This window comes from Bidens hawaiensis, unplaced genomic scaffold (genome assembly GCF_021521415.1).
Source record: "Bidens hawaiensis isolate Kalapana, Puna unplaced genomic scaffold, B.hawaiensis_p1.1 tig00046243_1, whole genome shotgun sequence".
Lineage (NCBI taxonomy): Eukaryota > Viridiplantae > Streptophyta > Magnoliopsida > Asterales > Asteraceae > Bidens > Bidens hawaiensis.
Window position 1 is genome coordinate 52222 of NW_027498262.1, and position 72089 is coordinate 124310.

Sequence of the window (72089 nt, forward strand, 5' to 3'; positions counted from 1 at the left end):
GTTTTGCTTTATCTTTTAGAGAAAACTGGAATAATCGCAACCGAACTTCATCGTGATCGAATGTACCATCACCAATAGACCCGCAAATAGCCGTGAAATCGGTCAAGTGCGAATACGGGTCTTCCGAAGCTAACCCGTTGAAATGAGGAACGATGTTAATGTAAGATGGCTGGGACTTAAAATTTTGTTGTCCCTGCACTCGTTCCTGTGGGACCAACGGGGATGCTCCGTCTGAGATAGCCGGTCTGAACCGACTGTTAACACCATGAGCCGGGGCTATGTAATTTCTCCTCTGCCCCCCGGGGTTTCCCATACCGCCCCGGTTAACTGGAATACCACGAACTCTTTCGGGCCGTTCTGCCCGATTTACCCTTTCTCGACCTCTCCCATTTCTGTTGTCTGCTTCAGCCCGTCTTCGATTAACAGGCTCCTCCACCTCATCTTGATAATTATTATCACCCTCAATCTCTGGTTCACCAACCTCGTTCTCGGGCTCAGCCGCCCGATTCCTTCTAACCCATCGATCTACCTCATCATCAGCTGCCCGAAAACCTTCGTTTCTATTATTATCTTCCCCCTAATCCCCATCTTCAGTCGGAACACTCGATCAAACATCGTCAATATTTATCCGAACTCGGCGGTTGGGGTTATTGTTTGGAACTGATGGTCATGCTTGGTCAAAGTTGAGGTTTAAGTTTCGGTTAAGGTTTTGGTTTCGGGTTCTGGATGCACGAGCTGAGTTATTTGGGGCGTTTTGGATATTTTGCTCGTTTTGGTTATTGAAATTGAGTGGTGGAGGTATGTTATCTGGGTGAAACTAGTTATTCTGTGGGAGTGGATCTTGGTTTTGGTTGTTGTTCTGGTTCTGGTTTTCGTTTTGGTTCTGGTTCTGGTTTTGGTCTTCCATCTCAGAATTTCTGTTTTGTACTCGGTTCTGCCGAGCTAACCTCTCGATTTCGGGCTCGTAAATTAACGGAGACTGTCGGCCCGAACGGCGGGTGTGCATAAACCTGTAATCTGCACAACTAACACAACCCGCGTAAAATACAGATAAATAAAATTTAAACTAAAATTTGAAAACAAAATTAAAACTAAAATTAAAATTAAAAATAAACACAAAAATTAAATAACACGAAAAACACTAAGCGCACTAACTCCCCGACAACGGCGCCATTTTGATGACCGTCGTTTGAGTCAATCAAAAACTTAATTATTCTAAATAGTTAGAGCAAGTAGGGTATCGTATCACAAGGAGTATGTGGTCAATGCAATTCGTGTACAGACTTAATATTATGAAGTGAATGGTTTTAGTGCTGATCACACAAGCAATTAAAGTGAGTTTATAGAACTAAGCAACGAACGAACAAGCGAGTTGTAAACAATTAACAAAGCAAATCACAACCGGGAATTCAAGTAAGCAACCAAACAGTATCTCATGCAACCTAACAGATTGATTATCAACGATTAACTGAAAATTGGTTAACCAAACAAAACCTTAAACGTCAACAATTACTTTACACACGGCACTGGTTATCAAACAGTCCTTGCCAGTGTGACTCAGTTAAGGGTAATTGTACGTTTTATCGTATTCAATATAACCAAACAGTTATATGACTAATTATCTAGCAACTGGTAACAGATCGTTCAGACCAACGTAAACCTAAACCGACCGAACACACAGAAATACTAAATATCAATAATCATATATCAATCATAAATAACAAAACATAAGTATTCTTAATCACATGAGAGAAACTGTAAATGGTTACAACTATACATCCCGGGTGCGATTCTAGGAGATTAGCCGAGCCTAGACATCATCAAATCTTCGATGCGGATGATAGGGATCATGCGGGAGGTCTTGACACGAGCTAGGATAATGGAAATCGCCTCTAAGACTGCTGTAAATCGCCTTTTCTTCGTAAAAACCGAGTTAGGGTTTTCCAAGATGTAAAATACGATATAAACCAAAAATCCCGTCTGCACCCCCCATCTCGATTCGCGATGGGGTCTTCAACGGTCCATCGCGTATCGCGATGGACCAAAAAGTCAAAGATAATTAGCACCCCATAGCGATACGCTATGGGTCTTCAAGGGAGCCCATCGTGTATCGCGATGTGTCTCCTCACCAGAAAAAATCATTAAACTTCTTGTTTCGCGTGCTGGACATCCCGGGTCTTCATTCCGTGTCACAATAGGTCCAAAATGAGTACTTTAACGCCTGTGACCTGAAATCCAATAACACACGTATGAAGTATCGATAGTTCTAAAATAAACAGCTAAAACTAAATAATAAACGAACTAAAACATATACAAATTAACCGGCCATCAGACTTCTGACATTTAAGATCATATTCTCTTGCTTCAATCTTTTGCAAGAATTCAGTTGCAGTCAAGTCTTCATTCGTGAAATAGTTATTCTCTTTCAGAACCATTAAAAACGTAGAATAAGAACTTGGTAGTGCACTCTTGATAGTGTCAATCTTGTCAACCTCAGAAGTTTCCAATTTCATTTTATCCATCTCAGCAATTAAGTGATTAAATCTAGTAGTCATCTCCTCAATTGTTTCACCCTTTAGTAAATTAAATTTTCTGAATTGAAACTTAAGCATTACTTTCTTACTCTCAACTGTATTCCTCCTACTTCTCATACGAATATGTTAGAATAAAGAAGCACAGATCTTTATGCTACCCACTTGGTGAAAGATGTTTTCGGGTAAAGCCATGGTAAGAATAGAGTAAGCCTTTGTCTCAATTTATAATGCTTTCTTCTCCTCTTCTGAGTATTGAGAGATTGCTTTAGGTGTGTAACCAATTGTCTCATCACCAATTATTGGATCTGTGTACACCACATCCAAACAATATGAGTAATCAGGATTAACAGAACCCAAATGTGCACGAAAACGGGGTTCCCATTTAGCAAAATCGTTGAATTTCATTAAACGTAGACATTTCAAACGTGAACCAATCTCAGTGTCCAATTGCAACATTTGTTGCATTAACAGATTCTGGGAAGCTAGTGCATACATACCAGCCATGTTTGTTAAATGATAATTTTCTCAAACTCTAGGGGTTAAAATTGAAAATAAGAATAACGAACTGTGAACAGTAGTAACGAACTGTGAACAGTAGTAACGAACTGTGAACCGTAGTAACGAATCACAACTTAACGAAGTTAAGATTGTTCAAGTAACGAATTAGGAATAATATTAACGAAATAATCCACGAATTAAGTAACAAAATAGGAGGTTTTCTTTAACGAATCACTAATAGTAAGCTTAGCGACTTAAGTAGCGAACTAGCTACAGTTGATAAGAATCAACTTATAGCGGAACAGTTTGTTACAACGGTTGTAACAAACTTCTGACAATAATTTCCACGTGGCAAAAGTTGCTATAAAACAATTACCGAGGTAAGACACGTGTCACGAATTGGTTGACACAAATCAGAATATGTAACGAATTGGTTCACGAATTAACCAATACACATAACGAATCAGCTTAAAACATTAACGAATTAGACTGAAAGTTTAACGAATTAGGCTGAAACTTCAAATATTTAAATCATCAAACACATATTTTCCAGATTTCTGGAAAACGTATGAACATTCAACCCAGTAACAAATTTGTATTAATCACACAATACACAACCAAATCGTTCAAGTAAACTACCAAAACACTCGATAACACAACGTGAATCCAAATCTCACCGTCTAGTATACTCAATTACCTTAAATCAAAACCAATCTGGCCAAATCCAATCCCCTGTTTCTCGGCCAAACCAAAAACCAAACCAATTCAATCAATCAACAGTCCAAATTCCAATTCCTCACTACCGAATCACATCAATACTTTACTAATCTCAACTCCAAACCAACCAATCCATTTCCAATTCTGAATTGACTCAATTCAATTCAAAATCAAACCGGATCTAAACGTAACACAAAACTATCAATTATCAATCTAATAACATCAATTAACATCCATATCAAGCGTAAATGAGCACCGAAAGCTCTGATACCACTTGTTTGAACTCGTGTTAATCCGATACAGATCTCAGATCTGATATATAATTAACCTAATGAGGATCTAGCTCATAATCACTCTTGATTGTATGTTATATGTTATATATATATATATATATATATATTAGTTGTATGTATGTGTATAATATTAATGCTAGAATGAAGCTTGAGAGAGTATTTGGGTAGAGGTTCGATAATATAACTAAAATGCTTAACATTAAATTGTGGACTAAAGCCACTATAAATAGAAGATGGATCTAGTTCGTTAACATTCCATAACGAACTAGAATCCACTTCGTTACATACATTTAAATAACAGTAACTTAACGAATCACCCCCTGATTTGTTAAACATCCTTAACGAATCAGGAGGGATAATAACTTAGATCTAGTTCGCTAAACATCCTTAGCGAACTAGACTATACTTTAACGAACTACATAAATATCTTAATAGTTTATTACATTAATAAAACGATAAATACATTAACGATAGATACAAAGACTCGAGACGCAAAACCGTGCACTAACAGGTGAAGTTGTCCTAACTACACCTATGGCGAAGTTGGTTGCGTCCAAAAATTCTCCCTAGCTAGTCGGAATTGCATAGCGACGGTCACAAAATGCACCAACAGACTCCCCCTTGACCATTGCTCTCAATTCTAACAAAAACTAAAGATCATCTGTTACAAAACATGCACCAACAGACTCCCCCTTAACTGATGATCTTCTGTGTTCTTCTTCTGGTAAGACTCGATCTTCACACATTGCACTGTGATCTTCTAGGTTGAACTTCATATATAAATGCAACATCAATCCTATCTTCAACCAGCAGTGTTTTAATCTGTCTTGTAGCTTCACAAATCTACCAATCAGTTGACGTCTTTCATATCAGGTCTCCCCTTCAGTGTAAGCCCCTCCAAATTATATCAATCGAGAACTTTGATCTGCATCCCGGTGCCTAATCATTCATCTCAACCATTTGGTTCGTAAGATAAGGTTCAATCTTCAACTACTCAACAGAAAATGATCAGTTTCATCACAGAACCACCTTGGAAGAATCTAACACACATGCCTTGTAATAATCATCAAAAGCTTACCAATCCTCCATGATCTTTATTACCCGAGCATCTTCAATTTTGCAACCCCCTCTTTTCCTTGCAAAACATGCCCAAATAACCAAACATGTGTCAATTTCCAGCTTCAATTAATATCCCATTCGCAACTTTAACTCCATATCCAAACAAGTCCATAAATTCATTTAAATGGCTGACTCGTAGTTGTTAACATGTAATACCAAGAGATACCAATTGTGACTCTTAGTCGGAACAACGTTCTCGGCCTCATAATAAACGTATAAACCAGGCCATTCGGACAGAAACTCTAGCAAAAATATTATAACCAAATTTTTCCTCAATGATCCTCTTTTCATATGAATGAAATATGAAAATTTTCGTTCAAGAAAATTTCCCGAAAATACTTTTTTTTTTTGGGAAATACCATATCTTGAACGTCGGAGGAAAAGGAAAAAAATATCGTTAACTTCACCTGATAACTTCACACGTTAAATTCACCTGATAACTTCACCTGATAACTTCACCATCTGATAACTTCACCACCTGATAACTCATCACCAGATAACTTCACCATCAAATAACTTCGCCCTTCATTAACTTCATCATGTAACTTCGACATTTGTTAACTTCGCCCTTCATTAACTTCACCATCCTGTAACTTCGCCAAACTTTAACTTCGCCAAAACCTTAACTTCGCAAAAACCCAAAAATTTTAGAGACAACTTCGCCGTTGACGGCTGTTCGGCCAAAAACAGATCAGAAATTGCTGAAACGGGCCAAAAACACCAAAACACAGATCTCGCACCATAGCATAAGATCCTATGGATCTGATACCACTTGTAAGTCCCCCGGGGCGTCGGTGATCGATACGATATCCACACAAGGTCTAGGAGTGCGGAATCCTCCTAGACTCGTTTATGGTGTTATAGACGAAGAACATGATTACACACAAACAAACACACGAATAGGATAACACAGATCTGCAAATCGCTTTATATATAATCAACACACATTACATACCGAACAAGAAAACAAAATACGGCCGACCCGAGATGAGCTCTACCTCGGGTTTGCCCACGTGACTCTCACTTTCTGTTTTTCTCTATGCAACTAAACAACTGAACAACTGAACTACTAACTTTGAAACCCTAAACATAACACACATATATATAGATAAACAAACTCGCGGGCTTGGGCTTGGGCCAATGGTGAAGTTGTTCTAACTTCACCAATAGGTGAAGTTGTTCTAACTTCACCAATAGGCGAAGTTGGCTCCGTCCACAACTTCTCCCTAGCTAGTCGGAATTGCATAGCGACGGTCACAAAATGCACCAACATAACCCTGTTTTGACCAGCAATAAAATCAACCTCTTAATTCATCAACAGGCACTCCAAAGTGCCATGTCCACCCCTACAAACCACACACTTATAAACCTTTGCCTTCAGCTCCTTAACCTCTCTAGTTAGTGATTCCAAAGAAGCAACCACACTAGTATCCAGATTAACCTGGTATACACCTCGAGAAGATGAGGATGTACTGCTAACGGGAGTGGAATTCCCGTGTTGTGGCCCTTTGGAAAAATCAGATTGAGCGAAGCTTTCAAACATCTCGTTGCATTCGGTGACATTCTTCTTTGCCATTAGATTTCCTCCCGCAGCCGTGTCGAACTGAACTTGGGTTTCGTAGTTCAGCCCATTGTAAAATTTCTCCACGAGAGCCCATGGTGTCCATTCTGTGAGCAACGAGCTTGCATTTTCTGGAAACGCTCCCAAGCGTGAAAATACTGTTCATCCGGCTCCATGTGAAACGAGTGAATCTGATCACGAAGGATAGCCGCTTTAGCAGGTGGGAAGTATCTTTTGATAAACGCTGAGCGCAGTGCTTCCCAACTAGTAAACGTGCCAGGTGGCTGAGTGTCAAGCCAACGAGCCGCTTTCCCTGCAAGAGAAAAAGGAAATAGATGTAATAAAATGGCATCGTCAGTTGCACCATGTAAATTAAAAGTTTTCAAAACACGGTAAAGCCGTTTAATGTGTGCCGGTGCATCCTCGTCATCACGCCCATGAAACTGATTAGTTTGAACGATATTGTTCATGACGTATGACGGAATCTGCCACGAGTTGGGATTGTCGATTTGGGGGATGATGATGCATGATCGGTTTCCGGTTAAGCCATCGAAGGCTTGAGCAGCAACTGTTCTATCGTCGGCCATTTGGTCATCTGGTTGACTTCTCGGACTTTCTGGTGGTGAACTGTTTCGTGATGACTTTGGTATCGAGTCAGCTTCTGGCGGTTGTTTCTCTGCTGACGAGCTAGCCTCGGCCTTCAACGGGGAAAATTCTAGATTCTCCAGCGGTGGTCCTTGCGAACGAAGATGTGGCATAAACCTGAAAAAAAACGCAACGGACCAAGTGAGTAGACTAAAAATAAAAACTAAAACAAAAATAAACTAAAATTTAATTAGACTCCTACGACTCAAACGAAAACAAAATAAATAGCATGTATGTAGCAAATAAGTCCAATTAACGCTAAGAACGCAATCGCCAAGAGTCCCCGGCAACGGCGCCAAAAACTTGATGCGGTGAAAACAGTCAATTAAATATTAACTAAATTAAACAAGTAACAAAAACTAGACCTAAGACTCAACTACACAAAACACCGGCAAGTGAACCGATCAATTGTACTAAAGCTAAGTAAGTCCGGAATATAGAACCCACTGGACTCTATAAATAATGTAAATTAACTAATTAGACTCGACTTACGACATGACTATTTATTATTAATGTTTTAAGGGGATTTTTAAACTAATATTAAATTAAGAAAGTAAATGAACAAGTAAACTAAAAACAAGCAAAAAATCACAAGATCGAAACCAATAAGAGAAGGAATCTACCTAGGTAAGAATCTCATGCATCAACAATCATCAAGCAATGGACAACCAACATGATATGGAACTGATTTCTAAATATATTCATCTATCAAACCCTAGAGGGCCCTCGATCGCATCAAGTAAAATCCTATAGAATGAATATTGGATTATTAAGCAATCAGTTGGATTGATTTCCTCACAGTCATCAATTAGGGTTAATTAATAGTATCTAGAGCAAGCAATCTCATGAAACACTAAACCCTAGATAACTTGATAAACTAAACACGACATCATGAACAAGGATCAACAGGCAATAATACTGTCACTAATCTAACCTAGAATGTGATTGACCAAGACACATGAACAACTCCTCACCTCACAGCTATTGGAGTTTAGCAGAACATTCAAAATCCTAATCAACGATCAACAAGCTTCTATGATCTAATAGGCCTATTCAATCACAATAATCAAAACACCAAGTAATGATTAAAAATAAACCCTAAATCTAAATAACACAATCAATAGATAAAAGATCTATGTGAAGCAATAGCTAAAAATCAATCAAGATAATAAACACTCATATGCATCATGAAAGTAAAATCAAGTCTTTACTATTAATATAACGAAACCATAATCAAAACAATCGTCCAAAACAAGAATCAAGTCAATACATGTTCATCAAACCTAGGTAGACATGAAGTCTAGCCTAGAATCATTATCAAAAACAATCCCAAACAAGCATTAAAAATAAAGAAGAAAGAAATGATAGAAACAATGAACAAGGAATCAAAGTTAGAGTGATAAAACCCTTGGTAATTGATCCTTGAACACCTCTTTGAAAGAATTCTTGATCCTCTTTGATTCCTAGCTTCAAAACACCTTCAAATCTTGGTTTTTCTCTCAAAATCGGCTGGAACCACTTCTTCTCCCGTCAAGGTTAAAAAATATATTTATATAATGCATAACGGGCTTGGTTTGCTGAAAATCACTGAACAGAAGACCTAGGCGTGGCGTGTACCTGGAAAGGGCTACGAATTTTTCACTTTATTTATTTGCTTAATCATGCTAGATCTTGTCCTTAGCTTCCAAGCAATTATGAGAAACTTCTAAACCTTCTTTTCCTTGACTCTCAAGCCATGAATCTATAAAGAAAACAAAACAAACACTAAGTGAAGTAATCATGTAACCATTAACGAGCAAAAACGAACATAAACTTCACATGAAATGATAGAAAGAATTAGAGTTTAACATGCAAGACACCAAAAGATTTAGAAAACGATAAACATATAAAACTTGACTCAAAACCTAAATTAGTAAAAGATAAATGAAACACGAACTAAACCGAACTCAAAACATTAAATATACACAACTTTAAAAGGGACTCGAGATGTATAAATAGATGTATATCAAACATATATTCCTTTCATTTGTTTATAATCATCAAAACGCACTTGTGCAATTTCATGTTGATGCTCTCAACATTTAATAACACATATCATTTTCATCTTCATACACTCACCACGTTTGCACTTGGCGTAATTTGGTATTTGATGTATTGTCACAGACTTATTGTCAATGGAACAACTCTCAAGTGTTTATTGTGTAAATGTATTTTTGCACTATCCATTAAACGAAATCTACAATAATATTTTGTATTTCACAATACACATTGATTTATTCCGTTGTAAAATTACACGTGTTATCCGAAGATATTGAACACCAAATAATACAACCGAAATTACAAGATAACGTGTGCAACACTTTAAACAACGATTCCAATGGACAAATTGACAACAACTAGACATCAATCTCAAAGTAATCTTCAACACTTTCATTGTTCGACCAAGATCAACGCAATGATATTGTCTTGTGGTTTGCTTTAGGTACTCCCTCAATAGAGCTCCATGAAGTCATATCGTCATTACCTCATTTCATTCCGATACTTTTGAACAGTCAAAATCTGTCCAACCACATTAACATGTCAAATACTAGTAGTAATATTTGGACAATTAATTTTGTTCATAACACTAAGTTGTTTTGCTATAAATGGTCTACCCGAAATGTCACTTCTCATATAAGCAACGGACCATTTATATTTGCAAACACATATTCTATTCCTTTCGAAGTATCTCTTTATGTTTGCAAAACTATATAAGCGCTTTCATAATAAAATATTTTAATTCTAATACACATATTTTAAAACTAAAGGTTGCGAAACGCTTTAGCAATTATGGTTTGCAACAAACAACATATCTAACTTGCCAGCTAGAATTAAGCATTTACCCAATTAAAGAAAACACATGTCGAAGTTGCTCGGTAGAAGATTATCGACTTCATATTACTTGGTTATTAAAATAACTTGTTTCTAACATGCTCGTTAGAAAGTCTACACATTAAGACACAAATTATATAAACTGTATCTATCAATATTATATATTGTATCTCTCATTATTATTTTGCAAAAATAATAATATCTAACACGTTTGTTAGAAAACTTAAACGTTCACAAAAGATATCTCTATAGATTTACATACCCACATTTTCTAATGCGCTCATTAGAAATATTAAATGTCTAAAGCTTATTATTTACCAAAATAATAGTTATAACAAGCTGGTTAGAAGATTAGACATTTCTAGCCATATTATTATACACAACACTAATTTGTAACACCAATGCTAGAAATTATGCAGATTGGAAAAAAACAATTTTGAAACCTTTGGTTTACCCAACACACATGCTACATAAATTAACGTTTGCGAAAAACTGTTTTAAAAAGGAATCATTTCCGACCCGTGTGCTAGGAAATGAAGCTTATACTTTTACACAATATCGGTTTCTCATTCATGCGTCATAGTCTTTTGATTATATAATTAACCTCATCCAACACGCAGTTAGATGACTTAACATTTAAAAAACATTTTAAATTATTTTACGAAATAATTGTTTCTAACACTCATGTTAGAAACGTGTCATTTAGTCCATACTATTTTATAATCAATTTCTACCCAGCATGTTAGGAGATAAAACGTTTACAAAAACGTATTAATTATAGATTAAACCTGATCTAATGCACGTCAGCGTATCGTCAATTGTACAAAGTACTGGTTTACTAAAAACCACTTCAAATCATTTTAGAAATGTACGGTTTTTTATGGAACCATTTCCACTCGGTTTAAGACATAAACGATCACAAAAATTGGTTTAACTATTAAACCCCACGGTTACTAAAACCGTTTCTAACACTATAATCATAGCACAAATGATTACAAAAATAGTTTCCAAACGATTTAATAAAATTACTCGTCATGTATCATGGTATTTGGATTATGTATTGTACTCCAAACACAAATCCTTACTCAACTGTACTACCCAAAACTTTTCCCAAAGCAAATGTTTATAAAATCCAATTAATAATTTTAAACTCTCATGAACCCAATATCCTTTATAAAAGATTTTAAGATTGTCACAACAATTGTGCAAAAGTTAAAATATGTTTTGAGATTGTAGGACATGAGTCACGTTTATATTAAACAATATTAATAAACAATAAAGGATTCTCTCTTTTATACATTACGGAATTCGTAGTACATATGTCGTATACAAATCCAAACGAGAATAACAGCAAATATAACAAATATAAAATATATACATGTCTTGATTAATATCGAAGCCCCTAACTTGTGCTCGAACACCGAATTCTTTGACGAGTTGAAACCGGACCGTAGTCGAATTGATCATCACGTTGAAACTGCACCGGAACTGCGCTCACAACGTCTGGCTCGTGCTCACCGAGACCCGAGCATCACCTCCGAGTCATGTCTATTTTGTATGTCCCTTTAATTGGTGAACCCATCTTGATCACCCAAAACCATATAGCTGCAAAACTGAATAAACTATGGTTCCCGATTATGGCTGAGGATTTCTGTTAAACAGAGATCCCATAAAACATATTTCGGGCCACTTCCGCAAGCCCGTCTGCTTCCCAGGGTATAACAGCTGAAACAGTATGTACTACCGAGATTACCCTAGCACCCGAACTGTATTTGTAACGAGATATCGGGATCAAGAGAGACAGAGAGAAAGTTGGATTTGAGAACATGTATCATCGGCGGGGAGCGTTTGGTTTCATGTGCATGGTAATGAGCTGGTTAGGCGTGTGTGGTCAGTTCGTGTGTGTGTATACGTGATGTGACTTATCCAGCTTGTCGGTGTTCCAAATGAGCTCCTTGGCTTGCTATTTATAGAAACTTCCCGTCATGAGTCAGCGTGATCCAAAGCTATCCACACAACACTTTTCACAAGATTAAGCATGTGATGACACGTGTCATGTGACTCACCAATGAGTTTGACACTTGGCAGCACGTGGAGCGCGGACAACCAGGTAACAATACCTAGCTGTTGACTCATCATGGGTTCATGACACATGCAATCATCCATAACACTTTCCACACACTCGCTACGCTATCGACACATGTCACCTGGATCAACCACCAAAAATGTTAAGGCGGCTCTCAAACGTTCTACCAACGTGGGACAAACTCATTTCTATATTTACCAATGTTCAAGTTCTCAACTACACATTATAGAGTATCAATATCGCATTCATCTTTACTCTTTGGACACCTTACTAATTTATTAATTTATTAGTAATAAGACTAATAAATATTAATTATTGCCCAAAATTTCCAACATTTTGAACATGAATTTTTATAACGAGTTCCACGTTACTAAAGTCGGTAAATTGATCATTTGAAACAACATAGACGCTTCATTCAAAATCCCATATCTCCCGTACACATTAATAAGTGAATTCAAAACTTTTGTTTCGGATAATAAACCAGTTTTCACAGCCAACCCATGAACATAAGTTACATGACTTTTTTCTACATTCCCACGAGCTGAAATTAATTTTAATTATATAAGTGTTACATCATTTGGGTTCATTCCATATTCATGTCTCATTTTATAAATCGTGGTTAAGCTCAAACCCAATTCCCCCATTTTCGAAAACATGGAGATAACTGAGTTCTAGGAAACCGAACATTCGGTTCGATTACATGCCTATTAGTGCACATATTGTTTGTATTTTTTTTAATTTAACTAAAATAACCATTATGTTCTTTTTATAATAATTCTTAAAACAGTTTATCTCAACCCGTCTCATTTTTGTCAAAAATCTGTTTTAGAAATGACTAATATTTGGTAGGCTAAAAAGGGATTATTTTTGAAAATTTTGTAGTCAAGGCAACTACTTTGGTTAATTTCCCTTGATATTCAGCCTTACTCTTTAAAAGCTTCTAAAATTTATTTTTGTTGCATGGGTGAAGATTTTCATACAAAGTATCTCAACTTAAAATTCCCGTGCCCAAAAAAACAGTGGGTGTGGAGTTCTTTTCTTATTTATAACCAATGCATTCATAACACGTGGATAATCTTGAGTACTGATTACTTTTGAATGACGAACATAAAACCGGACTGAGACTATTATCTTAGTTAAACTTCAATTTATGGTTATGTATCGTACATATTATTCAAAACTAGAACTTATCGACGAGCACCTTCAAAACATTAAACATATAAATTGAAATTTTACCTACCATACCTGGTATTCACATATAATGTAAAAAATTATCGAGTAGGGTGGCCTGAATAATGGTTGGTGTACCTATTTTCTTCCTGAAGTGCGGGAGAGGCGATGTTTATTTCTAACATCTTGAAAGTGTTATATGTATTACTTTGATTAGAATTAGAAATCAGAAGAATGGTAGATGCAATGTTGACAACAAAGACTTGACATGAATAATATGGGAGTTAACCTTGCGATGTGTAAAATTTGGTTTTAGTAATAAGCAGTGGGACCATATGGGGGTGTTGGTGAAAATGAAACTTCCATTGAATGCATGCATAAATGGAAATCACAACGTTTCAGAAAAAGGATGTCATTGACCCGACTCTATGGAACAGATGAAGAAACAAAGCCCTTAGAAAATGATAAGTACAAAGCTCCGCTAGACGCCTTCATCTTATATATGTACACCCCATTTTGATTCATATATTTAACAAGGTACAAATGAAAAAACAAAACTCACACCACGAAAGCACTATGAGAAAAGGAAAACTCATATACCCTTAAGCAACACAAACACGGGTTCTGATTCAACAAAGGATTCAACAAGAAAAAATCATAAAGGACTGAACCCCGGCACCCACAACATATTTCACTACTCATATTATTTAACTACTAATTATACAGTTTGTTTTTATTAACAAAAATGATAGTGTTGGTTCTCAGCAACACCCACATCCACCAGCAACACAACTAAGGAGAAGGAAATAACATTGCATGTATTGATGCATCACCCGCACTCATAACCATCATACCGATCTGCCCAACTAACGACAACGACCGGAATGATGCATGGTGCCAATTTGGACACCGTCATCCATGGCTGCGAAGCTTACGAGACCAGCAGATCCTCTTTTGAGATAATTATGGAATTATTAATGTTCAGTATCTACTTCGCCGTTACAATTGTATAATAGGCATTATAATAAGCGCTTATATTTTCTTAAGGGTCAACATTTGAAGCATTTTTCTACCTAATATGGAATGAAGAAAAATCAATTAACTAATCACCATTTTACAACTACAGAATGTCTTCTCATTATAATTACCACTAAAATCTGGATAACATATTATTTTCGTCAATGTTCAATATCATTCGATGGTTAACAAAATGAATAATATGCTATCAAAAGGCAAATTTATATCACCAACCTTCCATAACATTACGATCCAAACATATTGTCATAGAATGTTACACTACATCACATCGGTGTAATGGCTCTAAACACGACAGTAACAACAATCAATTTAATGAAAAATGCAAAAAAGAAAGGGTCGTTGTACTACTTATTCACATTTATAAAATATGGAATATCTATCCAAATACCAAACAAGTCTGTTCCAACCAACCTTCGCCACAATATCACCTTTCTTCTCATTACATTCATCCCTAATATTTAGTTACTCATGTTCACACTGATAAACCATTACACACCATATCAAACACTACAAACCAATACAAGGGGATAATTTGAATGAACCCGCGGCAATGTGCGGGCACTTATACTAGCTTATTTATTAGTAATAAGACTAATAAATATTAATTATTGTCCAAAATTTCCAACATTTTGAACATGAATTTTAATAACGAGTTCCACGTTACTAAAGTCGATAACTTGATTGTTTGAAACAACATAGACGCTTCATTCAAAAACCCATATCTCCCGTACGCGTTCATTAGTGAATTCAGAACTTTTGTTTCGGATAATAAACTGGTTTTAACAGCCAACCCATGAATATAAGTTGCATGACCTTTTTCTACATTCCCACGAGCTAAAATTAATTTTAATTATATAGTGTTACATCATTTGGGTTCATTCCATATTCATGTCTCATTTTATAAATCGTGGCAAAGCTCAAACCCAATTCCCCCATTTTCGAAAACACGGAGATAACTGATGTGACATTCGTCAAATTCAATTTAGTATTTTTACTCGTTTCATTACCCGCTTGTAATCGGATCGTCGCATTTAATGAAACGTTGAGTTATTAATTATGTTATTCGGTTTTATCTTTATTTACGCGTGACTCGTATTAAAATATTTATAATCGTATAAAGTGTCTATTATGTGCACTTATAACCCTTACAATATACAACTCACTACAGTTGATCACCAAACTAATTTTGAGGGACCATGTTGCAAATAACAATTTTATCCCTCTTCTTTCTCTTCTCCCCGTCGCCATCAGACCCCCCCGCTTTCCTTTTTTTAATTCAATTGACCCAGAAATCACGGGTTGGGTTTAATTAGGATGATTCTTAAACCTAAACGCTCCCTCGTATTATAGTATAACGCGTAATTAACAGCTAATTTGTATCAAATCGTATCAATTTCATTAACTCTTTGAACGCGGCTGTTCTTGATCTTGTTAGCCTATAAATACAAGTCCATAATGCAATTAAATGAGCATACACCACCTCCTCACAATCCCGAAACAAAACCCTAAGACAATTGCATCTAAGAAGCCGTTCCGAATCTCGTTTGATATCACGTTTTGGCCGAAACCCTAGTTTATGGTTCTCCTTCAATCCTTCATCATATTAGGTAATTAATATGTGGGTTGGGTTCTGATTTAAGCATTTAATAAAACCCCTCTGTCAATTTTAATCGACAAAGGGTATATAATCCTCAATTGAGATCAATTCGATTTAGGGTTTATAATTAATTTGGGGAATAACCAGAACTGTCATATTTAATTACTGGTTCTTATGTTCTAAACAAACTAAAGGCTGGTCCAGATGGCCAGTACATGGTGGATAAAAACCTTGAACCGGCCTGGGGCGCGGGTTCGAGTCCCCCAGGCCCGGTTTTTTATTGATATTTTTAATATTAATTGTTTTTAAACCTTTTTTATTATTAAATACTTTACTATATTAAAATAAATATTGTTTACACTCGTTTAACTAAACTGAACCCCATTGAACCATTAAAAATAGAGTTTAGTTAACGTTTTCGTGTGTGTGTGTGTATATATATATATATATATATAATTCGGAATATATATTTTAAATGGTTATACTTATATTTTTCGTTTAATATTCCAACACGATTTATAAGAATAACTAAACTAATAAAAGTTTTAATTACACTTTTTATGAAAACCCGTTTTAAATATACGTAACAAACTAACGATCCCCAAATCTATTATAAACATATTTTCTTGTTTTGTATTCACATTCGGTCCGTTCTTTTCGCTTTAGATATTTATGTTGTTTATACTTTAATAACTAGGGCAAGTTATCGGGACTTCTCTCGGGACCAACTAGTTTGATCTAATCATTACCGACTCCTCATTACCGTATTTCTCATTCCAAGTGAGTTCTTCATAACCACATTTTAACGCTTTTAATACTTTTGGGGTGTTGCATGTCACAAGTTTTTACCTCGCTAGTTATGTGCTTATTTACAAACCGATTCACAATTAGCGTACATGTTAATATTATTCTTGCATATTGTTTATGATTATACGTGAACTTGCTTGCAACTTGTTTACTATTCTTATGGTGGAAGTTACGCAAACGCATGCACATAGTGGGAGGGTCCGACGGGATGTACCTAAGCCATCTAACGTTACGACTTCGGTTGTTCGTAAGGTGGTTCTCATTTCCCCTATTACTACGGCCTCGGCTAAAGGAACGGGAGGACGACATTAATTTATTTCATTTACTTTACGCTTGAATATTTATTAAATTACGAGTGTTGAATTGTGGTTTTTATATATATGTATACTCAAAAACTTATGAAAACTCACCAACTTAATTGTTGACAAATATATTATTTTCAACGTGCTACAGGTTGAATCGATGGCATGCTAAGGATGAAGATCATTAGTATACCTTAGGATATTTGAATAAAGAACTTAATTATTGTTTTGATGAAGTGATTCTTTTTATTTTTAATTACTAATAATTGTGTACTTGTTACGTTACGAAATGAAATGATATAATTATAGCCGCTATGAGTGATCTGTACGTTACACCCGGGCGTATTTCGCTTAAAGCCGGGGTGTTACAACTGAGTTCTAGGAAACCGAACATTCGATTCGTTTACATGCATATTAGTGTACAAGTTGTTTGTTTTTTTATTTTATCTAAAAATAACTATTATGTTCTTTTTTTAATTCTTAAAATGGTTTATCTCAACTCGTCTCATTTTGGTCAAAAACTTGTTCTAGAAAGGGATTACTCCACAGAATAGTAACCAACTTTGAAAGTTGTTCCAATTAAGTCACTGATACAAACTTTTGTTCCAATCAAGTCACTGAACTTTCATTTTTGTTCGAATCCTAGATATTTTACCTGGAGAGCAGGTAATGTATGTTTTTTTTAATTTTTCAATGTTTTTACTTTGCATAATAACTTTTAAAGGTTGCGAAAATTATTAACAATGCGAAATATAATTTTAAAATTTCGAAAATTTGCAAAAAAAGTTTCGAAAATTGAGGTTCGGGTTGGAACGGGTCAAGGTCGGAACGGGTCAAAACGGGTTTCGAGTCAGTTTTTTTTTTTTGAACCAACGAATCAGCGTGTTTTCAACACGCTACAACTCGTTTTAACAGCAAAAGCTCGTTTAAGTGATTTTTCAGTTCGTTTCAGCACCTAACAGCTCGTTTAAGCGATTTTAAGTTCGTTTCAGCACCTAATAGCTCGTTTAAGCGATTTTTAAGTTCGTTTCAGCACTTAACAGCTCGTTTAAGTGATTTTTCAGTTCGTTTCAGCACATAACAGCTCGTTTAAGCGATTTTTAAGTTCGTTTCGGCACCTAACAGCTCGTTTAAGCGATTTTTAAGTTCGTTTCGGCACCTAACAGCTCGTTTAAAGCGATTTTTAAGTTCGTTTCAGCACGTAACAGCTCGTTTAAGCTATTTTTAAGTTCGTTTCAGAACCTAACAGCTCATTTAAGCGATTTTTAAGTTCGTTTCAACACTTAACAGCTGGTTTAAGCGATTTTTAAGTTCGTTTCAGCACTTAACAGCTCGTTTAAGCGATTTTTCAGTTCGTTTCAGCACCTAACGGCTCGTTTAAGCGATTTTTCAGTTCGTTTAAGCACTTAACAGCTCGTTTAAGCGTTTTTAAGTTCGTTTCAGCACTTAACAGCTCGTTTAAGCGATTTTTTCAGTTCGTTTCAGCACCTAATAGCTCATTTAAGCAATTTTTAAGTTCGTTTCAGCACTTAACAGCTCGTTTAAAGCGATTTTTCAGTTCGTTTAAATGTTAGGTGCTGAAACGAACTTTAAAATCGCTTAAAACGAGTTGTAACGTGTTGAAAACAAGCTGATTCGTTGGTTAAAAAAAACTGAAACGAACTTAAAAACCGCTTAAACGAGCTGTTAGGTGCTGAAACAAACTTAAAAATCGCTTAAACTAGCTGTTTGGTGCTGAAACGAACTGAAAAATCACTTAAACGAGCTGTTAAGTGCTGAAAAGAACTTAAAAATCGCTTTAAACGAGCTGTTACGTGCTGAAACGAATTTAAAAATCTCTTAAACGAGCTGTTAGGTGCTGAAACGAACTGAAAAATCACTTAAACGAGCTGTTAGGTGCTGAAACGAACTTAAAAATAGCTTAAATGAGCTGTTAGGTGCTGAAACGAACTGAAACATCATTTAAACGAGCTGTTACGTGCTGAAACGAACTGAAAAATCTCTTAAACGAGCTGCTACGTGCTGAAACGAACTTAAAAATCTCTTAAACGAGCTGTTAAGTGCTGAAACGAACTGAAAAATCACTTAAACGAGCTGTTATGTGCTGAAACGAACTTAAAAATCGCTTTAACGAGCTGTTAGGTGCTGAAACGAACTTAAAAATCGCTTAAACGAGCTGTTAGGTGCTGAAACGAACTTAAAAATCGCTTAAACGAGCTTTTAGGTGCTGAAACGAACTGAAAAATCACTTAAACGAGCTGTTAAGTGCTGAAACGAACTTAAAAATTACTTGAACGAGCTATTAGGTGCTGAAACGAACTTAAAAATCGCTTAAACGAGCTGTTAGGTGCTGAAACTAACTGAAAAATCACTTAAACGAGCTTTTGCTGTTAAAACGAGTTGTAGCGTGTTGAAAACACGCTGATTTGTTGGTTCAAAAAAAACTGACCCGAAACCCGTTTTGACCTTGACCCGTTTTAACCTGAACCTCAATTTTCCGAAATTTTTTTGCAAATTTTCGAAATTATAAAATTATATTTCGCATTTTTAATAATTTTCGCAACTTTTAAAAGTTATTATGCAAAGTAAAAACATTGAAAAATTAAAAAAAAACCTAGATTACTTGCTATCCAGGTAAAATATCTAGGATTGGAACAAAAATGAAAGTTCAGTGACCTGATTGGAACAAAAGTTTGTATCAGTGACTTGATTGGAACAACTTTCAAAGTTGGTTAATATTTTGTGGAGTAATCCCTTTTAGAAATGACTATTATTTGGTTGGCTAAAATGGGATTATTTTTGAAACTTTAATAGTCAAGGCAGTTACTATGGTAAATTTCCCTTAATATACGACTTTGCTCTTTAAAAGCTTCTAAATTTAATTTTTGTTGCATGGGTGGAGATTTTCATACGCGGTATCTCAACTTGAAATTCTCACGCCAAAAAAAACAGTGGTTGTGGAGTTCTTTTCTTATTTATAAACAATGCATTCATAACACGTGGATAATGTTGAGTACTGATTACTTTTGAATGAGGAACATAAAACCTAACTGAGATTATTATCTTGGTTAAACTTCCGTTTATGGTTATGTATCATACATATTATTCAAACCTAGAACTTTTCGACGAGCACCTTCAAAACATTTCACGTATAAATATTTTTATATTATCAGGTGCTATGTATAACCAACCATATACTAACAAGTGTCCCAATCAAAATTTTCGCACTCCTTCAATGTTACCGATGTTAACACTGAGAGCAGGCAACTTGAAGTCGATTTCAAGATCTTTAAACACCTTTATGATCTCTAAAATCAACTCACTTCTCCTTTCCCATCGTTGTGACATATAGTGATGGTTTACCACATGTTTAGGCCACACCACCATCTTTAGCGTGTTCATGTCGTCTACACCTTTTACAACTATTGTTGGATCATCAAACCAGTAATCACTCTTGCTGTTAACATACCTAAATTACATAACACATCATTGACTTAGTCAAATATGATTATAAACCTTTAAGACTGAAAGTAAAGAAAAAGATAAGTTTTGTAGTTTGTATACATACTTTTTGATCTCTTTTTTCATTTCTTCAATCTTATCCCGCGGTGTAGAGATGTTGATGGAGAATTCGATCTCGTCATCCATTGCAGGGCTACGACTAAAGTTACCAATCGATTTGGTAGCTAACATGTTGTTTGGGTATATAACTTTTTGGTTGTCTGATCTCATGAAGACCGTGGTAAGCATAGTCATGTCATCGACTATAAGCTAAAACCAACAAAAACAAGATGGACATGTGAGTAATTAGTTAAAGCATACTTGTGTTGAAACATTTGACCTTTCTAGTCAAGAGACACACAAACATAGTTGGGTTAATCAAAAAACACCTTTTGTTCATGTCTTTAAAAAATGATAATCTTTATTATGATCATATAAATATTAATATGAATATCATACTAATATAAATTTTCAAATAATACATATTTGAAGGTTGTATGTAGAGGTGGTCAAAAAAACCGGTCCTCGAACCGGTTTGCCGGTTTAAACCGGAAACCGGTTTTTTAAAAAACCGGTTTTTTTAAAACCGGTTTGACCGGTTTACAAACCGCCGGTTTGTATATCGGTTATACGAAAACCGGTTATAAAAAAAACCGGTTTTTTTAAATAACCGGTTACTAAAAAACCGGTTAACCGGTTTTTTTTATAAACCGGTTTATGACCGTTATAGAAAAACCGGTTAACCGGTTTTTTAGTAACCGGTTAACCGGTTATAAACCGGTTTATTTCCGTTGTAAAACGGCTATATAGCCGTTTTTTTTTTTGACCGTTTTTTTTTTTTTTTTTACCATATTACCCCCACAAACATCTATATATAGTTTAGGTTGGGTATTGGTTAGATCACACTCGTTTATACAACCTCAAACGCTCCAAACGCTCTAAACGTTTATTTCATACGCGATTATTTTGTTATCTCACGCTCAATTATACCACATTACCACTCCATACGCTCTTATTTCGTAGTCGATTATCATGGCATCCCAAAGTGCTGCTTCATCCGTCAACATGGGTGCCTCGAACACGGGAGAAACGGTCGTTCGGGTCATCCCCACGAAACGAAACCAAGATGTTTGGCAACATTTCGACCTATGCGAAATGTCTAACGGTAGCCAAAAAGCTCGATGCAAACATTGTTTGAAGTTTTATGACAAAGATGCAAACTCCACTTTAAAAGCGCATGTGCAAAGGCCCTTTTGCAAGGCCTTGAAGGACGAATCGGGAAGTAGTTCGCAGCCGGAGATGACGAATCAAGGAACGGTGTTTACGTACGACCTTGAAGCGGTACGTCAACAGTTTTCAAACTTTGTGATTCAACAAACACTTCCTTTCAACCACTTCGACAACCCTCAATTCACGGAGATGATGCAAAAGTATGTTCAACCACGCTACCAACACGTAAGTCGTTCGACCCTTAGAAGAGATTGTCTTAAAGCTTGGAAAAACGCTAAATCCGAACTAATTTCATACTTTTCAAACTTACAAACTGGTGTAAACTTAACAACGGATGTGTGGTCGGTACCTAATGGTTCGCCCGACTCATACATTTGTGTGACGGCTCATTGGGTTGACCCCGAGTCGTGGCAAATGATGAAACGAACCGTTGCGTTTCAATTGTTTGATTACCCGCAAACGGGTAGAAATATTTTTAAACTCTTGGATAAAGTCATTCGACAATACAAGATTGAACATAAAATCTTTTCAATTTCGTTTGATAACGCGTCCAACAATACGGCCGCGGTTGGCCATTTAAAATTAAAGTATAAACCTATTTGTGATGGAGCGTTTTTTCATAGCCGATGCATTGCACATATTATCAACTTGGCCGTGCAAGACGGGTTAAACGTGATCGAAACGCAAAGAAACAATTTTAAAAGAATGTTACGAGATGTTTTTAGCAACAATAAAACATTTTCAAGATACAAAAAATTTTGTGTAGAAGCTAATTGTCAATGGTTGGGGCCAAATTGGGATTGTCCAACAAGATGGAACTCGACTTGTGATATGTTTGAGAAAGCCATCCAACAAAAAGAATCATTAATTGCGTTTCATCAAATTTTGTCAAGTAGGGGTAAATGTGCACCGTACGATCCTAGAAACTGGTTATTGATTGAGATCGTTACGGAGGTCCTTCAAATTTTTAAATCTTGCACAACTAGTTTATCCGGGGTTTACTATCCAACAAGCCCCATTGCTTTACCTAAAATTGCTGTCATGTGCACAAAGTTGAGTGAACTTCATTGTCGGGGTGCACCTTATTTTGATATGGGTGTAAAAATGAAAGAAAAATTCCGAAAATATTTTCAAGAACTACCCGCTGTTTTGACATGTGCTGCTGCGTTAATGTTGGTGGTGTTGAAGCTTTAATAGAAAAAATTTGTGACGAGCTAGAGTTAAACGACGATCAAAACCCCTATTATAACCAAACTTTAAAGAATGCTTTCAACACCACCTTGTCAAACATGTATGATGTTTACCTTACAAAATACGGGTCGTCTTCCCAAATTCATGACTCGTTAAGAGCTGTTGCCCAATCCCAATCCCAAACCGACCTTGAAATGGGGATGTACTACATGATTTGGGAAGACGCCGGTAAACGTCAAAAGGTAAACACCCCAAGCAGTGAACTTGGAAGGTATGGTGGTACCAACTTTGTGAAACACATGACTCCGGATGAATTTAGAAGTCTTGATTTGCTGGCTTGGTGGAGAGGTAAGGAGGATGAGTTTCCGATCCTCGCCGCCATGGCCAAAGATTTACTAACGGTCCAAGCTTCCACGGTAGCTTCGGAGTCTGCTTTTTCTGTTTCTGGCAGGGTTATATCGATTAGGAGGACTCGACTCACTCCACCAGCTGTAGAGATGTCGATTTGCTACAAGGATTACTTGGACTCTTTAGATAGGGCACAACATCAACGCTCACTCGAGGGGGAAATGGACTATGAGGCGGGCTTGTATGAAGACGAGGTCAATCAAGGACACACTCAACCAATGACCGATGAAGAAGCCGCGTACGACGATTACCTAAGGAATAGCTCGGGATCGGGTAGCGAAGAAAATTAGTTAAAGAAACAGCAAACATGGAGGCAAATAATGAGTAAGAAACAGCAAGTTGTTAATGTAATCGTGTCTACGCATTCTTTAATGTTTGTATTTTTGAGATACGAATATGCGATAACGATTTAATGTTTGTATTTTTAATGTAAAAGCTATAAATGAAAGTTATGTGTTTTTAATCTTCCAAGCAAAGAACCATAACAACGAAAGCAAAGAATGGAGTAAGTCAAGTTTTGCCTTGTAGTTACCGGTTTGCCTTGTAGTTATCGGTTTGTTTATACTGTGAAAAAATAATGGTTATTTAAAAAAAAAAAAAAACCGGTTAACCTGAAAACCGGTTTTTATAAAACCGGTTAATAAAAAAACCGGTTTATTAACCGGTCTGAACCGGTTTCTAAACCGGTCCTAACCGGTTAGACCGGTTAGGGATTTCAGATAAAAAAACCGGTTATTAACCGAACCGGTTTTTTTCTTGGTGAAAAAAACCGGTCCGGTTAATAACCGAACCGGTTTTTTTAAAAAAACCGATTTGTGCACCTCTAGTTGTATGCTTTAAAAATAAACTTTGTTCGACTATGAACTCAAATGATGTGTTGCCCTTTAACTTTACTTTTGAATTGTCACTTTTAAAATAAAATATAATGGGAATCACCTATTCAAAACTAAAATGCTAGAATAGTTATAATTTAAATAGTCTAGTTTAATTGAATACGAAAAAAAAATACAGTTAACATACCATGGGAATGGTGTATGAATATAACGACCCTAATAGAAATTGATCAATTCATAAGTAAACAAGTTACCTGCTTGCCATCTACTTCACATCTATCACCAACATCGTAGGGATGCATGATAAACAAGAACACTATAGACTCAAACACTCCCTTTCCAGTGTTACCAATCACATATGCACCAAGTGCAAGTTGAGTTGTGACGAATATCAAGAAATGTGTAACTGGGACACCACATATTATAAGCCAGATGATCACGATCATAATCAACACAATCACGTCCATGATACGATGGAGATCATCCACTGCTGTTTTTGTATCGTTGACCGATAATGCTAGAGTCCTCCTTTCTGTATATGCTTCCTTCTTCATTAATAAGAGAAAAATAAATTTGTCACACCAAATGTGCAGATATTTAAATTCTTTATAAATATTTATGTAAAATTATAATTATAAATTATGAAATTTTCCTTTTGACTAGAAACTAGTCGGTGTACACTTTTCGTGTACATAGTTCTAGTCGAAAAGCGTTGTGATAAGAACTTGTTTACCATCCAATGCTTGAAACCGTCCTCGGTTATATGAACTTGACGGATTGATCCAACAAAGAGTTCTTTTGCTTTGGAAACCTTTTCTTTACCCAACCGATCCTCCAAATCTCCGATGGTGATATACCTTTTTCAAATTCATAAATCATTAATTAAGACTAATGTTGAACTAGAGTTAACATAGACATAAGATACACTGTTGACTTTTTAAATCAAACCAATAAGTCAAAAAAAAATAATAAGTTGACGGTGTTCATATATTATTTAAATAAAAAATATAAAGATCCATCGTCTAAAAGAAATGAACAGAATTATAAATAAAAAGAAGATAAAATATATAGTATAAACAATAAGAAGTTTAAAATCTCATATTTACAAATTTGATTTTTTTATATACAACATTTGTAGAAATTTTTTTGACCAATTACCCGTGGATAACTATGATAAATGAGATGAGAGATTAGAGAATTAAAAGGGAAATTATAACCTATTTCTTAAAATTGTTTTGTCTCATGACTCATGTATATGTAGGGTAAATAAGTTGAGAAATTAGAGAATTGGAAATGAAATTATAACCATTTGTCAATATGATTTTGTTTCATAACCCATGAATATGAATGATGAATGAGAAGAGAGAATAGGCTTAGAATGAATGTGAGATTGTCATATCATCTTCATTATTTTTTTTTATTAGAATAGGTTGATTTGATTTGATTTAATTTGATTAGATTTTCTGTTGGGTTTCTATGAAATTAACAAGCTTAGTTAACCATTTAACTAGTCACAATTAAGGCGGAAGCGTGATATTTACAAACTAAACATATGTATCCATGTGTTTATATATGTATATGTTCATGAATAACCTAGTTTATTCATGTTATAAGATTACCAATAATCTATTTACTAGAAACCCGAAGCAAGGATCAAATGATACGAAAAGCTAAACTATCAAGCTTGCAAACACTTACATTCTTAACCCTTTAAGAGTTTAGTAGATGGTTGAAGAAGATGATGATGTGAATGCTAGACTTTCAAAGGAAAACCCTCAAACGGAATATACCCCGAGCCTCCAACACACACCGAGCTATGCTAGGAAGCTTGAACACGAAAAAACCCGAGACCCGAGCCCTTCTTTTTCTTTTGACCGTAAACAAGAAAGAAAGAAAGGAAGAAGTTATGTTTTTGTTACTTGAAAGTCTTTTTATATATTTTTTTTTTTGATCATCATTCATCATACATAAACATACACCCATGATGTTAGGTATATATGATCATGTATCCATTACCAAATATATGACATGATGTGATCAAGACTATGGGGTGTGGGGCCCACCCAAAACCGGCCCCAATTATATCTTTCTTTTTTTTTTTTTTTTATTTTTTTTATTTTATATTTTATATTTTATAAAATATATAAACACCCCATCTTTTATAAACCATTTTATAAAAGAATACATAGTTAAATAATTATTCCAATAATAATTATTTGAATAAATAAATTAACCAATTAATTTATTTAACACTTTCAAGTAAATATTCAGAAACCCGATTTTCTGAATGTATCGTGTTCTGTATTTGTTTTATAGATCTTATCTTAACAAATATATAATTGGTGTGTGTCTAACTCGTTATTGGGTATGACCCGACTTGGATCAAACACGGCTAGCCGCATTAACCTAATTATGTGTCTCGGGCATATGGTATTCCAACAATCTCCCACTTGCACGAGACTCATAGGAAGTTAATGCTAATGGTGAATACCGCCTAACAACAGGTCACCACCCCTAGTGTGTTTGACTAAGTGCCATTCAATAACATCATCCCCTTCAAGTCCATACTTGATATGACATAGGTAAGTCTTATCATTACATCCCTTTGTTACTAGATGTCCTGTCAAATCGAAGAGACACAGATTGATCATTCTCTCATTGATTTAACTTAACAGGCCTTAGACATCTAAACTCTCAACACATAAGAGGAACAAATCCCATCTTGACTGCATACATCCTTGTTGACATCTCGTATGATATCTGAGCTCTTTCTTTTACGTCATCGTGTTACCGAAAAACAAAGAAGAGAGTCAAGTTATCAGACTTGATGAAAAACCAGATCCAATATGCATCTCAGGTCAAAGGACACAATAATACTCGCCTTTACTCAAGGATTACTTATGATCAGTTGCACTAACTCTATGCAGTGATCCTTGAGAGCGGATCATGTCCAATATTTGTATCCCACAAATATTTATAAACCTTGGTGGCAAACCTATGCCCTATATTCATCACATGAATATCAACCAATCCCAGTTCATAATAGTCTTACCTTCATGCCTGTTCCCACAAGCATGATCGACTACGGACGTTTAGAACAACATAAGTCATTCATGGATTAAACATGCAAATATAGAACATAACTCATTGAATAATTAAACATAATTAATTTTCATGAGATACCCATTATATTCGTTCTTATACAAACACTAAACACAGATTAAATCCACTCACTAGAATATCGAAGTCCTAATGCACAAACATGACCCTCATGCTTTGGCCTATCGAGGAGCTTCGTGAGTGGGTCCGCAATATTTTGATCGGTATGAACTTTATGAATACATATCTTTCTCTTTTCAACTTCATCCCTTATGTAGTTGAATCTGCGCTCAATGTGCCTCGTTTTCTGATGAGCACGAGGCTCCTTGATCTGTGCAATAGCACCCTCATTGTCACAGAATATCTCTAGGGGCTCCTGAATGGTAGAGATAATCCCTAGATCCATGATGAACTTTTTCATCCATGCAGCCTCTTGGGCTGCCATTGAAGCGGCGATGTACTCAGATTCTGTAGTGGATAACGCGACAACATCCTGCTTCGAACTCTTCCAAGAGACAGCGCCTCCATTCAAAATGAAGACATATCCCGACTGTGACCGAGAATCATCTCGGTCAGTTTGGAAACTCGCATCCACGTAACCCTTTACGACGAGTTCCTCCTCACCAGACCCATATATTAAAAACATATCCTTAGTCCTTCTAAGGTATTTTAATATATTCTTGACAGCCATCCAATGACTGTCACCTGGGTTGTGCTGGTATCTACTCGTTATGCTTAAAGCATACGAGACGTCCGGTCTGGTGCACATCATTGCATACATAATAGATCCTATTGCCGAAGCATAAGGAACATGCTTCATCCTATCCTGCTCTTCCTTAGAGCTAGGACTTTGGGATGAGCTTAACACGGTTCCTCTAGGAATAGGTACCAAACCTTTCTTAGAGTTTTCCATCCTGAACCTTTTCAGGATTTTATCAATGTACGCACTTTGATTGAGTCCGATCAATTTCCTTTGTCTATCCCTATAGACCTTTATTCCCAAGATATATGTCGCTTCTCCAAGATCCTTAATTGAGAAACGACTACTTAACCACGCTTTAACGTTTTCCATACTTGGTATATCATTTCCAAATAAAAGTATATCATCGACATACAAAATAAGGAAAATGATTATACTCCCACTAGCCCATTTATACACACACGCCTCATCACCGTTTTGGACGAAACCAAACGCTTTGATTTCTTCATTAAAACGATGATTCCACATCCGTGATGCTTGTTTCAACCCGTAGATTGATTTCCTTAACTTACAAACTTTATCAGGATTAGATGGATCGACAAAACCTTCAGGCTGAACCATATGGACATCTTCCTCAAGATATCCATTAAGAAAAGCGGTCTTGACATCCATTTGCCATATCTCATAATCAAAATGAGCTGCAATGGCAAATAATATCCTGATCGACTTAAGCATCGCGACCGGCGAGAAGGTTTCATCATAATCAATCCCTTGAGTTTGCGTGAAACCTTTTGCTACAAGTCGTGCTTTGTAAGTATCTAAATTTCCATGCATATCGGTCTTCCTTTTGAAGACCCACTTACATCCAACCAGTTTGGAGTTAAGTGGACGATCAACCAATTCCCAAACTTGGTTATCGTGCATGGATTGCATCTCGGCGCTCATGGCTTCAAGCCACTTGTCACAATCAGATTGTGACATAGCATCTTTGTAGGAGATCGGTTCATCCGAATCGACCAAGTAACAATCATCCACAAGAAATCCATATTTCTTGGGAGGTCGACTAATCCTATTAGATCTGCGAGCAACGTGTGTATGATCAACCATTTGATCACCTTCAACATCCTCGTGTTGAAAGCTAGTATCGACCAACTGTGTATCATCCAGTGATTCTTGAACCTCTTCAAGTTCCACTCTCTTTTCACTAGGTCCTTCCATAAGGAACCTAGTTTCTAAGAAGTATCCTTTGCGTGAAACAAACACTTTTTGTTCACTAGGATCATAGAATATATATCCTATATCATCCTTTGGGTATCCTATGAAGATACACCTGATGGATCGAGCCTCAAGTTTATTTGGGGTGTCACGTTTAACATAAACTATGCATCCCCATACCCTTAAATATGAAAAGGATGGAACCTTTCCATGCCACACTTCATAGGGTATTCGATCCACCTTTTTGGTCGGGGCCATATTCAAAATACGAGCCGCTGTGAGTAGCGCATATCCCCAAAATGATGGTGGTAGTGAGCTTCGTGCCATCATTGATCGAACCATGTCCAACAGTGTTCGATTCCTCCTCTCGGATACTCCGTTATGTTGAGGAGTTCCAGGAGGAGTGAGCTGTGAAATAATTCCACAATCTCTAAGATGACTTTGAAAAGCATCACTTAGGTATTCGCCTCCTCTATCGGAGCGGAGTACCTTGATTGTTCGGTCGAGCTGATTTTGTACTTCATTTTGAAATTCTTTGAACATTTCAAAGGCTTCATGTTTGTGTTTCATTAGATAAACATACCCATATCGACTAAAATCGTCGGTAAAGGTAATGAAGTACCTTTCACTATTCCTACTAGTTGGCTTGAAAGGTCCGCATACATCCGTATGTATGATACCTAACAAATCCTTAGCCCTTTCATTTGTACCTTTGAAAGGCTCTTTGGTCATCTTGCCTTGAATACAAGATTCACACTCATCAAACGAACCTAACTCGTTTGTTTTCAAAAGACCTTTCTTTTGGAGAGTATTTATACGATTCTTGTTTATGTGTCCAAGGCGACAATGCCAAATGTAGGAATCACTCAAATCCTTTTTGAGTCTTTTAGTAGAAGTTTGATATAATGAGCTATTTAAGGTATTATCATGAACCAATTCATAAATACCGTTGTTTGGTACAGCTTTAAAATAAAAGATACCATTAGATGATACATGCATTTCTGATCTTACAAATTTAAAGTCAAAATTACATTGTCTAAGAAGGTGCACAGAAATAATGTTCCTAGTCAAACTAGGAGCATACAAAACATTTCTCAAAACAACTTCCAAACCACTTGGAAGCGATAAAGCGAAGTCTCCTCTAGCGACCACGTGCACCCTTGCACCGTTGCCCATGAAAAGATTCACTTCGCCCTTCTTTAAGTCTTCATTCTTTTTGAACCCCTGCAACCAATTGCAAATATGAGTTCCACATCCGGTATCCAATACCCATGTGTTAGAAGAAATAAGATTTAGCTCAACATTAATCATAAAGACATTACCCGAGGTATGCGCCGCATTCCTCTTGTCTTTTAGCTCTTTTAGGTAGACCGGGCAATTGCGTTTCCAGTGTCCGGTCTCCCCACAACCAAAACAAGGATCATCCTTATGACCCCTCGGTTCCATAACCTTTTGTTTCTTTGCCATAACCGGTGATTTGCCCTTACCCTTAAGATGCACAGGAGGACCCTTTCTTTTGGCTACCTTAGCCTTAAGATTGGGTTGAGATCGATTCTTGGATCTACCTTCATTGATCGCAAACATGGGTAAAACCCTTTTGCCCATGCTCGCCTCGGCTGTTTTAAGCATTGAGTGAAGTTCTCCAATGGTTTTGTCCCACCCGTTCATGTTATAATTTAATACGAAAGTGTCGAACCTTTTCGACAAAGAGTTAAGGATCAAATCCGTTGCTAACTCTTTTGAGATGGGACAATTGAGCTTGGCGAGGCGATCAATGTAACTTTTCATCGTAAGTACATAAGTTGAAACTGGTTGATTATCATCCATTCTACATGCATGCAAGGCTCGAACCGTTTCGAACCTTTCAACTCTTGATTGCTTAAGGAACATTTCCTTAAGTTGAGTAATCATGTCGTACGCATTATGGTTTTCGAAATCCTTTTGGATTTCGGGAACCATAGTCGCCAACATGAGGCATGACACTTGAATGGAATCTTCCGTGAGTTTGACCCAATTCATATATTCGACCTCACTTCCCTCTTCCGGTTCTTCGGGGATAGGTGTTTCCAAAACATGATATAATTTTTCTTGTTTTAGAACAATCCTTAAATTTCGGAACCAATCCGAAAAGTTATTGTGGTTAAGACGGTCTTTAGCGAGAATAGATCGGAGAGATACGTTTTGGACGTTAGGGATTATGTTGTCGTCGACGTGTGCGGCCATCTGCAGAATTTTAATTAAGTTCATTTTAGTGTTTTACCTTTTAATTATTAATACCCTTTTTATATATACCAAATATAATTAATAATTAAAATCTAGAATCCAACGATAAACCCGACTCCGGTTAGGTGACCTTTTTCCCATTGTCGATTTATCAAGGTAGTTATTCATAACAATTGCAAACCCTTTTGCAACTTCTAGAGTTTATGGGACCGGTTCGAAATCATATTTCGTGTCGGCATGTTTATCCCATCAACACCTATTAGACCCCATGTTTGGGTGACCCTCTTCACATGGTTCTAATTTAAGTCGTCCTACTTGTATCAACTTGTAATATTAACATACAAACGGTTAGGTGACCTTTTTCCCATTTATATGCCAATATTACCTTAACATATTAATTTACTCTTACGCGGTTAGGTGACCTTTTTCCCACTAAGAGTTTACTAATATGTTAAGCGTTATACAAAAGGATGGTGTTTAACTTATTATCCTTAATTTTAAAAGGGATTTTTAGTTTTAATAATTCTAGTTGTAAAACTTTAAATCATGTTCTAACATGCATTTAGTAACATGATATTTTGAAACCATTTTCAAAATTCTAATTTATAATAAAGCCATTTTATTATGGGCGTGAGACGGCTAGTTAATAAATCCATTTTATTAAACTATGTGTCACGTAATCACCGATAATTATTAGAACCCGTTTTATGCTTTGTTAATTAATTCTATGTGACGAAGTTGATATCCTAATATCTAACAACCACACAATCAAACAATCAATTAATTAACAAGCATACACAATTATACTAGACACGAGCCACTAAATTAGACCACACTTGTTAGCCGAAACAAGTGTGTGTCTTAGGTCCAATCCTAAGGGACACATGACACATGGATGTTGTAGCTCCCACTCGATCCCGCATCCAAATGCTTCGAGCATCTTCTTCAACCCCGTTGTGATCCACTGGGCTTGAACTTGGGCCTTAGCTTCCATAAGCTTCCATTTGGGCTCAATTGGTGGGCTTAGGTCCTTTTGGGCTTGAATCCCTTAATGGGCTTGTGAGACCCATTATTACCATACCCGGCCCAATTAGGCCCAAACTTCCAATTTTGCAATCTTCTTTATTTTACAAAACAAATGTCCTAATACATTTTTCTATAAAATAAAGATATTACAAATAACCTATTTATTACATACCCATATGAATAAATAATTACAAAATTACAAAATTGCCCCTAATTAATTATTACAAACCGAAACTTGAATAATTAACTACAATCACAACATCAACCACAAACAAACATCCACTTGGTCTACGGCTCGGTCTAGTATTAACAAACATAACCCGTTATGTCTTAGGAACCCGTTCCAAAACCCCTTGGCTTTATCGGGCCTAGCCCAACCCAATTTGGGCTTGACCCAATAACGTGATTATGGGCTTCGGCCCACATGTGCAAAACACATGGGCTTCGGCCCAATAAAAAAAAACTCACGGGCTTCGGCCCATTTAACCAAAAATGGGCTTCGGCCCATATAGCTTTTCCCTTTTATTTCCGGTTAGCCCAATAACCATATCCAAGTGGGCTTCGGCCCAAAATCACCCGATTTGGGCTTCGGCCCATTTACTCGGTTTTAATTTTTTTTTTTTTTTTTTTTTTGAACAAAGCCAAAAACAATAACAAGATTAAATACAAAAAAAATCATGCATGTTATTTTTTGTATAAAATCTTTCAAGGGGAAAAAAATATAAAACCGAGAACCCGAAGCTTAGTTTCCCGTATCCCGGCTCTTGATGCCATTTGTTGGGTTTCTATGAAATTAACAAGCTTAGTTAACCATTTAACTAGTCACAATTAAGGCGGAAGCGTGATATTTACAAACTAAACATATGTATCCATGTGTTTATATATGTATATGTTCATGAATAACCTAGTTTATTCATGTTATAAGATTACCAATAATCTATTTACTAGAAACCCGAAGCAAGGATCAAATGATACGAAAAGCTAAACTATCAAGCTTGCAAACACTTACATTCTTAACCCTTTAAGAGTTTAGTAGATGGTTGAAGAAGATGATGATGTGAATGCTAGACTTTCAAAGGAAAACCCTCAAACGGAATATACCCCGAGCCTCCAACACACACCGAGCTATGCTAGGAAGCTTGAACACGAAAAAACCCGAGACCCGAGCCCTTCTTTTTCTTTTGACCGTAAACAAGAAAGAAAGAAAGGAAGAAGTTATGTTTTTGTTACTTGAAAGTCTTTTTATATATTTTTTTTTTTGATCATCATTCATCATACATAAACATACACCCATGATGTTAGGTATATATGATCATGTATCCATTACCAAATATATGACATGATGTGATCAAGACTATGGGGTGTGGGGCCCACCCAAAACCGGCCCCAATTATATCTTTCTTTTTTTTTTTTTTTTATTTTATATTTTATATTTTATAAAATATATAAACACCCCATCTTTTATAAACCATTTTATAAAAGAATACATAGTTAAATAATTATTCCAATAATAATTATTTGAATAAATAAATTAACCAATTAATTTATTTAACACTTTCAAGTAAATATTCAGAAACCCGATTTTCTGAATGTATCGTGTTCTGTATTTGTTTTATAGATCTTATCTTAACAAATATATAATTGGTGTGTGTCTAACTCGTTATTGGGTATGACCCGACTTGGATCAAACACGGCTAGCCGCATTAACCTAATTATGTGTCTCGGGCATATGGTATTCCAACATTTTCTTGAAACAAAAGGAAAATGTGAAAAGTCAAACAAAGTATATTTTTATCCATAAACCTCTTAACGAGAGTCTACTTAATTAATTCCATTGTTAGAATAATATGATTGTTATTAAAATAATATAACCTGATTATATTTGACTTAGTAATGTATTAAAGTAATATAATATTTCTGGTGATCCTTGATGCTTTGATATCAACAAAAACAGAATAATTAAAGAATAATTAAAAACTGAATCTAAATAATCAAAACTGTTTTCTTTAACATGTACCGACACAGTTTGTTGTTCGCTTACTTTTTTTTTTTAAAGTGATATTGGTTTTTAATGATTTAAGTTTCTTTTGATTCTAAACTAAGTTTTGGTTTTGTGTATATAAATAAACCAACAGCGTTTTAGTTTGTTACCCGACCCAACCTGTTCGTGCACATCTACTTTAAACACATTTTAAAGTTTGAAACACAACTAAGGGGTTGTTTGGCTATCTTGAGTTGAATCAATAAGATGAATGATTGAATAAGATGAGGCATCTAAATTATTTAACATGTCTCTGAAACTTAACAATTAAGAGGTTTTATAAGTCATTAAGATATGTACCCAAACGCACACTACTTATGACCGATTAAGAGGTCACATAGCCTATCAATCAATCAATCATACCCAGTTAAGTCCCACCAACAGCCAAGCTATAAGTAGGGTCTGGGAAGGGTGGGATGTAGGCACACCGTACCTCTATCTAACGAGATAAAGAGGTGGCTTTCAGAGAGACCCTCAGCTTTGTAATACATATGTATGAGATAATATAAAGTGAATGAAATAATAATAATAATAATAGTAATAATAAAATAATAATAATACTATATGGTGTGTGACCAGAATAAGGTAAATAGAAGCCTTAAGGTCTCCTTTCTCTCTAAAAATCTTTAACTTTAATCCTACTTCTCCAATAATTCTTATCTCCAACCATGTCCTCGAAGAGGTTTAGGTCTATCAAATCCCGCCTAATCCCCTCAAGAGGTCACATAGCCTCTTAATAAAATAAGTAAGAGGCTACCAAATAGCCCCTAAGCGGTTATCATTAGTACTAAGAGAGTGAGATCGTTTACTTGGATTGTTGGGTCACACTTAGAAAAATTTCACGAGCATCATTTATAACTTTTCGGTATTGGGCGCGTAACGAGCACTCGTCCTCTTCCTCCTCATCCGACCGTACGGGTAGATCCTCGTCTACTATAGACAAGCGCGGTAAATCTCCCGCTTGTACAATTTCTATCATGCGTCTCACTTTTAACGCGGTTACTTTCTTCTTCCCGATCACCCAACTAGATAACTTACTCTGACCACACGCTTCCTCTCGGTCTCTCCCCTTAACGAGATCCCCACCGAGCTTCTTTATCACATATTGCTTGTATAACGACACTTTAATATGTCTAAAGAACGCGATCAAATGGAAAGAAGCTGCGAGAACCTTAACTGTAATCGTCTTTAAAAGCCATACAAGCGCCCCCACTGTTAAACATACCATAACTTTTGTAAAAAAACGACGAATATGATTTTTGCGCGCGACAACAAAATGCGATGCAATCACAAATAAACTCAACCAAACGAGGTTTCGGATTGATTTCCTTATACCATACACGACATACAAAACGCCTATTTTCAAGTGAAACTTGCACTCGACTAGTGAGACGATCACTTCCACGACCATATTAGCGATTAACCGCCCACAGATAATCACTAACACGAGTAGTTCCCATTTCCAAACCGCAACATCCCACATTTCTAGCCGTTTTAAACAAGAAACCGAAAGTGAGCATATAAACAATGCTAAAAGTAACAAAAGTAACACCCATTGAGTGATTTGTAGATAGAGTTTTTGCTTTAGGTTGCTCGTGTCTTCGATGATGCAATCGATGTTGAAATCGTCTTCCTTGAACCATGCATAGTCTTGTTTGGGACCGCGCTTTCGTTTCACATTCAAAGCATGATCTTGTGCTACTTCTTGATCAAGTAGTGGGCAGTAACCATGAGTTTGTGAAGGTGCGTCTTCAATATCTTTGACCTTGATAAGAACCTCATTTAGTGTGTTGTTGGTTGAGCTTGTGGACCGGTCCATGGGAGATATTGGATGTGGTTGAATAAGGATCTCTTATTGATGCATTTATAGGGCATAAAAGACCCCTAACAAGAAGTTGGTATTACAACTCATTGCATGATATTAATCATTACACGAATCTAATCAGGTTTTGGGTTGTCACGTCTTACATGGTTTTATTTAGTAAACATGTTATTTTTAGAGTGATAAGTTAACCCTTATGATAGTTTACCTATTAACCTGTAAAATAAAATAAAAATGGTTAACCTGGCGTGTCTAGCTTAGTATTACAACTGGCCAATCTGTTTAATTATGTCATGTATTAAACCTATTTATGACCCGTCAACATGTTTGACTCGTTCGGATAGACATGTTACACAATCATGTCCATGTATCATGATTTTCAATGTGTTTGAGTTGGGGCTAATGTTTTTAACATGAATAGATACATGGGGCGTGTCCAGATTCATAAAATATTCAGGTTTTGGGTTGTCATGTCTAACTCATTTAATTAAATAAAATTCGCAAATTAAAATAAAAACATGCCAACTTATCTCATTTAACAAATTTATTACAATCACACGCCTTGTTTACAACTTTACGTACAACTCTTCAACTTGTTTAACTCATTTAGATACATGTGTTAGACGGTTGTGTTCAAGTTTATTACATGATCATGTTTTAACGTATATAAATAAATCGATATACGAGTTTTTGTTAGGGTGGAGAAACATATGGAGAATCAAGAATGAGAACTTGATTCGTGGAGAACCATAGAGCATGAAACACACTTGTAATGGGGACTTTAATAGAGCCCACTGATCATGTGTGGTTGGATGAAAAATATTAGCAAATTAAGGCTAGAATATTATGTCAACAAAAGGTGATTTACAACATAGAGCCAAACTCTTCTTTTATTATGCGAATAGCATGCCAAATCAATCACTTTATATTTTGGATTAAGTTCTCTTTCAAGGCACACCAACGATCAAAATTACACATACGGGTAAACGAATATATGAATACATGAAAATGGCATTATTAAAGAAAAAGACTTCACTAACGGACAACATAAGAAAATAAAAAAGTCTTTGCACAGGATTCCAATTGTGTAACAAATAAAAATGACAAAGGAGACATGAGTAGACATTTATAGAAAGGATTTTGACAACAAATTTGTTTGAATTTATTAAATAGGTTGTTTCGGAAAGAAATAATTTGAAAGGAATTGTAGAAATTAAATGTTGCAACGCAGATTGACTGAGAGTCGAGAGTTGGGTGTACGTGGATAACTCGACTAACAGAACATGGTAAATATGGATCAAAATGATTTTGGATACCATATGTATGTCATATGTCAAAAGTTAACTAGTACTTGTAACAAATTAGGTAAATATGAACATAAATAAGATAAAAACACGTTTTTTAAATACTAAATTATTCTAATATTATAGATATACGGATTATATTTTATTTTTTAAGTTAAAATCAGTCTAAGTTGACTGACTAGATCTAATTCTGACTGAGGTTGAACACATTTGATTGTTTCTTAGTAAGAAAGCCGAGTTAAAGAAAGCCGCATTGGCGTCATATATACCTTGTATTGATTACTTGGGGAGTCCTACGCTTTCTAGACATACTTTTACAACATTGCTTATAGTAAGTTGTAATTGACTCAAATTTGTTTGAATTGCTAACTTCGGATGGTAGTTGGCATAGTCAAGTCATGCTTGATCCTAATTAAGCTAATCTTGTACAAAAATATTTTTGTGTGTTCATTATTTGTAAATAGAAAGGTTCTCATAAATGAAGGAGTTGTAGGAAAGACATGAAAATAAATAAGGGAGATTAAAGAGAACAAGCAAGTGTTAAATTTTCAAGTTGATTTCACTCAAGCTCACTAACTCGTATAAATGCCCAAGCCGAGTTCGAGCTCAAGGGATCTCACTCGTACAAAACTTGAGTTGATTTGTCATCTCCCTAGCTTAAATAAGTGTTGTTCTGAGTTTGAGTTGAAGGCAACACGCTCGTTTACAAAGTCGAGTTGATTTGTCTCAAGCTCATTTTCTCATATAAATGTTTTGAGTCGAGTTTGAGATCAATGTAGCTCACTCGTAAAAAAACACGAGTTGATTTGGCTCAAACTTGTTGGCTCATTTATACTATATAATAAATAAAGCTTACCAAGTGCCACATGTAATCACCAAATTAATTCTTACAAAAATTTTTCTTCCTCTCTCTCATATTAAATACCTTTGACAATTATCTTTCTTATTAATAATTTTGTTTTTCTTTTTTAACTTTTTAATCATATTAGGTTTTTATAAGTAATCAATTTTCACGTTGATATTGAATAACGATTCCAAAAATAAAGGTTTCAAATATATTATATTAATTAAGTTTTTATAAGAAATGATATTATTGGATGAAGAGGAAAGGTTAATTTTAAAATTAAATTTCAATAAACTTTAACTTATTAAATATATATGATTATTTACTAAATTACAAGTCTTTTTCTTTTAAACCCTAAAACGACAAATTTACTATTGATGTATTTTTAGTGTTTATGTTAACTTAAACCAGCGAGTTTTTTTAACCAGTTAAAATATCAAACACGGTTTAAGACAAAACAATTTATGATTAAAATGACTTTCGCTCCGGCCACGGGTTAGTTTAAAAAAGTAGCCATTTACAACTTTTTTTTAATTAACTATTTAATAAACCCATCATTTATGTTAAGTACACAATCTTAAAAATCCACGAACATATAAACACTAGACTACATGTTTTGGTTTTTCAGGTGGATAAAGCAACTTATCTTTGGAATACACCTGTTAGACATTATCAAACTATTCATCATTTGATAAATTGACTTTGTATATTCTTCTATCATTGAAGATTTTGAAAATAAAGTTTTCTTTAGTGAGCGAGTTATACTTGCACCGAAAAATGAGATCGCTCAAGAAATTAGCAAGCATTCGCTATCCATGTTCTATCAGTAATAAAATGATACGTTACAAGAAAGTGTTAGTTTCCTGATGTTTTAAATGACCTTAAAATCTAAGGGTGTCAAGTTATAGATTAGTCTTAAAAGTTGACGTTGAAGTAATGTTGCTTAAAATATTAACAAGAAAAAATGAAACTAAAGCATATATGAAAATACAATATGATAACCGTGTTATAGAAGCTGAAATCATATCCGAAAGTATTGGGACTCACATTTTTATCTTAAAAAAAATCTTATACCTTAAGATAAAATGATTATATTCAAAGTATGAAATGTTCACAATTTGCATTAAAGATTAATGAAAGCTAAGGTCAATCATTATAGATGGTTGGTTTATTTTCGAGATAATTTATTTTAACTCATGATAATTATGTGTTGCATTATCTAGAGTTATAATCAGAAATAATGTGAAACTACTAAGTTTTGATATAGAAAATAAAGTTACAAATAAAACTACAAGTATCGTGTACAAAAAAATATTTAGAGATTTATGAATTTCTAACAACTTTTTATTTCCATATTTTGTAATATGTAACTTATTTTATCATATAATATATCTTTATATCTTTTGAACATATTTTTTGTATTTTACATTATGTTATTATTTAAATAGATTTATTTATTTTAACCCGTGTGCTAAACTTGTAAAATACAAGAAAAATCTCATTAAAATGAACTTTTTATACATCTGATCTCTTTTAAAATTCTAATAATAAAAAACCATAAAGACACATTTATTTTTGAACCTACACATGTATCATGTATTGTTCGGTTTGTAAATGAGTCAAGCCCGAGCCACCCTTGGTTGGGTTTGCCTCGGTATGTTTAAACCAAGCTGAGCCAGCTTGGTTAAAAATTGAACCAAACTCGAGTTCGGCATTTCAGCTCGTTTAAAACCACTCCAAGCCCGAGCTTGCCCTAAAAGAAACAAATTAACAACTATGCAAAAAAAACCACCATACAAACTTGCTCCATCTGCTTAATCCTTCATTCTCCATTTACCATCTACGATCCACAAAACCGCAAGAAACAAAACAAATGGACTGAATGAATAAACGCACTATCACCGAAGATCCTATTCTTTCAAGAATCTTATATAACCAGGTATATACATCTGTCTAGTATTATTCTACCATGTAACAAAAGCAAAGAGTAAAACATAACGAAAACGAGTTCTTAGCTGACGAAAACGAGTTCTTAGCTAAATGTATCATTAATTCGTGCATGTGGACCAAGTCGAGGGAAGCCGGTTTGAGGCCATGGACGGCATGTTACGGACATTAACATCAACTGGTAGCATGCGGTATTCAATATCGAGATCTCTAAAGACTTTAATCATTTCCTCAACTAAAAGAGCTCGCCGTTGCCACCTTTCACCCATGTCTTGGAAGTTCATACGGTGTGAAATCCATATCGAGATCTTTAGCCTGTTCAAGTCTTCAACATCCCTCACAACAATCAAAGGCGCCGGGTACCAATGATCACTCTTGTTCTCAATATGGCTGAAATAATAACAAAGCGTTCAGACCATTAATATTAGTTAGTGGGAAAATTAAACAAATTTAGCAATGAGTTGGGTATAGAACGTGTTCTGGTAATCCCCGATTTGTACCTAGTCTTACACCTCTCGGGTAGCCCCGTTATGGGTCACGGGTTTTCAATCGTCCATGCATCTAGTATCCTCGTTTATGATATAATATATCAATATATTCAGTTTCGATACTTATCAAACGGGTATGAATCTTTTCGAGTAGTCAGACCGTTATCACTCCTAATACCATGCCCGCCTCAAATCCATGAATATTTGTATAAATTAATATCGCATCCAAATACCCATCCCGCATTAAGTAATTTTATGGAAAAGAACTGTTATTAAAATAAACGAGCAAGTACCTTGTAATCCTTTCTTTCATCAAAGCAATCTTTTCTACGGGAGTCGATACATGTATACAGAAATCGATAGCATCTCCCATATCCGGACTACGATAATAATTAGCAATCGGTTTCGTGGCCAATACGCTGTTTGGGTATATAATTTTCTGATTGTCGAACCTCAAGAAAACCGTTGTTAATATATTCATCTCCTCCACTATCATCTACAATAAGAATCATCAAAATAAACATGCATAAGCACACAAGTCAAAAATTTAATCCTCAAAATATGTTATGTTTAAATGTTTACCTGAACACTGTCGATTTCACAACGATCACCGACATCAAACGGGTGCATCACGAACAAGAAAATCATGGCCTCGAAAGTTGTCTTGCATGTGTTACCAAACACGAACACGACCAGAAGCAGTTGTGAACTTAGGAATATAAAGAAATGTGTGGTTGCCACTTTAAGTATAAGAAGCCAAATAACAATAATTAAGATCCCAACAACCACGTTTAACATTTGATGAAGTTTGTTTACAGCTGTCTTTGTGTCATTGAGAGACAATGCAAGCGCTCTTCGCTCTCGGAATACATTAACCTGAAAGATAAATAACATATTACTTTTTAAATCCCTTAAATCAAATTGGACTCATGCACCTATGAATAGGTCGATTCAGGTTATGGTTAATCCCTAACGAGTTAAATGGGTAAGTTTAAAATATTATTACTTTTATTAAACTTAGATAAACACGATCAGAAACATTCGTACCACCCAGTTTTTGAGAGACCCTTTGCTAATTCCTTTTGTTTCACATTCTCCATCAAAGAGTCGTATTGCTTTCAAAGCTTCATCCTCTCTCAAAAAACGCATCAAATCCTCTAAATATATGCGCCTATCAAAGCAAAATTAAAAAATTTGGTGAAAAGAGGTTCAATGTGAATAAAACTTATGCCATGTAAATGCAATGATCCATCGATACAGTAATATGATACGTAATGTAACTTCCTGTAACGATTCTGGCTCACAAATTTTCTGTTGATAATAAAAATTATAATAATCTTTTGTAAGTCAACCGACCCATATAGATACTCTAGACAGAATCTAACAAAGAAAGGTTGATTACTAGCCCACACTTATGTTTGTCAATCACAAATTAATGAGACATGACAAAAACCCTGGATCCTAAAAATAGAACTCAGTTGTAAGTAGTTCTCAAGCTTGAGTTCTGATTGGGCTCGTCTCGTTTATAATTAAATAATTAGTTTATTACTTCATTTATATAAGACTGTTATTTTATATATATTTATAATATAATTATAATAGTTACACAACTTAACATATACTGGTTAGCTATTTTTTTTATCATATTTTAATCTATAAATAATTATTAAGAATAGGCTCATTTATGCTCACGGGCCTAATCAAGCTTCTATATTGGAAGCTCGGGATCAGGCTCGTTAATTAACTGAGGTAGTACAATAAAGACTCAAGCTTGGATAGCTCAAGAACAGCTCGGATGTTAAAAGGTGCTCAATTCAAGCTTTTAGCGAGCTGATCTCGAGTAGCTCACAAGTGGCTTGGCTTAGCCCATTCACAAAATGCTGATAACCAAATAAACCGTTTGAACTGATTAAGATATTCATTGTTTGGTTAATCATTTTGAAAGTTTGAATTTAGGTTTTCAACCATAACCGAATAACCAATTTAGGAGTTGAACTCGCTAAAACCGAAACCAACCAGAATTCTTATTTGGTTATTCGGTTCAGTTTGAACCATACTGAATTCGTTTCGTTTCGGTTCGGTTTTTGGTTACCACCGAATAAAATACCTGACCGAAAACCCAAAAACCGAACCGATGAACAACCTAATTACAAGTTACAACACAAACAACCAGTTGAAAATATTCTAACACAAAACGAACAAGACAATACTAAATAAAGATTAAGAACTTACTTGGAGCCTTGTTTAGCAACATTGTTAAAAATTTTCTTGGCTGCAACTTTCGCTTGCTTTTCATTCGTGATTTGCACCGCAGACTCATCCTCATCCCCGGTTGCACCCTGCAACTGCTCATCCAAAGTAGACAACACACCCGTACGAACAATGTTCATCAACCGCTTCATATTCCAAGCGGATATATTCTTCTGATTCAAACGATGCAAGTGATCAATTGTAATCCCTTCATCAACCTTCTTAGGCGTAATAACTTCCGAAAATTTACCACTTTTACCAGTCATGGGAGTGTTAACATTAGTTCTCGGAGTACCAATAAACCTCCCACTTTTCTTAAATATATTCGCCTTCAAATCAGGCGGTAATATGGCCCCCGCACTCTCAAGCTTCTCAACCTCCTCCAACATTTTATCGTTTTCCTCGCTTACATGTTGAATCTCCATCAATGGTGGGCCCGATAACGACTCGATCACATACTGGTTGAACAAAGACTCTTGAATCCGGTCAAAAAACGTGCTCACATGGAACGATGACGCGAGTACTTTCACCAACAATGTCTTTAATAACCAGACAATGGTCCCAACCAATAGACAAACCCAAACCTTGGTCACATAAGGCAAAACCTCTTTCCCCTTTCTTATTCGTTCTTCAACTTTCTCATCGAATATGCATTGCCAAGCGATTAAAATCAGCGTTAACCACACGCAGTTTTGAACCGCTTTTCGCAACCCATACACGAAATAAAGTACCCGTTTCCGCAACACAAAGTTTCGCTCGATTAATATAACAACAACCCGTATCCCCCAACCGGAAACTAATCTTCCACATACCACAACCAAAAGCATAACCCCCCATTTCCACAATTCAAGATCAAACGCGGTTTTGTGCTTTAAAAACGGAAGTGTGAGTGTGCAGGTTAACGCGGCTAGAATCAATATCAAACTAAACAACTGAAACAATGTCCATTTGCTATACCTTAATTGTTTATACTCGTCCGGTAAATCATCATCAAGAAACGGATCATCCTCATCGATTTCGCTCCCGCCTTTATTCAAAACCCCAGATTTCGACAACCTGCCGGATCTCTGATCCGGCTCGGGTTGATCTAACATCCTCGACTTGGTTTTCGTCCGCAACAGGTTCGACTTAGCCCTGAACGACGCGTTGGCGGAGCAAATGGTGACTTCATTGCTCCCGCCACCAGCTCCGGTCGAAAGGCCGGAAACGTTCGACCGGCGCCGAACCTGTTGCGGCTCGACCACTTCCTCGTGGAAGGAAACCCTAACGTCTTTGGGCGTTAGGATTCCGTAGTTGTTCGGACTCTCCGCAATCCTCGACAACGTCGGGGATTGCTGCGGAGAGGCCGAATCCGATGTTATAAAGTCAAATTTGTCTCCATCGTTGGAGAAGTTATAGCTTGAGTCTCGCCAGACTTTGTTTGGTGGGTAACTACTGGGAGGGTAATTTGCCAGCTCTACTGCTGCTTCTTTGGAAGAAGTGGAGCCCAAAGAAGCAGTAGTGTCTGGAAGAAGCTCTACTGCTTCTTTGGAATCAGGAGGAGTCGAGCCCAAAGAAGCAGTGGAGCTTGGAGCATTGTGGTCGCTGATGCATTTTTCGATGTCCCGTGTTTGTTTGTCGTGGTAGTCCGGAGACGTAGAGTGCGACGGACGCATGGTTGTGGTTGTAACGGAACTGAGATCGATGATTTTGTGATCGGTTTGGTTTAGTAAGATTTGTTGTTCTTCTGGGTCTGTTTGTGGTGGTGACCGGTTGAAAGATTTTCTGAATTTGTCCATGTGAATGGAAGGGTTTAAATCGGAGATTTGGGATTAAAATAATAATGGTTTAATTGGTGGACTGTAAACGAAAGCAGCTGATGAATCACCAAAGCTAGCTATAATAAACTAGTGTATATAAGAGACGAAACGGAAAAGACATGCTTTTTGTCTTAAGATAACAGACCCTGAGGTTTGTACGGTTGGCAAGTTAAGTCCTTGGGTTGTTCTTGTTCTATAACCTCCTGATGTTCTTTGATGTTTATGATGTGACAATTATCAATTTATTGCCTGTTTGAGCCAATAACGTATTTTTGATATCCTTGTGACAATTTTTAAAGAATATGAGTTTTTTTTTTAATTTAAGTATATATTGTGTTTACTTTTGTGACAATAATCAATTTATGCCTATTTGAACCTTTAAACAGTTTTTGATATTGAGTTTTTATTTTAAGTGTATATTGCGTTTACTTTTGTAATTTATAATCATTTATGATTTATAGAAACTTAAATAGGTTGAGATATTGTTTTTTTATAATTAATATTTGGATGTAAATTTAGAAAAATTGACTCCTATAAGTTAATTAAGATTCATATCATAATGAGGCATTGAAGTTTTATAAAGCAAAATATACCTAGTATATTTTATTTTTAACTAAAGTATATGTAAAATGAAGTCCAAAAATTTAAAAGTAGAGTTGTTACGTCCAATGTTCACATTGAAGAAGCCAGTAAGAAATGTTAAGATGCATGTGGTAGGACCACTTTACCTTTATCCTATTTCTTAAAAAAAAGTTAAAATTGTTATGATATATAAAAAAAGTTAAAACTATTACGATATATGATGATGGATGGACTAGAAAGGGCGATTTGTGTTATGTAACGTACAGTCAGTAAACTGTAAGTTTATTTTAGGGGTTTAGTGGTGTTGTTGCTCAATATATGTATATGTGTGTATATATATATACCACACACAACACAATATAATGATAATAATATTCTTTAAATGTTTGCAGCGACAAATAACACCCCCTCCTATCACCCCTATTATTGGGCCGGGGGGGGGGGGGGGGTTCTTCAATTTTGTAGCCCCCGTCACCCCATTACGCATACCTTATAAAGTATTTTTTATATAATTTGGAATATATGTTTGTAATTTTATTTATATTTGATAATAACCTTATTAACATACCAAAGAATATAACATATTCATAACATGCAACTTGATTTTATAAAAATCATATCAATAAATAAATAAAATCGCAACACTGTTTTCAAATTATATATTTATTTTATTTACTTCCGATATAATTTCTATTAAAAACAAAGTCATACAGAATAAAATGCCTTTTAAGATACAATATAATTTTGGCTAAACGTATACCAAAAATTGGACAAAATTAATGCAAAAAATAAGATTATGTCATAAAATCTATACTCGTAACAAAAAAGAAATAAAATGTATTAAAAAGGGAAAAACAATACAGGATTTGTAAAGTATAGATGATTGAGGGACCTGTTTTGTATAGATATAATTTTAGTTTTTAAAAGGTAAGAAAGATTAGACGTATGTATGTTGATGGTCGGATCATGAGCGTACAGTTGTCAACTTGGTTTCTATTTGTCGGGAAGCCTCGTTTACAAAACAGTGCAAAATTATTGCACGTCTTCAACTCTCCATACGAAAAAGGTGGTACCGTCCTGTCTAAAACATACCAAATTTTATATGATATTTTCCCCATTGATATTTATATAAAATATTCATTAAAACCATACATATATACCAAATTATTAGCCGTTCTAAATAGATAGAATTACAGAGGTTGTCCTTTATGTTTGTATCAGATTTACTCGTTGTCCTTTATCTTCAAATGTAACACGATTTATACTTTATGTTTTCAAAATGCTACATCGTTTGTCCTTTAACCCTAACCCAATTAAATTTTATCGTTAACTCTGGTCATATGCATTGCACATGAGGGTAAATCGGTCATTTTTCCCATTTTTTTATAATAACATTTTAATAATTAAATTAATATATATATATATATATATATATAAATATATAAAAGATCTCTCTCTCTACCTCTCTCTCACTCAAACTCTCATCTCTCTCTTTCTGCATACACACACTCTCTCTTTCTCCTCTCTACACTTTACCCACACAAACCCAAACCACCATCCAACCACCACAACAGAATCGTCGGCCACCACTATCAAGAACCGTCGGCCACCGCCGGCCACCGCCATTGTCACTGCCACCACCACACACACCATCTGTCACTGCCACCACCGTCTTCCACCTCCACCTATCTCCATTACCGGAAACCACCACCACAACTTTCCCTTCATCAGATCTGTTTTTGATTATTAGGTTTTTGGCAACGATTATTAGGGTTCAATTATGGTCTTAGCGGCGCCGGTGGGTTTCCGACAGCAGAGACGATTGTTGCAGTGGTTGTAAAGTGTTTATGAGAGAGAGAGAGAGAGAGAGAGAGAGAAGAGTTTTTGGTTGCCGTGGAGGTGGGAGACGGTGCCGGCGGTGGAATGGGAAGATGGTGTCTATGGGATGTTGGAGATATGGGTGTGAGACGGACGTGGTGGTGGTGGTGGTTTCGGTGGGAACGGCGAGGGCTTTGTTGCCGGAGAAGACGGCGGTGGTGGCTTGCCGGAGATGAGCTCGGTGCCAATGGAGAAAGAAGATGAGACGGGAGGTGGGTTGGGTTGATTATAGTTATATATTTATAAATATTTTAATTAAATTGTTTCTAATTATTTTAAGATGTCTCTTTAAATAAATTATTAAAATGACTAATTTGCCCTCATTATGATCATACTTAACGAGAAAAACTAACTGAGTTAGTGTTAAAGGACAAATGATGAAACATTTTGATACATAAAGTACAAATTATGTTACTTTTAAAGATAAAGGACACCCACTGAAATTTGATGTAAACATAAATAACAGTTTCTGTAATTCTGTCTTCTAAATATAAAAAAGATACTAGAAAATTTAATGTTTATACTAGGGATAATACTATAAAAAACCAAAGTACTTTATGTTTTTGTTCACAAAAGTCCTTCAACAATATTTTGAACATAAAAGTCCTTCTACATGATACTTTTGAACAAGAATGTGATTTCTTTCAAAAAATAATTACATGAATGGTTTTTACAGTTTAACCACATTACAACTTTAGTCCTCTAAATTCAAAACTTACAATTTTATACCGGTGATTTGCATGAACATAACACTAAAAAGAGTTTTTCATTAAATGAATATGTGTACCCTTAATATTAATTAAAATATATACAAAATACAATATGGTTACTTAAATCAAACAATTACATAAAATCATTTTAAAATAGAATTAAAACAATGTGTTAAAAGTCATTACAGCCATAGCCCGCCCTTCCTGTCTTGTTGACAATGGTTAACTGCCTAATTGGTTACCATGTTCTCAAGTTGGTTTCAGTCTTTCAGACATTGGTGACGGTGTGGGTGGTCACAATAACCATCGATCGATGCAGATTTGGCGATGTTAGCGATGGCGGGTTTGAAAAAGGTCGACGGAGAAAACAAGTTGTAGATCTCGCGATGGTGCTTTGAGTAATGGTGGTGTATGGTGTTTTTTTTCCGACCGAAAATCACATATCCATGGCTGAAGAAACACTAGCCTGACCCCGGGCAGATTACTGGTAACCTGGGGTTAGATAGATGTTTCCCACGAGGGGTTAGACCCTTGGAAGATGGTTCTTCTGATAACCTGCAAAACAGACACCGTGAGCTCGTCACTGAGAAGGGGGGGGGGGGGGGTTCCTCCTTGTGACCACCCTCCGGCGTGAGAATCAGACTAGATTGCTCTTTAAATATAAAAGTATATTAAGAGATTGCTAGAGCAGATATCAGGTATAATATGAGGATAATGTGATAAGATATGATAAGATGAGATGGTCATACCATTTGTGGTATTTATAGCCGAAGGTAGGTTTCCAAAGAGGTATGGCCGGCTGCAACAGTGTTCCTGTTCCACCAACAGTAGCATACGCACGTGCCCTGCTGGTAGTTGGTGGGTAGGTAGCGGCTGATAGCGACCAGGCCTGCTGTATACTATTCCTGTTCCACCAACTGACGGCTACGCACGTGGTATGGCAGTAGTTGGTGAGTAGGCAGCGGCTAATAGTGACATACAGTGCAGGAGCATGCTGCTCGCCATACTGTTGTCAATAAGCTGTCGTATCTTTAGTCAGATCTTTTTCCCATACCTCGTCAGGTACAGTACAGAAGATCTTCCTGTATCGTACGGACTGGCTTATTTGGGCGGGAGTATTCCCCCTCCCGCCCTTGTGCGGGATTGTTCCCGGCTTCGCTCATTCCTTCAGGTGACACTGAGTGATTGAGAGCTAAGTGCCTTGTGCGTGTAGCCTTGCTGCGCGGGTGGCCTTCCCTGATGGCTTGTATCCGAGGCTGCGGGAACAGGCGGAGTCCTTCGCCATCGGGAGGCATTTCCTGCGGGACCAGCTTGCGTACTGCGCGTAAGGACGTCACGTCTCTGAGCATGGTTGGTCCTGCGGATCCAGTTGGTTTCTGCGCAGACGTCCCTCTTCTAGGTGAGTCTTGCGGGTCCAACTGGGCTTTGCTGGGACCTACCTCTTCAAGTCCCCAGAGTCCAATGTTCTTCTCATGAGTGTTTAATAAAGTGAGGTGAACTTTTGGACTTAAGCAGAGGGTTTTGAAAAGGGTTTTTCTAAGGTTTTCCATGGGGATTCTTCCCGCGGAAGTCCTTGTCACTTGCAGAAATGCCCGAGTTTCCTGCTTGGTCTTTGGGTATGATGCGGGTAGGCTGTAATCTCCTCGCACGTCAGGAGCGTTGAGTCCCACTTGTGTGGATTCTCCATGAGGTTTTGGTGGTTTTGAACATAGTGATCAATTATGTTAAGACCACCAATTCCATCCTGGAGCTTCGAACAACGTAGTTCTCGACGTTCCCGCTATGCGGGGATGTTATTTCCGTTTCCGCAAGCATTGCCCAGAAGATCCTTCTTGGTTTCAATTCCCAGCGGAGCGCTAGGTATGTGAAGGGTTTTGCCTTAACACTGTACCTGCGCTCGTCTTACGGTTATTTTACTTCCAAGGTATTCCTGGCGTCAATTCCCTGCGGGTGCTAGGTTTGTGAACGGTTTTGCCTTTACACTGTATCCGCACCCGTCTTATAGTTACTTGGTTGCCGAGGTACTTGGCTTCAATTCCCTGCGTGTGCTAGGTATGTGAAGGGTTTTGCCTTTACACTGTACCCGCATCCGTCTTACGGTTACTTGTTCGCCAAGGTTTTCTTGGCTTTAATTCCCTGCGGGTGCTAGGTATGTGAAGGGTTTTGCCTTTACACTCTACCCGCATCCGTCTTACGGTTACTTGTTCGCCAAGGTTTTCTTGGCTTTAATTCCATGTGGGTGCTAGGTATGTGAAGGGTTTTGCCTTTACACTGTACCCGCATCCGTCTTACTGTTACTTGTTTGCCAAGGTAAGGGGGGTATTTTCCCGCCTACTTTATGATCTTTTTGAATTTTGAATTTTGAAATTCGAAAGGTTGGTGAGGATAAGAACAGTCCAAACATCTGAAACGTCGTGCGACGGTTTCTTCTGACTGTGTCAGGACGTGCAGGAAGTTATGGTGACGTGACAGTACATGGTCATTTCAGACGCTTTTTCAGGCGCGTGGGCGCGATTTTTTCGGGCGCGTGGCCGCGAAATTTCTGGCACGCGTACTTTTTACAGCTGTTGCCAGCTAGCTTTTTGCCACGCGTCATAGTTTCATTGCACCTTCGATTTCTTTCTCCTTCGCATTAAATTCACCGCATTAATTGCGATCACTATATAAAGGGGAAGATGGTCATTTGTAATTCACATCTTCACTTCTCTTTCATCTCTAAGGCGATTTCTGGTGAATACTCTCTTATTCAGTTGAGCATTCCTCCGAAATCGTTTATTCTTCCTTTGCAATATGTCTTCACATGATACTGAAGCTGTAGTCGATGATAAGAGTACTGCTGGCGAGTGCCAGTGTGCTCTGCCCTGCGATCAGTACCGGTATGTTGTTAGGAAGTTCATGCTCGATCCTCTCGAGCCTGAGTTTCCTGAACCCCATCAGACCGTGTACGATGCCCCCAGTGGCAAGATCGGGGTATATGCATCATTCTTTGTCTATGGGAATCTTAGGTTCCCATTGACAAAGTTTGTTTACCGTGTCCTGGAGAGGCACGGTGTGCATTTGACCGAGTTGCACCCCATGGCGATCGCCAAGATTCGCCACTTCGAGTGGGTGTGCCGGATTTTGGGCATTGAGCCCTATGTGGACCGCCTGATGACCTTCTATACTTGGAGGTGCATCCAGGGGTGGTACACCCTGACAACCCGGATCAAGGGTTTGAAGATTTGCGCCACCGAGCGCAGTCTCCGATCGTGGAAGCGGGAGTTCTTCTACATTTCTGCCCGCGCCGTCCCCATTGCCATGAATTTTAAAAATGGCCAAGCCATTCCGAGCCACCAAGCCACCAACTACCAGGAGGCGGAATGGTTTGCGAAGATATCCCGGGTCCAATCTCCGGTTTACCGGTTTGCGGAGTCTGGGATGGTGATGCTGGGGATGAGCCGGGTATGGAAGGAGGCGTCTCAGGTTCCCATCCTTCTCGAATACGGTTTGAACTCTACTCCTTATGGTATGTCTTAGTCTTTCTTGCTGATATGAGTTTGTCTTCTAACTGTTTCTTTTCTTTCAGAGGGGAACAATTTGGAGTCGCTCCTGTACCCGCGGGAAGCTGACGGTCCCGTGCGGGTGGGTACTCGTGCTCTTGACGAGAACGAGTTGCCCATCCTGGAGCAAACAGCGAATCGGTTTGTGGAGGTCTATCCGCTGGGCCACGAGATCCTGAGCCACCGGCGGCCAGGTAAGGCGTTATTCTCTCCTCCACCCCTCAGTGCTGTACCCGCTGCTGGAATTCCTTACATGCTATCTTCTTCTGAGGAATCCGCAGATGGTCCTCCGTTAGTGCGGAAGAAAAGGGCTGCCGGCGGGAAAGGGAAGGAGAAGGCAGCCTCCACAGCCGATCCAGTGCTCCTATCTGACACTGAGTCAGATAGTGAAGAGGTGGCGGGGAACCCCGGTGGTGGGAAGACCATTGTTCCGGAGGCTACGACTGTTACCTCCGGAGAACCAATGACGACGACGGTGACCGGCATCAAGAGACCGGCTCCATCGGGTTCGTCCCCGCCCGTCCGTACGTTCAAGCTCAAGAAAACCCGTAAGTACAACTCTTGGCTTTTATCTTCGTAGTTTAATCTTCCAAGTCTTTTAACACTTTTCTTCTTTACGCAGGTGTGGATGTTGGCGCATTCCAGGGTGAGGGGCCGAGTACTGCCTCTCCGCCAATGACGGTAGGCTTGGTCAGCCAACCTGAGGCGTAGACCCAGGCGTCTGCGCCTGCTTCCGCTGGTTCAGTTGCTCATTCTGAGCCGACTGTTCCAGCCGAGATGACGTCACCGCCGGCTGTGAGTGCGATTTTTACAGCATCCTTCACAGAGCCGGCGGTTACTTTTGCCGCGGATTCTGCGGCAGCGACTGCGGCGGCTGCCACCATGCCCCCGCCACCGGCACCGACGGCTGCCCATCAGGTACGCATGGGAGTACTCGCCAATCTTTGCCACCTTCCCATCTGCCTGACCTTTTGGATGGGTTTCCTTTGGGTTCAGGTGATGGGTTCGGCGGCTATCGGCCTGTTATAGACCCTACAGGTGCGTAGGGTTCCTTTGGCCCTTTTTCACTTTTATTTTTTATCATCTTTTCCTAACTGCTTTTTTGTTTTTTGCAGTGTCGGATTCCAATGAAGTGTATGTTCCGCGATGGAACATACGCCGAGGAACAACCCTTCGTACCCCTGTGGAGTGCGTGGAATGGGCTCGCCACGCTGCTCCCCATGGTGCGTTGGGGGAAGCCATGGCTAGCTACCAGGAGGGTAGGCTAACCAATGAGCTTCGGGTTCTCCAAGCCCGGATGCAGCCGCGCGTCGAGCTGCTTTGTCGTGAAAACGACAAGTTGAAAGCAGCTCGCGCCAAGGAAGTATCTCAAGCGCGGGCTCTTCGGGAGGAGAACCAAAAGTTGGCCGCAGCTGCTGCGGAGAAGGAGAAGGCCTTCAAGGCCCTCGAGGTTGAGGTTCAAGCGCGACTCGAGGCCCGCTCCAAAGCTGCCCAAGCTGTTAATGAACAGCTTCGGCTGGCTAAGGAGACTGCGAGGAACGCAACCGAGAGGGCCACCAAGGCTGAAGCCGTTGCTGAGCCTTTACGCGTGGAGAACGAGGAGCTCAAGGCCAAATTAGAGGCTCTCCAACGTGCGCATGATGCCTTGGCGATGGAAGATGCCAAGAAGCTCCAGGAGATCTTGGACCAGAGGGGCGTGCTTGACCATACCGAGCGGAAGCTTAAGGGCGTCGAAGAGGCTGCCGCAAAGGAAGTGCTACTTGCCAACCTTAACAAAAGCGAAGCCGAACGCGCCTGCACCCAAGCTCAAGCCGCCCTTAAAGAAGCTCTGGTTGCCAAGGAATGGCTTCTTCGAGAAGCGTTGTCTCAGGTATGTCTATCTTCATGTCTTCACGCTTATCTTTGTAATTAGGGTGTTGACACTTGTATATTTTCTTATGTAGGTTGTGCATAGGGTCTTCTCAGAGACATCTTACGATGATGCAATGAGCGCAGCCCTCAACGCTTCTCACGAGGATGGGGAACGGGTCGGTTTCCTGCTTGGTCTAGGGTTTGTTGAGAAAGGCGTCCCGCCATCCAACTTCCCTTTGTACAATGTTGATACTGAAGCCATATATGACCAAGCAGTAAATCAATACGCCGCCTTCCCGCATCCAGTGGTGGAGAAGGTGAACCAAATAGCTGCTGCTGATGATGGGTTATCTATCCTTAAAGCCTTCCTCGAACCGCCCCGCTCTTCTGATGGAGCGGGTCCAAGTGGAAGCGGCCCTGAAGCTTGATCCTGAAGATCCCTTCCCATTGCTAGGATAGTCTTGTACAGATGTATTTTATTTTCTTTTCGTTGGCGGGTAGTTACCTGGCCATTCTTGTAACAATTCGTTTGTGAAATATTAATCTTTTTGCGTATAAGATTGTTATTTCCTTCTTTGGGTTTCTTGCTTTATAAACTTATGACTTGCATACTTAGTTTAAATTAGCAATTTTCCAAGTGTAGAATAAGTTAACCTGTTGAACGTGGTTGATAATGGGTTAAAGTTTTGCTTCCTCTTTCGTGATTGTGCGGGTAGAACCGTCACTTGCACTTAGTAGGATGGCTAAACTTTAACCTTCATCTGACCTGCGTGTAGGTTTTCCTCATCTTTTGAGGATAAGTTAACCTTTGAACGTGGTTGATAATAGGTGAAGTTTTGCTTCCTCTTTCGTGATTGTGCGGGTAGAACCGTCACTTGCACTTAGTAGGATGGCAAACTTTACCCTTATCTGACCTGCGTGTAGGTTTTCCTCATCCTTTTGAGAATTTTGTTTTGAACCGTTCGACGCGCGGTTGTCAATAGGTTAGTGTTCAGTTTCCTTTCATGATTCATGCGGATAGATCGGCACTTTCATTTAATGGGATAATTGAACTCTTCCCCTTTAACTGACCTGCGTGAAGGTTTTTTCCTGTTATTGGGTTTGTGCGGGCAGGACCGCCTTCCCACGCAACGACTTCACGTAATGTGAATGCCGTTACCAGTGTTGCATAGTTTAACCGTTCGACGCGCGGTTATTGATAGGTTATTATTCAGTTTCCTCATTATGATTCGTGCGGATAGACCGGCACTTTCATTTTTGGGTGCTGAACTTCTTCAACTGACCTGCGTGAAGGCTTTGTCCTGTTATTGGGTTTGTGCGGGTAGTACCCGCCTTCCCACGCAACGACTTTACGTAATTATGCGGTGAAAGCCGGCATATTAGTGTTCAGAAAAGTAAAATCATCAGCTTCGATGTTCTAAAGAGAATCATTTCCATTAGAAGTGGCTCTTGGCCTTTTCTTTACAAATTGGAATTGATTTACATGCAAATTGTGTAAATGAGCTCCCTTCCATGTTGGGATGGGAGTGCCATCGAGCCGATACGCACCTGGTTTGGGATCTCGTTCTTTACGCAGCATGTAGTCTCGGCATTGAAGCTGGAACTTTTATTCGTGTTTTCCCCAGCTGAGGTTCTACACGCACCCGCCTGCTCAGCCTTTATTGCGCCACGAGGTGCGCGAGCGTCCCATCTCTGACAAATGCTTCGACCATGTCTTTTACGTCTATGCATTCTTCGGTGTTGTGGCCTTTTGTCTTGTGAAAGTCACAGTATTTGCTCCGATCAGCATCATGACGATGTCGGATTATTGGAGGCTTTGGCCATGGGAGCTCTTCAGTAGCGAATATCTCAGTGACGCTCTTGGTGAGTGGCGTCCATCTGGAGTTCCGGTGCGGATGTACATTATCCCTTCCGCCCAATCGATGTTGCAAGCCGGATGAGGTGTCAAAGTTTACCCTTGACTGCCAAATGCCTAGCTTCCGCTTTTTATTTAATCGGGCGGTGAGGACGTTGTCTTCTCTCGTTTTCTGAGTGTAGATGTTTGTGCTCTGGGGGAGATCTCTACCCAGTTGCTTCTCCGTTTCCGCATAGCGTTTTGCTGCTGTCATGATGGCATCCCATGTGGATGGCATGCCATCTTTACCCGTTAGGGTGCGGATGAGCTCTGGGTCATGCGCGCCCTGGATGAAGGCAGCGCGAACAAGATCTTCGCTGATATTGCCCAAACTTAGCTTCTTTGAGTTGAAGCGAGTGATGAAGTTTGGCAGAGATTCATCTTCTTCTCGTATGCATTTGAGGATTGTCCATTGCTCCTCGGTATACTTCCGTTGCTGGCTGAAGTGTTGGCTAAACTTCTGCTGGAAGTCTGCCCAGTCGTAGATGTGGTTGACCGGTAGACGATCAAACCAAGCTCTAGCAGCCCCAACAAGCGTCATTTGGAACATGTAGCACCACGTGGGTTCCGTCCAATTGCTGACGGTTGCCCCTGCTATGAACCTGTTCAAATGATCGTCTGGATCAGATATACCGTCATATGTGCCTATGTTAGGCATTTGTTTGGCACTCTTTGGGGCGATTGCTTCCGCAATGTCCCTTGCAAACTTGGACGTTCCTGCATTTGCAATGTTTGGTCTGAACGTTTTGGAGAAGTCTCGTGGACTTCCACCTGTGCTTTTTGGTTTGAAGGCTTGTCCAAAATGCCTTTTCGGTTGGGATTCCATTTCCTTACGCTTCCCTTTTGCCCTATGGCGAGGGTTCGCGTCGGAGTCGGATTCCTCCGAGTCATCTAAGTAATCTTCGAATTCGTCAGCCTGTTGGACGGAACGCAAGCGTTCGTCCAACTCAGCCTGGAATTCCTTTTGTCGTGCCTCCGCCCATGCCTTAACTTCATCGAGAGTTTGGCGGAGTCTTTGTTTCTCAAACTGGGTATCAGTGAATCCCAGCGAGCGATTGTTTACTGCACTTGCCCCAGCTTGTGTAACTGGGGTAGTGTTCGTAAAATTTACTTCACTTGCCCCGGCTTGGGCAACCGGGGTAGTGTTTGTAAAAACTGTGTTGCCGGTATTCCCCCCAGTGGCTGGGGTTGTGGTTACCGGAATTTCTCTAACCATCTTTGTAGAAGTTTGAAAAAACTGGAGAAAAATAAAGTTCTAGCTTTATGCACGGATGGCGCCAATGAAGAAACACTAGCCTGACCCCGGGCAGATTACTGGTAACCTGGGGGTTAGATAGATGTTTCCCACGAGGGGTTAGACCCTTGGAAGATGGTTCTTCTGATAACCTGCAAAACAGACACCGTGAGCTCGTCACTGAGAAGGGGGGGGGGGGTTCCTCCTTGTGACCACCCTCCGGCGTGAGAATCAGACTAGATTGCTCTTTAAATATAAAAGTATATTAAGAGATTGCTAGAGCAGATATCAGGTATAATATGAGGATAATGTGATAAGATATGATAAGATGAGATGGTCATACCATTTGTGGTATTTATAGCCGAAGATAGGTTTCCAAAGAGGTATGGCCGGCTGCAACAGTGTTCCTGTTCCACCAACAGTAGCCTACGCACGTGCCCTGCTGGTAGTTGGTGGGTAGGTAGCGGCTGATAGCGACCAGGCCTGCTGTATACTATTCCTGTTCCACCAACTGACGGCTACGCACGTGGTATGGCAGTAGTTGGTGAGTAGGCAGCGGCTAATAGTGACATACAGTGCAGGAGCATGCTGCTCGCCATACTGTTGTCAATAAGCTGTCGTATCTTTAGTCAGATCTTTTTCCCATACCTCGTCAGGTACAGTACAGAAGATCTTCCTGTATCGTACGGACTGGCTTATTTGGGCGGGAGTATTCCCCCTCCCGCCCTTGTGCGGGATTGTTCCCGGCTTCGCTCATTCCTTCAGGTGACACTGAGTGATTGAGAGCTAAGTGCCTTGTGCGTGTAGCCTTGCTGCGCGGGTGGCCTTTCCTGATGGCTTGTATCCGAGGCTGCGGGAACAGGCGGAGTCCTTCGCCATCGGGAGGCATTTCATGCGGGACCAGCTTGCGTACTGCGCGTAAGGACGTCACGTCTCTGAGCATGGTTGGTCCTGCGGATCCAGTTGGTTTCTGCGCAGACGTCCCTCTTCTAGGTGAGTCTTGCGGGTCCAACTGGGCTTTGCTGGGACCTACCTCTTCAATGGCGTTGATGTTTGTGTGCGGTGGGAGACTCCGGCGCCTGGTGTTGTGGCGTTGGGCACCGGAAACTTGAATTTGCAAAGAGGTGGTAGATGAACAAGCTCGATCGGGGATGGAGCCTGGAGGAAGGTTTATTATTTGAACTTGAACACATGGCCTGATTTTATAATATATAACCTTGTTCTCTTTTTAACAGTTGTTTTTTTTAACATGGAATATAGTTTGTTTATACTAAATCTATATATTCATTTAATGAAAAAATTAATCTCATCTATTTCACTTACCAAGACTCTTATGTTCATATAAATAACCAATATAAAATTGTAAGTTTTGAATTAGAGGACTAAAGTTGTAATGTGGTTAAACTGTAAGAACCATCCATGTAATTACTTTTATAAGAAATCATATTTTTGTTCAAAAATAACATGTAGAAGAACTTTTATGTGCATAAAATTATTAAAGGACTTTTATAAACAAAAACATAAAGTATATTGATTTTTTATGGTATTATCCCTACTAATTTGTTCCTGTTAAAATATACTAGATTATATAAGAGCAATATTAGTATAAAATATATTAAATATAATATATGCTTGAACGTTACCACATGTATTATTCAAATAATCATAGTCGAAACAATATGTATACGTGTTTAAGTGGTATTTACGCATTTTTACGCAAGACATGAGGTAAACGAGTGGTTCGCTTAGGGGTAACAGGCCGGATATGGGACGTGCTTAGGCAGTCTCAAACCCATACCCAGTTAGTAAAGCCTATCCCAAATCCATCGGGTATTTATCGAGTAATCACCCGTTGGGTATCAGGCATATCCCCGAGTTTCTGGTATACCCGTTTATTTAGTAAAAATAACCTTTTTGTTTACACGGTCATCAAATATCTATCGGTTTTAGAGTGACAAAATATAAATAATAAAACAATTAGTTACGTAACTATTAATTAAAAATGATTACCGGGTGTTAAAAAGCAATGATGCAGGTGACTAAGTTTTATAAACATGAATACAATTATTATATATAACAAACTAAAAGTTTGGTGCCGCAAGTGCCTTATTGGGCACTTGGCGGCACCGAACTGGTCTGCAAAGTTTGTTTTGGTTTCTTTAATTCTGTTGTCATAACGAACATAATGAAAAATGAGCGAACGCCAATTTTTTGTGTTTTTTTTGTTTTAGTTATGGGATCGACAACGCTCGTGTTTTACCGTCTGACGTCAGCCTATTGGTCCATATCAACTTATATACGCTTTCATTTTATATTTGGTTTTAATTACGGTACAATAACACACGTCACCCAAACCGACCGAATTCACGTCGACTTACCGAATCAATGCTTGGGGCCGATAACACTTGGGTTTTACCACCGTGCGCCGGGTAAAAAACTAGTTACATATTAATATTCAAATATCAATTTGAATTTGAAAAATGAACTGAATATATAAATAAGCTTTGGATGGGACGACAAATGATATAAGGAAGACAAAATATAAAAAAAGTGTAAACGGAATATGAATCATTGATAGATAATTTTCAATCACAAATCTCATCCCCGTCTCAATTCCGTGAAAACAAATCAAAAAATATTCCAAACCCGTCTCATATTCTAATAGCATGGGTATTACTCGCCACAAATATTTTAAGTTTCGACTTGCCCCATCAATTCGGGTTTCATTGTCATCCTTAGATTCAGTGCTAGTGGCTCCATACGTCAATCATATCTAAAGGAACTAATGAAAGCCTTATCTCAATATGAAAGTTGGATCTTCCTCACAAGTGCCAAGTTGAAGCCATGCCATTTATCGTACAATCGAAAAATGAAATTCTTGTCAAATCCGAGTTTGTTGCTCCAACCATGAGGAGCCATCTTGATTCAGACTAGACGAAGGAACATGAGCTCCAGGGACATCTTTGAGGGGGGCTCGGAGGGCGATGGTCCCCGGCCCGATCACCCGATAAGCCTGAAATTTTTTTAAAATATTTCTATCTTTTTTTGTCATTTTTTTAGTGTTTAAACCTAATTGTCCAATTAATTGAAACTCAAATTTTATAAAGAAAAATTTTACACTACCCAAATCATAACCAAATAAGCTAGTTTAAAAGTTTAATTCTTTTAACATAATGAAATAAACCATTTTACTTAAGGCTCAATTAAACTTTTTCCGCATTCGATCCAAAATTATTAATTAGTTCTTGAGGAAGGCCCTGCTGAGCTGATATCTGAAACGCATGAACGACTTGCCTAGAAAAATTAGATTTGTTTATTTATACGTAATAGCATAAATTTCCCCAATAGCATAAATTTGGTTTGTTTAGAACAATCTTTTATGTATATAACGAGATTTTGATGAATTAAGCGAATAAATTAATAAACATTTAATCAATTGATTTTGTTGTATTTTTTCTTTAAGTTTATTCATACGTAAGATATGATAATAAACAAGTAAGATCATGTAGTTACGTCGAATTCGTAAAAATATCATAATAAATAATTAAACACATCTTTCTTAAACCACAACAAAAATCCTGTGTTGCGATAGATAAAATAAATTAATAAGATAACATGCAGGTCAAAATGAAAAGTGATTGTGAGGTTATTGGCTATACATACACGTTTCTTAACTCTACACGTTTCTTAACTTTACGTAGGTACAACATCATCTACTTTACTCCGTTTCACTCCATCTCACCTTTAAGAAAATTGTTAACCCTCCTTTACCTCTCTTTATTTAATATAAAATTAATTTATTAAATTATTGTGTGTACGTGTAGATCGAGTATTTTAAAGCTACGTTAACATACATAACCCATGAATGGAGTGATATGTCACTCGTTAATCCTTGTTAACTCAGCTTTAACGTCCTAAACGTTAAGGTATACCCCTGGGTCAAACAAGAATTAAAAACTACATTGTTAATTGTTTTATAGTATTGGTTGACGGAGAGAAAACAAATAATTATTCGTGTACAACATTATAATCTTATATATAGAAAAGCTAACTCTAACTTCCATTGCCCATTTACGATTTATGTGTAAATATAATGTATTAGGATGAGACATGGCTATTCGGTTGTAATTTTCTAGTTTATCTACATGTAAGATATCATAAATAAATAACATCATGTACTCATGTCAAATATGTAAAAAAATCATAATATATCACATATCTTTCTGAAACAAGACAACAAAATCCCGTGTTTGCATACATATTTAAAATAATAAAATAGTGTTCGTACAGGGAAATAAAAAAAAGCAGAGAGCACGTTCGTAGTTGGAGGGCATTCATGGAAGAAGACTCTAGCATCATGTTTCATGCGCATATTACCAGCTAAGTCTTTTCCATTATCTAGCATATTAACTTTTTATTTTGTTTTTATAATTTTTTAGAGTTGTTAGTTTTTGTAGTCCGATTTTATTTTATTTTTGTTTTAAGTCGTCCTTATCCTTGCATTGAGGACAATGCAAAATTTAAGTGTGGGGATAGGATATTTGAGTCGTAGTTTAAATCGAGTTTAAATTTAAAAAAAAGAAAAAAAAATAAAAAAAATTAAAAAAATTTGAAAAAAAAAAATTGAAAAAATGTTTTAAAAATGTCCATTGAATTTAGTTTTTTGCGTAAAAGTGGGAGATGATGATATTTATCAGGAAATCGGTTTTTCAAACTACTAATAATATGAGATAAATAAAAGAAAACGCACTTAACTTGGGATGTGTCGGTAGGCTCAGCCTTGAAAATGAAAGGGCAAATTTGATAAAATGGTTAAATCGGAAATCTTTTGTGGGTAAAGCGTTTTGTCCGTGGAAAATAAGTAATGAAAGGTCGGGCCATACTCAAGCCTCAATAATTGGTATGAAAAGTGAAAATGTCATAAATTTTAAAAATCTGAATACGTTATCATATGATGCTTGGGTAGGTTTAACGTTAGAGTATGCCGTGTAGCCTGTGATATAAATCTTAAACCTGCTAGTTTAGTATTTTACACCTCATTGGCGTATGGTTTTATAACCTTAAATCCTATATTGATGGGATGCTTCGGGTCCGGAGACCATGGGTCTGTATGCCGACTATTCATCTGGGTATTCACAGTTCCAAATGGGGTTGTGAATATTTAAAATTAAGCCAAAAAGAGCAAACCCTTATAAGTCTATAAACATGATCACAAAAGTACAAAAGTATAAATTCACTACAGACTTGATCATCCACGCTGTTAGCCTTGTGGGGTCCCCTTGCTCGCGTCTCATTACCATTAAGAAACGGACCACAAAGGACACACTACATGTAAGCCCTACAGATGAAATTTTGCATACTCACCTATGGTGATGGGTTCGGGGTGTTGCTTGATAACGGGGGTATGTCATGTTGTGGGGAACACTAGCTAATTGAACCTTAATCGTATCTAATGGCTGCTTGGTAGACTTTGATGCTTAAGCTTAGGTATATAAACAATACCCTTGATCGTCTTTAACTATTTATGAAAAAAAAAATAGAGCAACACAAGTTTTAAATCTTCTAATTTCGAGGTTTAAGTCAATTTGGGGTGGTCTGGTCCGGTAAAAGCTGAAAATAAGCGGGTCTTAATTGTGTAAACCACTGAGTAAAAAATTGTCAGATCATATTTGTCCCGGTAAAGATTAAGGCATGGGTTTAAGTGGACAACAATATCGGTGATCGCGGTTTTTGCATTTTTCTGAGCTTTAAAAAATTAACCTATATGTTTGTTAGACTTTAATTTTCTGATTCTGATCCAACTGCATCAAACTTTTTCAGGGACGAAAAAAGAATAAGTGTGGGGATATTTGATATAATGCTAAATATATATGTTTCCCTTGTTCATTTTAATTAATATTCTAATAGTTTTTGTTAGTTTTTAGTCGAGATTTGTATACTACTAACATTTCTATGTTTCTTAGGTTCTGGGATTTGATCGTGATTAAAAAGGGCGAAAAACGAGCTAAAACGAGCCGAAACGGAGATCCGGAACGCGTCAGGAAGAACCAGAACAGAGAACCGGTCAGACCGGGCCGGTCTGACCGGCCCCCATGGAGAAGCACGCCGCGCCGCGCGAAGGGGGAAGGTCAAATGCCCTTAGCGCGGCTCCTAGGGGCTGCTGATGGGTTTTTAATTCGTTTTTGCTTATTGTCGGGCCTTGTTTTCTCTATTTAAACACCTTTAACTTAAACCTGATATAAGCGGAAGCCACCAGGCGATTTTGGAGAGTTCTTGGAGCTATTTTACGAGTTTGTTGGTAATTTTGAAGGCACGAGAACAGCCAGTGAAGAGCTTTACGTTCAAGATCGAAGACTACGGGTTTTATTGCCTTTAATCTTTCGTTTCTCATTATTTCACCATGTTTTCAGTTTTATTTGCTTTGTTTGATTTAAACTATATGATGCTAGGCTAAACTTCATGTAACATCCCGAAATTTCCAAAATGATATTAATTATATTACTTAATAATAGAGAGAAAGTTTACTCGGGTTATCAGGAAATAAATAAATAGAGTAGGAGTTGGTATGGGTCGGGCTAGCGTTGGGTAGTGGATATGGGTTTTGGACTTAGATTAATGGAGATGGGTTAAATGAGAATGGGCCTTAGGTCCATGGGATTTAAGGGATATAAATATCCCCTAAAACCCCATACCATCATTCTTTCCATCTATTTTCTAACACACTCCAAAACACACACACCACACACCACCAACACCGCCGGCCGGCCGAGGAGAGGAACGGACAGATCCGAGAGAGAGTGAGGGCTAGTTGTGATTAACAAGTTGAACAAGATCCAAACGAGCTCAAAAAGGTATGATTTTTGATCTTTGAAGTTTAAAGATCCAAGCTTTTTAGTGTATAAACGACCGGAAACGGTTGGGGAACGTAGTGGGTGATGTTAAACCATAGCAAGGGTGTTAAAATTGCCAAAATGATTGATAAAAACCACCACAGCGGCGGAACTGGGCAACTTCGCCTGCATCTGGGCAACTTCGCCTTCAAAGCGATAACTTCGCCTTCAAAGCGATAACTTCGCCTTCAAAGCGATAACTTCGCCTGAGGCCAAGTTCGCCTAACTGGTAACTTCGCCTAAAGCCAAGTTCGCCTGATGGCAACTTCGCCTAAAGCTAAGTTCGCCTGATGACAACTTCGCCTAAAGCTAAGTTCGCCTGATGACAACTTCGCCTAAAGTCAAGTTCGATTAGAAAATAAATTAAAAATCTAATGAAAAATTTGTTAAGACAGTTAATGGAAATAAAATTTTTCCAAGCTGACCTGGCAGCTCGACCCCAGCCAGGGGCTCTGCCCCTTGGACCCTGCTAGGGGCTGCCGCCCCTAGACCCCGCTGCCAGGGGCGCTGCCCCCGGACCCCCGTTCGTTGTGGGTAGTAGTTAAGACTGGAAAGATGATATGAGTAGTGATAGTTGTTTGATACGGGTGTACTTGTTATACAGTCAGCCGTGCACAACTGAAGAAAGGGATTACGATTAACGGTGAACGTAACCGTGTCAGGTGAGTTTCTAGCCACATTCCTTGTTATGTTTTCGGGGCTGTGTGCATACTCGATGTGTTGTTAATACATTTATCCTAAGTGATAAGTGTATGCCATATGTGATATATGTGATGGATATGAATGATTACTTGTCGGTACGTGAACGATCTTCGGATATTGCGCGTACTGTCAGGTTAAAAATAAAGATACGAATATTATATATCGAAGATGTATGAACATTACAAATGAATACTTGTCGGGGCGTGCACGATCTTCGGATATTGCACGTATCGACAAGGGGTATGGTTGTTAAATGAATGATGTAAAGAACGCCTAGAGTGTTCTTATGTTATAATGTAATTTTTGTATATGTGAAGTATGTGTATACAGGTACACGAATGGTATGTGAGTCCTACGTTCGACATAGTAAGTTAGGGTGGCGAATCCCTCTAACTCCTGTTGGACATAGACTTGGCAGGTGATGGCGTAGTTAAGGACTGCGAGCCTTATACGTGATGTAGATAATAGATGTAAGCATAGGAAAGGACTGTGAACCTTATACGTGCTGATTTTGTAGCATAGGGGAGGACTGCGAACCTCGTACGTGCTATGAATTAGGTTGCAACATAGGGAAGGACTGCGAACCTTGTACGTGTTGTGGATGTATGTCAGCATAGGAAAGGACTGTGAACCTTATACGTGCTGATTTTGTAGCATAGGGGAGGACTGCGAACCTCGTACGTGCTTTGAATTAGGTTGCAACATAGGGAAGGACTGTGAACCTTGTACGTGTTGTGGATGTATTATGGTATAGGGAAGGACCGCGAACCTTGTACGTACCATAAATGGTGAACATAGGTAAGGACTGCGAACCTTGTACGTGTTCACAACCTTGAGTACGGGTATAGACGGCGGACTATGAACATAATCTCGGTAGACTGAGGTTAGTGATTGTAGATATGTATGTATGTATGGTAGCAAGTATGTACGTAGAGCAGAAGGGTAACTAATGATGTATGGATATGTATCTACGGATAAGTATGTATGTGTATGTATTGTATGGCATTCGATTAACTATAACTCACTCAGCGTAGCTGACTTTTAGTATGCACGCAGGTGAGCTGATTACAGAGCTAGCATGAGGATGACGCATGGCATGGATTGAACGGCTGGCATCTGAAGAAAGAAGTAAAGATGTTTTAAATATAAAGTTTTGTGTTATGGTATCAAAGAAAAGATTTAATGTTTTGTAACAAATGATTGATGTTTTATTTTCCGCGAAAAGTTTTAATAAACTCTGATTTGAAGAACTGTGTTTATGAGTAAATCCGACGCTAAATTAGGGCCACCGGGTTCGGGGCCTTACACTTCATAAACTACCTAGGTCATGATGAACCTTTGTTCTATTTGATTTTGATTGGGATTTCTTTTCGTTATGGATTTTATGTTCTAAGTAAAGTGTTGAGTTTGAATTAATTGATGCGTATAATTGCTTGGTTTTATTTACTTGGATTTATTGTTTTACATTACCCTTGGTGATTGTTTCATAGGATAGGGTTTTGTTAGGTCATTTACTGTGTGTTCTTGACTAGTTTATGATTGATATGCATTAAAATCATAGAAATCATAAAATCAATTAAATAGATAAAAGTGAGCTGCTAGCCTAGAAAGCTGTAAGGTGATAGGTTATTGATAGATCTTTGTTGGTCAGGATTGCTAGATTTAGTTCTTCGTAAGGAGTCCGTCTAGGTTTGATTGTCAGCTTAGTCTATTAAGTCAATTGAGTCTTCTTAACTATCTTTGATTTCCGCGTTGTAAGGTAGGATTTCGTCATAAAGAAACTTAGACATAAATTATTAAATAACCGTAAGGAAGTTTAATTCATAAAACTGGTCAGTCTTAAAACTCGTTAGAAACCCATAGGTGTCTTCTTGAAGGTCAAGGGTCCTGTTCGGGTTTTATGTCAAGGGTCTATTTTACGATCCCGGTTCCATAACTTAAGTTTCCCATTTGATTGATTGTCGTGACATCGGGGATTCTAGCCTAGGTAGTTATTTTCATCATCTGAGTTAATCTAAGTGTTTTAATAGTTTATTATATTTTATTTAATTAGGGTTAGGTTTAGTTAATTAATAATTAGTTTAAAACCCCCCTTCAAATATTATTATTAAATAGTCACGTCTTGTAGTTGAGTCTAATTAGCTAGTATACGTAATTTATAGAGTCTCGTGGGTTCAAATATCTGGATTTACTTAGCTGTACTAGAGTCGACCGGTACACTTGCCGGTTAGTAGTTTAAATTAAGTTTAAGAGTCTAGAATTATTACTTAGTGTCTAGATTAGCTTAGTTTTAGTTAATAATTATTTGACTACTTCAAGCACATCAAACGCCAAGCCAAACGTGGACGCCAGCGTGGATCCCGATCATGTCAACATAGCTGGCCTGAGTGGGTGGTGGGGCGCGACTTGGTCGCGCAGTGCTAGCTGAACTGTGAAAGTCACCGTTCAAAAAAAAAAAACAATATCTGCAAATATAATGTTCTAGGGTGTTTGCGATTTTTATTTTACTTTTTTAGGGGGGAGGGGTGGTTCCATTTTCCTCACACACCACATCCAATGGTGGTGTGCCACATCACCAACCCCAAATCCATCACACGTGATGGATTTTAGTAGGGTGCTGGTGTGGTGTGATGGATTTTCAATTTTCCAGCCACCTTCATCCCACCTTCACCGGACCTTTTTTCGGCCATTTTTTCGGCCGAAAATAACTTATTCATCCTGAAGAACAACTTCATCAATATTGGGTTTCACTCAAATCCAACCAAAACCCACTTCCTAAACACCTAAAAACCCCAAATCCACCTTCACCCCATATCGCCGGACCTTTTTCCGGCCAAACACCAACCAACCACCATATCTGTACCCGACGACACCACCACCACCACCAACCACCAGATCTGTTCATCACCGGCGCAACGCCGTCCACCGTCACCATCTCCATCCTCCTCACGTGCCAAACCCTCATCGGACCGGAGCTCCGGAAAGAACAAATCACCGAAAAACGTTCCATTTTACCCTTTAAGTGAAAAAATCACCGGACCGGAGCTCCATCACCCTCCCCTCCAACGACTCCTACCCTCCAACGTTCCATTTTCTTCGATTTCCACCCCCTCACTTGAGTGATAGCCATCACGCACACTCCCCCCATCACGGACCGGCGACGGTGTGCGTGAGGCCATCACACGTGATGGGAGCCCCTCACGCACTAGCCCGCCTCCCCTTATGACTTATTTAAGTCATAAGTTATAAATTACAAAGTTGTAATTTATGACTTATATACTCACAAAATCTAACTTTCTCATACATTTTATAGTTTATAAGTTATAAGTTAGAGGTAAAATAACGACTCCCAAACACCCCTTTAAATTAGTTGTTATTATAATATTACTATAAATTATATAATTCTATTTTGTAATTATACTAATTACGTTTCTTTAGTTTTAATGTCTAGTTGGTATTAGCATTAATGCCAATTTAGTAACGCTCATGCATGAATAAATGAATTTATTTATCTTTTATTGTTTTTTATGTATATTTGTCTAAATCCTTTAATTAATATACTAGATGGATCCTGCTTGATGTGATGAGTGTTTGAACACAGAATCTAGTAATCACGTAACAATCATGGTATTCATGGCTCGGTTTGAAAATTTAAAACCGTTAAACTGTTCATCAGTTAGGTTTCATGAATGGTTTTTTCTTTAATTTTTGGTTTCAATTCTCGACACCAAAAACTGTACTAACGATTTCGCTCATAGGTTTAACTTAAAAATAATCAAAACTGGGACGTGAACACGTAACATGTTATTTTTTTATTGAAAAAAAGTACAACAATATCATACTCAAATTAAAAATAATAGAATGCTTGTTTTTAATGTGTACTTTTATATATATATATATGTGTGTGTGTGTGTATTAACATATGCTTAAAGTTATGACCATTTAAAAATAATGGTGAAATTTGGTTAAAATAAAAAGAATGTATAATTAATGACGAATAGGCAAAGTTGTAATTATTTATAATATTAATAAAAATACGACTAAAGTTAAGGGATAAAAATTGTAATTATTAAAATACAATGAGCATTTTCCTATTATTTATGGTTTTCCTGTTGTACCATGTGTTTAAAACTTAAAATGTTATTTAATTTGAAAAGCTATGATGGGATAAAATAGCCGGATTCCGAACAAACTTGACGGAGCCGAAAAAGGCATTTACATCAATAGGAGAGGATTTCTAATCCACTTATCCCAAGTAAATCTAACTTTATGATTCTACTAGTGTACCATAAAAAAGAATAACGAACAATATTCTCAAAAATCTCTCTGCTTTTAACCTTGTTCGGCTAAAAACGATATTGTTTATGAAACTCCAAAGAGTCCACCAAGTTGTAAGGCAAACACTTCAATTAAGACTTTTTGCATCCAGTAACATCAACATATCTTCGATTCACTGAAACTAAAAGGTTTGTCTCTAGCCAGGTCGCCACTAGCCTCTAAGTCTTCTTTGCAACGTGACAGTGACCAAGAGCATGATTAATGGTTTCCATTTGTAACATACAAATTGAACGCAATATGGATGGAATATCAAACCATAATCTACAAAGGTTTTCTTGCGTCGGTAATCTGTCAAGAAGAACACGCTAAGCAAAAATCTTTACCTTTTTAGGGATGAACATGTTCAATATATTGGCATTTTTGGCTCTAGGAAGAATAGCACAATCAATATTCTTCCTAACCTCTTCAACCAAAAAGAAACCGAAGATCCATCCAAACTCCAAGTCCAAGAATCCGGGCTATCCGAGGGAGAAATATCAAGCAAACGATTGATAATATCATTGAACTGTGACATTAAACCCCTCTTGAGAGGCCTACGCCATTCCCACCTCTAACAAGCACCATGCTTCCTATCCATAAGAAGAAATGTTTATAAACCTTTTTAAAGTAATCGTCTTAATTTACCCATTGAATCTGGTTAGTTTTTTAATGTCAGTTAGATCATTGTTCTAAATTCACATTTTGTTTAATTTTGTTTACATTTTAAAACATAACTCATTAGCTTTCGATTAAATGATCACTCACCGATCACCCTTTTAGTATTTGAAATATCTTTCAAACTGTTTTTGGCATACCAAGGGTGTGTTTGGGATTGCTTATTTAAGAGAAAAATGACTTATTAACATACAAATTTTTAAAAAAAAGTTTTTAAAAAAATGTTTGGATTAGCTTATGTGTTGGGAAAAACCAAAAAGACTAAAAATGACACTCTTTTTAAAATGAGTGTAATGGGTTTTTAGGGTTAGATGAGTGTAATAGGTAAATCAAACCCGTTAAGTTAATAAGTTAGAGATTCCTAACTTTTCAAAACCCTTTTATTAAACACCTTATATATCTTATTAACTTTTCAAAAAGTTTATAAATTATAAGCTGATGAAAAAAGGAATTCTAAACACCCCATAAGATGATGTATCATTAATTATGAAATCATAGCAATTAAATAATTAGGGTTAAATGAATTAAGTATTAGTTCTAAATAATATTCTAGCGAGCTACCTTGATTTTCCTATGCATCCCTTTCATTTCAATTTCAATTTCATGAATGGTGACCATCTCTTTTTGTTTTCATCTTGATTAAAAAATTTGGTTTATTTTGTTTTTATCTATTTGAAACCTTTTATAACCAAAGCAACAACTTATTAGCTTTTAATCACATTTTAGTAATATTAACTCGCTGTATATCTGTTGGTGCATAAATGTCAGTAGTTCATAGTCTAGTGTCTGTAATCGAGTCTGTAATGTTATTTATGTTTTTGTTTAAGCGAAGTTGTTAACAAGTTCGCCTAGGCGAACTTGTTGAACAAGCGAAGTTATGGACAACTTCGCCTGAACATGCCAGGCGAAGTTGTCGTGTATTTATATACCAGCTTACGGCTTGGTTTGAGTAAGTCGTTTAAGTTCGTGTCAGTGGTTCGAGTTCATTGTAACGTGAGGACGAGAGTCTGTAACAGTGATATTACATCACGTGTTCGAGTTATAATATATAATGTGTGTTCGGTTATTCGTGTGTTTGTTTGGTTTGTGTTCTATACTCGTAACGATCTACGCAGGGATTCCGCACCTGAGTAGACCGATATATCTCGTGCGATCCGTCCAGGGAACCTACAATTGGTATCAGAGCATTTGCTCGATTGTGTGGTTCGGGATATTCACGCGGGTGTAGAAATCGTCCCGTTTCGACTATTCGCGGGACGTGTTTTCTGTGTTTTTGATCATTCTTACCTCCTACCATCGTGTTCAAGCCTTTACACTGTCAAAGACCTCAATCGTTATAGTCGGAGAAGCTTACACTGAAGGGGAGATCTGATATGGAAGACGTTGGGTAATTGGTAGATTTGTGAAGCTACATGACAGTTTCAGACACGGCTGGTTGACTGCAAACAGAAGATCATCAGTTAAGAGGGGGACTGTTGGTGCATGTCGTGTAACAGATGATCTTTTGTGTTTGTTAGAATTGAGAGCAACGGTCAAAGGGGAGACTGTTGGTGCATTTTGTGATCGTCGCTATGCAATTCTGATCAGCGGAAACGAAGTACGAAGTCAGAATAACTTCGCCATAGGTGAATTTATAACAACTTCGCCGTAGGCGAAGTTGTAACAACTTCTGCCATAGGCGAAGTTAGAATAACTTCGCCATATGCGAAGTTATAACAACTTCGCCTACTGAAGCCCAGGCCCGAGAATGTTTTATATATATATACGTGTGTCTTGTTTAGGTTTAGGAATCCAGAAATCAGAGTATTGTGTGATAAGATTAATTAGCTAGAGAGAAACCGAGAGAGTGAGCCGTGTGGGACGGCCCGAGGTAGAGCTCACCTCGGGTCGGTCGTGTCATTTGTTTTCATGTTTGGTATGTAAGTGTTTTGATTATTATATAAGAATCTGCAGATTTGATTATCCCGTTCTTGTATTTGTTCGTGTACGTGTTTGTGTTCTTCATCTTTACACCAATAAACGAGTCTAGAAGGATTCCGCACTCCTAGACCTCGTGCGGATCTCGTATCGATCGGCGACGCCCCGGGGGACCTACAATATCACATCTATTGTTAGTTTTATGAATTTTCTTTCTCTTTCTATCATTTTTAAGTTGAAAACCTTATTTAAATATTTTCCTTTAAAGAAGGACGTGCACGATTCTCAAACGAGCTACCAAATTGTTAGAATTAAATGACAACGACAGTGGTTAGGATGTTAAAGAAGAAATTCAAGTTGAGCAAGTGTCTAACAACTGTCAATGATATTAGGTGAGCACATAGCAAATTAAGTGTAGTTAAAGCCGAGTTCTGAATTCATCCAATAATATTGTACCACGCAGTGCTGACTTGACACTCGTCGAAGCCACCGCTAAAACTGCCTAAGCATGTTGTTGTTCAGGCGGACGGTGGCTTTAACGAATTTTCTGACTTTTTTTAAATTTAAAACAAAGATATATATTAAAAGATAATTTATATAATATAATAAAGATAAAAAATATATACTAGTTTTATAAATTAAAAAAAACCCAAACTTATAGAAGTTATATAAAAAAAAACTCAAATTATATACTAATTTTATAAAATCACAACCCAAACAATCAAATAATAATAATCATAA

The 72089-nt window shown here is 37.5% G+C and overlaps 1 protein-coding gene across 3 annotated transcripts; it reads right to left on the minus strand.

Annotated features, from left to right (window-relative positions):
- Positions 1-20341: 20341 nt before the first annotated feature.
- LOC143596339 (mechanosensitive ion channel protein 6-like) lies at positions 20342-45191 on the minus strand. 3 transcript variants are annotated; one of them, XM_077075136.1, is made up of 5 exons: positions 35515-36615; positions 25135-25258; positions 24656-24949; positions 20807-21009; positions 20342-20707 (listed from the first exon to the last, which is right to left on the minus strand). In XM_077075136.1, the coding sequence occupies exons 1-5, from the start codon at positions 36522-36524 to the stop codon at positions 20452-20454; spliced, it is 1887 nt and encodes a 628-aa protein (XP_076931251.1). In that variant the 5' UTR covers positions 36525-36615; the 3' UTR covers positions 20342-20451. The 3 variants fall into 3 exon arrangements, with proteins under 3 accessions (XP_076931251.1, XP_076931250.1, XP_076931249.1); XM_077075135.1 differs by lacking the exons at positions 24656-24949; positions 25135-25258; positions 35515-36615 and adding exons at positions 41693-41986; positions 42158-42281; positions 43343-45191 and having other exon boundaries at positions 20354-20707; XM_077075134.1 differs by lacking the exons at positions 20342-20707; positions 20807-21009; positions 24656-24949; positions 25135-25258; positions 35515-36615 and adding exons at positions 40720-41012; positions 41404-41606; positions 41693-41986; positions 42158-42281; positions 43343-45191.
- Positions 45192-72089: the final 26898 nt, after the last annotated feature.

Coding starts and splice junctions, on each gene's coding strand:
- LOC143596339 (XM_077075134.1), bottom strand. CDS start 45,138: ATGGACAAATTCAGAAAATCTTTCAACCGGTCACCACCACAAACAGAC. Junction 41,607..41,692: donor GTGAAATCGACAGTGTTCAG/GTAAACATTTAA, acceptor TTCTTATTGTAG/ATGATAGTGGAGGAGATGAA. Junction 41,013..41,403: donor ATGAAAGAAAGGATTACAAG/GTACTTGCTCGT, acceptor TTATTATTTCAG/CCATATTGAGAACAAGAGTG.